Consider the following 72,089-nt stretch of genomic DNA (forward strand, 5'->3'; position numbering starts at 1 on the left):
GTCCAAAAATTATGATTCCAGTGCCATTAGAACCGTATTTCATAATACATAAATCCAGACTTCAGAAAATACATTTTTCGTTAAGTTACGGTCTGGTTACAGCCAACTGAAGTTGGATGTAATCACTAAACAGCTTTCTGTTTTCAGTCTTTTAACATTATAAAGTGTGTTCGATTGATTCGTTAACATGTTTAGCGATCACCACAATATTTACAGCAGATGATCACTTATATATCACGGATTTATCATGCATTATCATATTTTATCATCATTTTATCACTACTTTATCATATGTTAGTTAACGTTCAAGACTTGTTTAAGGTTCTTTAGAGTTCCTATCTTTTTGATCTTTAAACATCATTAACCACACAACAATCATGTAAAATGCAAGGATCTAAGTGCTTACCACTAGCACAAGGCTAGGGGAGTTCGAGTGTAGAAAAGTGGTGGATAAAAGAAAACGAGAGCGGTCCTTCAACTTCCGAGCACACCAAGCTTGCTTGTTCGGTCTCTAGCACCTTTGTGTATGCATGGTTTGCTAGAAAAAGGCTCGAAGGTGGTTGTATGGTGCATGGTGGTGGCTGCCGTAAGTGAGGGAAAAAGGGAAGAAGAGAAGTTGGGTGTTGTTTGATGAGGATGAAGATGATAGAATGAAGTTGTGTCTAGTGGATTTTATAACCGAATTCCCAACATTGCTTTAACCATTAGTCCATGTGTCTTCAAGATACTAAACACAATCTTATTTTTAATTCAAGGAAAATCAAGGGTGTCCTACTAGATCCATAATCGGTTGGGGGGGGGGATGCTTGGTTGAGTTTCAATTGTCTAGTTACAAGTTCTAGTTAGAATCAAGTGTTAAATTGGTGTCTTGAGTGTGTTATTAATTATAAAGTGTGTTATGTAATATAAGATGTGTTAGGGTGTTCGGGGACCCTAACCAGTTCAGAAAAATAAAAACAATGTGTGTGGCAAAATTTTAGTGTCCCGGGTAATGTCCGGTTGTTCGGTTAAACACCGTTCCGTTAAAGTGTTTAATTATGTACCGGGTATTTTATTTAGCATTCAAATCCCGATTTATGGCGTTCTAGTTTATTTTTTATTATTCTATAAAAATAAACTCGCCAAAATATTACTGAATAAGTTTCAGTTGCCAAGACTGGCTGCGTTGTCCGCGTTTCACAGTAAAAGCACTGTGTCGCGTAGAAACACGCGGTACGCGCTTAAACTTGAAAAATAACGTTTTTAAGCGTTTTAATTTATTTTTCAACACGAACCTGATTAAAATAAGATTTTAATCATAACAGAATATTTGTGGGATTTAAATATTATCCGGGCGGTCACCAACGTTCGTTTCGCAGTTTTGTCGTAATTAGTTCTTTAGTTCAAATAAACATGTTTTCGCCATACCGAATCCTTCGAAACTTATTTCTAAGTTATGTAAGGGACATTTAGGGTATGTTTGGCTTACGTCACAGTTCCGGAGTGTATGTCGCGTTAAACTGATTGCGTTTAAGCACCAGTTTGCGTATAATCTTCCAGAAGGTGATTTAAAGCTTGAAATCGGTAACGAATCAAATTGTTAAATTAATAAACACAATTGTACATATAATAACACCAAAACACATATAATAACACCAAAGCACAATGGTTTATTGCTAACTGACATTGTTTTACATTATACGCTGATTACAGAACATAGTTGTCACACTATGGGCCGCCCCGGCCTCACGGGTGTGGGCTCGCTACACCCAAATAGATCTATCACTCATGTCCCTCGGTCCTACGACGAGGATTAATGGCCTTAAGTGTTGTACCCACCACTCACATGATCTAAGTAGTAAACCCTCCTTAAGCTAACCATACCATGTATAAAAAATGTCTGTATACTTGTAACATGTATTTCACCCCCGAAGTTGTAAAACTGAAAACAGTTAAAAGAAAAGGGGGACATGAACTCACTGAAGTGTGTCTCCTGTATCGTAACGTCAACTCAAACTTGACCAGCTGCCTGACGACCTACAACATACTAACGTCTATTATACGAACGGACCGTGCCTTGCTTTTGTATTTCGGGTTTGAGTTACGTTACTTTGTTATTGTTCCAAGTCTTAACTTCTTGTTAAAATAATGATAATTATTTTAACTTAAGTTTTATTTTTAGGATTTCGGAATAATAGTTAGGCAACTATTTCGTGTTCATATTTCTCAAGTATTTTATATGTGTATTTCCTTCCCAAGGATAGGGGTATTTATACATGTATTTTTGGTGGTTTCGAAAATAATATATCTTTAGTACCATTTAAGAAAAATATAGTTAACTCATTTGTCCAAAATAATGCATTCCCAAAATATATATATTTTCCCAAAAATAATATATTTTCATTCTTTGTATTAAAATAATGTCTTCCCAAAATATATTCTTAGAAATATTTCCGGAATCGCAATTATGATGGTATTGTGCTAGGCTATATTATTTTGCCCTAAATAATATAACTAGTTCCAAAATGAACAAATAATCACACAAGCGTTTTAGTGTAAAATATATATTCTAAATATATATTTATTCATTTGTATTTACGAAAATCAACCTCCGATACTTTTATTTTGTTACAAAAATTATGGTGAAGTTTATATTCGGAACACAAGTTATAAAATATACTTGCAACATTTGTTTGGAAAAATATTTTCTAAGTCTTGGGATTTTTAGAAAATTTCGCCAGAGTTTCCCCTAAAAACGGAGGTGTCCATGCTATTAAGCATATCCTTTTCTTTTCAAATTCAATCAACAACATTCCTTGAACAATTTTACATCACCAAGAGCAAGAATATATGCATTTCACACTAATCATGAACTTGATATTCTTCGAAAACGCGTAGTAACTTGGTAAAGCTTTTAGTAGACTTAGTTACCTTCTGAAGCGTATTTATTTCTTTAAAAATCATGTTCTTGAAAGTATTTAGTGTTTACAACTTGTAAATAATTTTTACAAAAATAAAACTCTTGAACTCTTCTTGTAAATAAAAGATTTCCACACTTATTTCACTTCCAAAAGTATGTAAGTGTATGTAAAAATCATACTCTTTTAGAGATCGTTTCTTGAACTTGGTTTGTTTACAAAAATTCTTTTACAAAGTTTAGATCAACATGATCATCCATCAACTTGTTCACTTATATTTTAAGAAAATCATTTTTATTCAAGTTCATGGTTAAACTAGAAGGTGGTTACTTCATGTATCACATAACCACTTTCTAATCTTGTTGAACCATTTTACTAAATATTAATTAACAAGATCCACATGGTGATTAACATCACACAACCAAGCATTATTATAAAATAAACAACATACTCATGACAACATCAAACTAGTAGCATTTCATCTTCAAGTAAACTTTTATGTTCATGATTCTTGTTTAACACCTTTTAGTGTTCTTGTTCTTTAGTGATTTAAACATAACCATCTTACTACAACTTTTAACCATGATACAAGATGAACAAGGGTGTAACGAAGAACTTACTACTAGCACAAGGGCTAGGGATGAATCTCTAATGAAAAGATGAAGAAGATGATGGTGAAAAGCTATGTATGAAGCTTCTTGAGGTTCCACAAGTTGCAAGCTCCTTTGAATAGCCTTCTACACTTGAATGAAGCTCAAAGATGGATGAATATGGTGGTTAGTGGTGGTGATGGGGGCGGTCAAGGGGGAGCCGAGAGGAGGAGAGGGAGTAAGGGTAAGGGGTGTGATCTTGTGAAGTATGGTAAGGATCTATGCACCATGCTTTATAAGGACATGTTCATATGTTTTAGTAACTTCAACAAGCAAAGATCTAATAAACAAATGCAATATAATCTAATCAAAATATATGAGGCATGCTGGATGATATTGTGTGGGTCCACTTGGGGACCGATTTGGTTACGGGGGGGGGGGGGGTTAAGGGTAAAATTTGCAACTAAATTGTAATGGGTAGTTAGAATTCAAGTATACACTCATATATGTTATTTATTTGATATTTAGTGGGTGTTAGGGTGTTCAGGGATCACGACAAGCCAAGAAATAATGAAACAATGTGTTTGGCAAAAATTTGGTGTTCCGGGTAATGTCCTGTTATCCGGTTGGATACCGTTCTGTTAAAGTGTTTAATTATTCCTCAAAGTGTCTTTTATATATATTTTTGCAACACAATTAATCCCCGGCACTTAGGAAAGCATACAGGACCATTCTGCCATATTTTTGCACTTTATTAGTATGTTACAATGCTGATTTTTATAAATAAATGCAGAATTCTGCACTTAAAGTGTGTTTTAGGCACTTCCCGGCACTATAACTATCACCTAGTGACGCAGTTTTATGGTCCTCACTTCCTTACACTCCATACTAGTGTAGTACCTTATTCCTGGCTCATACTGGGCCTTAAAACATAGTCTGTCATGTGCTGGCATTGTCAGCATGTTTCTGAATTATCCGTTCAGTATGCTAACTGTGCTTTGTGCATCAAGTATGTCACTAATGTTTGTGTGTATTATATGGAGTGACAGTATGAGATATGATGCATATGTATGTATGATACAAAAATCATAAAGCAGTTTAAATTGTAAGTTGTAATCAAGCACAGTCATTAAGCACACAATTAAGATTAATTAAATGTACGGATACCTGTAATTGTGAGGGTTGTCACACGGTGTGACTAGCTACTCGCACACACTTAATCAGTCAAGTCCTATGGTGTTCATGTATACGTAATCAGTTTATATTCACATGGTTCGCGTATAAATTATAATTGTGGTGTGCATTCAAAGCAACGATCATTGAATAACACATAACAGCTATTCCAACTCATACAAATCCACAATTCACACGCATGTTTCGTAATAGTACTTAACAGTTAAGTGAGCTATTCATCATAAGCAAATCATGTTTTCCTCAATCATAATTAAAATCATTAACAGGCAGATAATAATCATTCAAGTTTCATACACATGATAAACCACAGTCTGTTGATGAGTTTCCTTTAGAGCGACAAAACATCAAAGTTATTCGTCGACGGGTGGAAGACGAAACATCAAAGTTTTTCGTCGATAAGTTGGGTGACGAAACACCAAGTGTTTCGTCGATATAAGGGTGACGAAATATCAAGTGTTTCGTCGACAGGGTAGTTTCGTCACTTTACCAGTTAATCGTGCAACACAGAAACCCTAATCATGCCACTAAGAACCATAATCAATCAAACCACCATCATCAACAATTCATCCATTTACTTGATTTCGTATTACTACTATCATGCGATGTTTACATATGTTCCCAGCCAAACATACAACTAATCCCTGATCATACTTCTACACCAGTTTCAACAATAGGCTAACATAAGATGCTTTCTACAATTCCTTTTTATCATACAATCCAAACATGATTCATCATACTATGCTACTGTCCAATTATCACACTATGAAATCACATAACCGAGTATGACAAATAGATAGATAGAACCATGGGAATCGTACACTAACCGTAATCAAGAAGGAATCGAAGGAAACTCGGATCGAGGAGAGTTTGTCGTCGGGTTCGAAGGAGGGGGGGAGAGGTGAGTGAGTGAGAGCTTAGGGTTTCGCCGATTGTGATCTTGCGTAATGTTATGCGAATAGGGCAAATATAACTGATTCGTACATGGGCCTCACCTGGGCCACAAGCCCACACAACGAATAAGGGCTTCGACGAAGAAGCATTCTTCGTCGCGATGTTGATGACGAAACTCCAGTCTTTCATCGAGTATAGATGATGACGAAAGTCCAGTCTTTCGTCAAATGTGAGGATGCATGGGCATGGGTTAAGTCTATCTAATCTTAAACAGTTAATAAGTTTTCATTAATTGACCAAATAATACAACAATTCATTAATCAAATAACAAAGGTGCACATATTACAACGCAACGAATTATGAAAACACGGTTGTGAAACAAGTAACGTGTCGAGGGAGGACCTTGAAAGCTTGGGTTGTCATATCATCCCCAACTTGAAAGAAATTTCGTCCCGAAATTTGATAAGTACTCTAAAAGCGGCGATCAGGATGACCGTGGACTTTCCTCGGGTACCACAAAAATTATTCTTATCAACAACCTCCGATTCATCGAAGAATGTATAGAAACATTCTGGCGAATCATCGACGGTGAAATCACTATCACACCAACTACGACTACACCTACTACTCCTCGGCAAATCGGTGGACGTTGTACAATGAGGAGACTCCAGTGAGAAATCCGGCACCGGAGGAGCGTGAAATTCAACCGGATCTGACAGATCTCGGAAGGATGTAACATCCCATAATTTATAAGGTTAGATACTTTAATATTTAAAAGTTTATGATTAGTTATGATTATTTTGTAAATAACCTAAAGGAAGTTTACTAAAATGTGAAGGGGTATTAATGAAACAATAAACCAACATGGAGGGTAAAGAATGTAAAACTTATAATAAATCATTTAGTAAAAATTAAAACCCAGAATGTTCTGGGGTGTGTTGGTCGCGACCAGAGAAGGGAAAAAGGGGGAACCCTAATTGCATCAATCAACCTCAAAAATTCAGCAAGATTGTGAAGGATTAGAGTCATAATTCGCATGCTAGTGTCTAAATACTCTCTAATCCAAGTGTTTTGAACATAAGGTAAGATAAAATCTCACAATTTGATGTTTGTTGATGAACTAGGGTTTATACCAATTCGTGAATTAGTATGAAATTAGATTGCATGTGAGTTAGAATCATCATGTAGAAGGTATATTGTGCATGAATTCGATTTACTAAAGATTTTGGGGAAAAACCCACTTGTTCTAGCATGATAGTGAATAGATTGTTGATTAGTTGAGTAAATCTTCAAATAAAATTGTATGAATGATAGAGTATTGGTAGATTGTATTGTGTAGAATGAATATTTGAACATGAGTGGTTGATTATGTGAAAGGTGATGTATTCTAGTGAATTTATGCATAAGATACATGTACATAAGGCTTGATAAGTAGTACGCGTGTTAGGTGTTTGATGAAATGCCTCAATGATAATCTAAGTAGTCTAAATAAATCATTGTGAATGGGTTTGTATGATGAAATTAAAGTATTGTCAATTGTTATATGAGTAGCATTGATACTTGAAAGTGTGATTAAGAATGTAAGGGCTATGATCTAAATAAGAACGAATTCATGTAGGATCGAAAGAAGAAGGAGCTAGTTCCGGATCACAAACAAAGGCACAAGATCGAGGTAAGTTCGTTACTTACATGTTTAGTTGTGAGTTTATTGATATTGTTTCCTTTGATAATTGATATTCAATTAAGGTAGATGTTTCAAATGAGAACATGAAAGTAGGAATCCGTATCGGTCCATAGTGAATGGGTCGGTTCGGGTTCGGATGAAAAGGAATTTAATGGAAGTCTTCTCCTTGATCCGTACTAAACGAGTTATTGGAAATGAATGAGAAATAATTGTATTTATTTGACTAGAATGAATTGGAATGAAAAAGAACGATTGGTAAGATATCTTGTAAATCCGTGAATATGTATTGTGATAGGATGAATACGTTATGTGTAACTACACTAATATGTTTTGTTGAATGATTGTAGGTAAAGCACCCGTATGATGGTCATTGCGTCGCTCGGATACGAACACACCTTGATCACCCGTGATGCGCTTCCGCACTTTTGTAGTAGCCTTATTAGTCAAAGACTTTTGTTTAAATTAGTAGTGTTGAAGTTTTAGGTTTTAACTAGTTGTTTGTGAATGTTTAAGTATCTTAAACTTGAAGTTTTTGAATCGGTAGTTTAAATGTTAAGAACTTCCTTATGTTTTTTTGAAGATGTCGTTATTTGAGTTTTTGATATATTATAAACAGGGAAGTTGTTCAAAAAGCGAACGGGTCATGCCCAAATTTTAAATTTTGGTGATTTAACTATGTGTCGTTTTTGTAACTTTCAAGCATGAAATTAGAAGGGGTGTTTCAAGTTGGTATCAGAGCCTAGGTTTGAGGGATTCGAACACGATGTAGTGCCCGAACTCAAACCGAAAGCTCGCAAGAATGGGTGTGTTCGCTCCGAGACGCAAATAGAGGTAAAACTTTTAAGAAAGCTTTATAGTAATTAATACTACTAGTTATAAAGTGTTAGAATGAGTTTTGACTATAGTAATAGTAATAAATGGTGCATTGGAATATCTAGGGGTTAGTAAACTTGAAACCGTGCACAAAAACGGTTCGGAATGGTCAAAATATGAAATTTGGGGTGATTTTCGCTGGGCACTACCGTAGCTTACGGTGGCCACCGTAAGCTACGGTAGGTACTGGGCAAAATAAGAGCTGCCGTAAGACAGGAGCATAGGGCCGTAAAGAACAATTCAGCACCGTAAGCTACGGTGGTCACCGTAGCTTACGGTGACTATCAAAGTTGTTGAATTTCTTTTATGTTGTTTGTTTGAGTATGGGGTTTGTTTTAATTAGTTCCTAGGGCCCCGTAATCCTTTGCTAAGGTCATTAAGCATCAAGAAGGTTGAAAGAAATTGTCTAATAAGAAAGACGGTATGATTTATTATGGAATGGTCTAGCAATACAACATTACCATCAAGAATGATAACGTGTAATGTATGAATAGTAAACAGAATGAAATATGTGATAGAATGAATATGTATGTGTCAAGAGGGATGTATAAAAAGAGAATTTTAATATAAAGAATGAATGTTTTATGTAGATGACGGACACAAGTAATGTAGATGATGCTGAAATAGCCCGTCAAGAGGCATTCAATAATAAGATGATAGAAGCGGCAGAAAAAGTGATGAATGCCAACCTTCCCAAGTTAGCTCAAGAAGTCGAGAGCCGAGTCTTGGGGGTTGTTGATGAGATGATGACTAGCAAGATTGAAGAGTTAAAGGAAATGCTTGAAGGGTCCAGGACTAAAAGCAAGGAACGAAGGTGTACATATAAGGATTTTATGGCATGTAACCCCTTTTCATACAATGGGGAGGTGGATCCGGTAAAGTGTCAAAGATGGATAGCGAACATTGAAGCCGTATTTGTACGTAGTCGATGTGAGAAAGAAGATCAAGTAATGTTTGCTACGGGTCAACTTCAGCAACAAGCCAAGGATTGGTGGGATACCCAAAGTAAAGAGATAGGGGAAGTGAGACTCCAAACTTTAACATGGCAGGAATTCAAAGAGTTGTTCCTAAAATATCATTGCCCGCAATCGGCAATTGATAGAATACAAGATGAGTTCTTGCATCTTCGCCAACAGAATGAGTCCATTGATGAAATTACCAATATATTCTTCGATAAGTTAAAGTTCTGTGATGATTTCGTCAAGTCAGAAAGGATGAAGATAAATCGGTATTATGGAATGCTGAAGGCCGAGTATAGGGAGTTCATTACCCCTTCGAAGTGTGAAACTTTAAGCGAACTTATCAATTTAGCCCGGGATAGGGAGATAGAACTGAAGCGACAAGTGGAAAGAGGAGAGAAAAGAGTTGCTGAAAAGCCACCAACTACGAATCCATCCAAGAAGCCTAAGCAGCACGACACTAGAACTAAAGGAGGATCTAAAGGTAGTATTCCCCCATGCAAAACTTGTGGTAAGCTTCACACTGGAGAATGTTTGATGGGAAAGAAGGGGTGATACAACTGTGGTCAGGAGGGACATCCTTACTTTAAGTGCCCTAGTCCCGTGAGGACGTGTTTCAATTGTTTCACTCCCGGTCATGTAAAAGCTGACTGTCCAAAGCTTAAACAACAAGGGCAGAAGGATGAAAAGAAGAATGAAAATCAGAAGGCTCGGGGAAGAATGTTTCAGATTACTACCGAGGAAGCCAAGGCCTCACCGAATGTCGTTCAGGTATTTTCTTAATCAACCAAATACCCGTGAATGTGTTATTCGATTCTGGTGCTAGCAAATCTTTCGTGTCAGACGAACTTATGTGTTACCCCTCTTTTAGAAAGGAACGAATGTCTGTACCCTTAGAAGTAGAAGTAGCGGATAGTAAAAGTTATTTGTTATGTGAAATTTGTAAGAATTGTAAGATAACCATAGAAAACGAAGAATTTGAAATAGATCTCATACCTATGACTTTGGGGGAATTCAAGGTGGTAGTAGGGATGGATTGGTTATCCCGCTATCACGCGGAAATTCGATGCGAGGCAAAAGTCATTCATGTATTCTCACCTAGTGGGGCTCGAATAAGCATTTGTGGGGAAAGAAAGTTAGAGACAAAACTGTGCACGATTGTCGAGGCGGTGAAACACGCAAGGAATGAGGGTAAGGTTTACTTGGTTTATGTAGTGGATACAAGACAGAAGGTGCCTGAAATTGGAGAAGTAGAAGTGGTGAATGAATATGCGGATGTGTTTCCGGATGAATTACTGGGATTGCCACCTGAGCGAGAGGTGGAATTCCGAATCGAATTAAACCCGGGTGCCAAGCCAGTGGCTAAAGCTCCCTATAGGTTAGCTCCCGCTGAGATGCGAGAGCTGATGACACAAATACAGGAATTACTCGATAAGGGTTTCGTACGCCCGAGTGTGTCGCCTTGGGGAGCCCCGGTACTCTTTGTGAAAAAGAAAGACGGCACGATGCGCATGTGTATAGATTATCGAGATTTGAACAAGTTGACCGTGAAGAATAAATACCCTTTACCTCGAATAGATGATCTTTTTGACCAACTGCAAGGAGCAAGTTGGTTTTCAAAAATCGATTTGCGTTCGGGATATCACCAACTTCGGGTACGGGAAGAAGATGTTGCGAAAACTGCGTTCAGGACCCGATATGGGCATTACGAGTTCTTAGTAATGCCATTCGGTCTGACTAACGCCCCGGCCGCTTTCATGGATTTGATGAATAGAGTATGTCGACCCACGCTGGATAAGTCTGTTATAGTATTTATAGATGATATCCTTGTGTACTCTCGCAGTAGAGCCGAACATGCAAATCATTTGCGTGAAGTGTTAGAGATTCTTCGGAAAGAGAAGTTATATGCTAAGTTTTCCAAATGTGCCTTCTGGCTTAGAGAGGTGCAATTTCTTGGCCACGTCATTAATAAAGATGGTGTCTTGGTAGACCCAACTAAAGTAGAGGCTGTTGTGAACTGGGTTCCTCCTAAGAACCCGAGTGAAGTGAGAAGTTTTCTGGGATTGGCTGGGTATTACCGAAGGTTTATACAGGATTTTTCCAAAATAGCGTTACCTTTAACCAGACTAACCAAGAAGAATGAGAAGTTTGTGTGGGGAGTTGAGCAAGAGAAGGCATTCCAAACTTTGAAGAGTAAGCTGTCTGACGCCCCAATTCTAACCTTACCCGAAGGTTCAGAAGACTTGGTAGTATACACGGATGCTTCACATCAGGGCTTGGGGGCTGTTTTAATGCAACGGGGTAAAGTGATAGCATATGCTTCAAGGCAGCTTAAACCACATGAAAGTAACTACCCAACACACGATTTAGAATTGGCTGCAGTAGTATTCGCGTTGAAACTGTGGCGACATTATTTGTACGGAACTAAATGTACCATATATTCGGATCACAAAAGTCTCAAGTATTTCTTCGAGCAAAAAGACTTGAATATGAGACAACGAAGGTGGTTAGAATTAATTAAAGATTATGATTGTGAAATCCTTTATCATCCGGGGAAGGCCAATGTCGTAGCAGATGCGTTAAGCCGGAAGGAATACCCATCACCCATACAAGTTAAGTCAATGAAACTGACTGTCACCCCTAAACTTTTGGAGTTGATCAAGGAAGCCCAAATAAAATCCTTAAATGGTGATCCAAAGAAGGAAAGAATGAAAGGCCTAATTGGAGAATTAAAGATGAATGCCGATGGCGTCATGACCAGGTATGACCGAATCTGGGTACCATGGTTATCCGAGGTGAAATCATTATTGCTAGAGGAGGCTCACAAATCCCGTTATACGGTACACCCTGGGGCTACAAAAATGTATCAAGATTTAAAGAAAGGGTATTGGTGGCCTGGAATGAAACGCGACATTGTTAAGTACGTGGCTAAGTGCTTGACATGTTCCCAAGTGAAGGCGGAGCACCAAAAACCGTATGGTAAATTACAGTCATTAGAAATACCAATTTGGAAGTGGGAAGACATAACCATGGATCTTATTACAAAGCTACCCAGAACGAAACGAGGTCACGATGCTATTTGGGTTATTGTCGACCGACTTACAAAGAGTGCTCACTTTTTACCCATACGAGAATCTATTTCATCCGAAAAATTGGCAGAAATTTATATGAATGAGATAATTGCTCGTCACGGAGTACCCGTGTCTATTGTGTCGGATCGTGACACAAGATTCACGTCTCGTTTTTGGCGAAAATTTCATGAAGATGTGGGCACAAACTTGCGACTAAGTACCGCATACCATCCGCAGACGGATGGACAGTCGGAAAGAACTATACAAACGTTGCTTGATATATTGAGGGCTTGTGTCATAGACCTTGGGGGTAATTGGGATAACCATTTACCGTTGGTGGAGTTCGCGTACAACAACAGTTATCAAAGTAGTATCAAAATGGCGCCATATGAAATGTTGTACGGTAGAAAGTGTAGAACACCTATATGTTGGGGAGAAATCGGGCAACGGGAACTTGCGCCTAAAGATGTTGTGGCAATAACGAATGAAAAGATTGATCAAGTCCGGGCTCGTTTGAAGGCGGCGCAAGACAGGCAAAAATCTTATGCAGATAAAAGAAGGCGCCCTATTGAATTTCAAGAAGGTGATCGTGTGTTTTTAAAGGTCTCGCCGTGGAAGGGCATAATACGGTTCCGCAAACGGGGAAAATTGGGTCCTCGATACATCGGACCATTCAGAATAGTGACTCGTGTTGGTAAAGTGGCATACCGGCTAGAATTACCTCCAGCTCTGGATGGAATCCATAACACGTTTCACGTGTCTCAACTAAGAAGGTGTCTCGCGGATGATACAGTGCATGTGTCACTTGATGACATTGAATTGGATGATAAAATGAATTATATTGAAAAGCCGGTAGCTATCAAAGATTCCAAAATAAAGCATCTACGAAACAAGGCCATTCGACAAGTTTTAGTGCAATGGCAGCATCGGAAGGGATCGGATCTAACTTGGGAATCTGAAGATGAAATGCGAAAGCACTACCCGTCTCTTTTTGGTACGTATTAAGGTTTCGGGGACGAAACCTCCTTTAAGGGGGGTAGATTTGTAACATCCCATAATTTATAAGGTTAGATACTTTAATATTTAAAAGTTTATGATTAGTTATGATTATTTTGTAAATAACCTAAAGGAAGTTTACTAAAATGTGAAGGGGTATTAATGAAACAATAAACCAACATGGAGGGTAAAGAATGTAAAACTTATAATAAATCATTTAGTAAAAAATAAAACCCAGAATGTTCTGGGGTGTGTTGGTCGCGACCAGAGAAGGGAAAAAGGGGGAACCCTAATTGCATCAATCAACCTCAAAAATTCAGCAAGATTGTGAAGGATTAGAGTCATAATTCGCATGCTAGTGTCTAAATACTCTCTAATCCAAGTGTTTTGAACATAAGGTAAGATAAAATCTCACAATTTGATGTTTGTTGATGAACTAGGGTTTATACCAATTCGTGAATTAGTATGAAATTAGATTGCATGTGAGTTAGAATCATCATGTAGAAGGTATATTGTGCATGAATTCGATTTACTAAAGATTTTGGGGAAAAACCCACTTGTTCTAGCATGATAGTGAATAGATTGTTGATTAGTTGAGTAAATCTTCAAATAAAATTGTATGAATGATAGAGTATTGGTAGATTGTATTGTGTAGAATGAATATTTGAACATGAGTGGTTGATTATGTGAAAGGTGATGTATTCTAGTGAATTTATGCATAAGATACATGTACATAAGGCTTGATAAGTAGTACGCGTGTTAGGTGTTTGATGAAATGCCTCAATGATAATCTAAGTAGTCTAAATAAATCATTGTGAATGGGTTTGTATGATGAAATTAAAGTATTGTCAATTGTTATATGAGTAGCATTGATACTTGAAAGTGTGATTAAGAATGTAAGGGCTATGATCTAAATAAGAACGAATTCATGTAGGATCGAAAGAAGAAGGAGCTAGTTCCGGATCACAAACAAAGGCACAAGATCGAGGTAAGTTCGTTACTTACATGTTTAGTTGTGAGTTTATTGATATTGTTTCCTTTGATAATTGATATTCAATTAAGGTAGATGTTTCAAATGAGAACATGAAAGTAGGAATCCGTATCGGTCCATAGTGAATGGGTTGGTTCGGGTTCGGATGAAAAGGAATTTAATGGAAGTCTTCTCCTTGATCCGTACTAAACGAGTTATTGGAAATGAATGAGAAATAATTGTATTTATTTGACTAGAATGAATTGGAATGAAAAAGAACGATTGGTAAGATATCTTGTAAATCCGTGAATATGTATTGTGATAGGATGAATACGTTATGTGTAACTACACTAATATGTTTTGTTGAATGATTGTAGGTAAAGCACCCGTATGATGGTCATTGCGTCGCTCGGATACGAACACACCTTGATCACCCGTGATGCGCTTCCGCACTTTTGTAGTAGCCTTATTAGTCAAAGACTTTTGTTTAAATTAGTAGTGTTGAAGTTTTAGGTTTTAACTAGTTGTTTGTGAATGTTTAAGTATCTTAAACTTGAAGTTTTTGAATCGGTAGTTTAAATGTTAAGAACTTCCTTATGTTTTTTTGAAGATGTCGTTATTTGAGTTTTTGATATATTATAAACAGGGAAGTTGTTCAAAAAGCGAACGGGTCATGCCCAAATTTTAAATTTTGGTGATTTAACTATGTGTCGTTTTTGTAACTTTCAAGCATGAAATTAGAAGGGGTGTTTCAAAGGATTTTCAGCGGAGAATGTCCTTGACGGTTACGGAGGTTGTTCTGGTGATTGTAGGTGTGACAACCCTCAAATTTACATGTAACCGTACAGTTTATTAATGATAATAAAAGTACTTGATGACTGTGTTGAATCATTTAACTGCTCTCCGATTACTGTGTTATAGTTACATGTGCGTGTTAGCATACTAGTAGTATACAGAAAAGTTACTAAATGGTCCGGTATATTTTCCTATGTGTTAGGAATTAATTGTGTTACAAAAATATATGTATAAGACGCCTTACGGAACAATTAAACAATTTAACGGAACAATATCCGACCGAACAACCGGACATTACCCGGGACACCAAATATTTGTCAAACACATTATTTGATTATTTTTGGCTAGTCGTGGTCCCCGTGTACCATAACACTCACTAGAAATATACTAACTAATATATGTAACTATTACTTGAACTTGAACTAATGTTTATCAACTATCCATCAAATGTTACACATAACCCCCCCCCATGTGCAAACCGTCCCCCAAGAGGGGCCCCACCAAGATCATCTTAGATCCTACTAAATCTTCTCAAATATTTTGTGTAAGACCTTGAGTGTTGCTTTGAACAAAATATGATGATTGAGATTTGAGAAGATCTTACACACCACTACATATCTTGCACTAGATCACTCTCTCACCTCACTCCTCTCCCTCTCATTTTCGGCCCTCCATAGCAGCCACCATCACCACCACTTCACAACCATAAACATCCATCATCAAGTTCCATTCAAAGCTTGAAGTTCATTCATGGAGGTTGCAAGTTGAAGGACTTTCTAAGGAGCTTTGTTCTAGTCTTTTTCATCATCTTCTCTCTACATCTTCATCACTAGAATCATCCCTAGCCTTGTGCTAGTAGTAAGTCCCTTCACACCATTGTTTCATCTTGTTCTTTGTTATGATATTTAGTAGAATGATGATAATCAAGTAACACAAGAAAATGAACCCTAAAAAGATGAACATGAAATTCTGCATAAAAACCCTATATAAAAAGTTTGTATGAAGATGAAATCTGGTTGGTTTAGGGTAGGTTAAAGCATGATTGAGGTTTGAACATCAAATCATCGATAAACCATGGTTAGGGTCTTTGTTGATGCATTTTTAGTAACTTCTACAATGAAAACAGCTTGCTGAGTTGTATTTCCAGCCGACTTCAACAGGCTGTAACTGGACCGTTTTAAATCGAAAAACTGATTTTCTGAAGCCTAAAATATGCATTTTGGAATAACCAAACAAATGGCACTAGAATCGTAATTTTTCGAGGTTGCTTACTATTTTTAAAAGACTGTTTTTGGACAGCAGCTCAAGCTGCATTTTTACTGCAGAAAAAGTGTGTTGTTTTCGGAGTCATAACTTGAAACTTGAGTAGAATCAACTCATGGAATTTTTACAGGAGATGGTCACCGTTGTCAGGATGATCCTCCAACTGGAATTTCGTCAATCGGACTTACGGTTAATTTTTAGTGAATTATTCCATAAACTGCAATCAGAAAGTAACAAATCTGATTGCAGTCGAGTAAATAAATTTTTATAAAATATTGGTAATGAATTGGATCCCGAGATTTTTACACAATAATATTTGGGTCGTTTAGCATCTTCTGTAAAAAGTTGGGAATTTTTGAAATAAGATAACTATTTTATTAAAATCCCCGAAAACAGCCCAGTTCTGAGTATAAAAGCTGAAACGACATAAGTAGTGATTTGCGTGTCTAAATGTCGGGTAGGTTATCCGAGAGTAATATAACATGTTATATGTCTATAAAAGTGTTATGTGCAATGTCGTATGTTTGTTTATGAGTGGGGAATAGATGGGAAGTTTATATAGGCATAAACCGTTGAAGTGATGCATGTTATGTGTTAGATGCGTATAGGGATTTTGTGCTTATTTGAAGTCACTAATAAATTAAGTGGTAATCATACTAGGACGTGATTGACCGACCTTGACTGTTAGCTATCTTTGAGAATCTAACCGAGCAAACCGAGGTGAGTTCACACACTTTCTAAGGCATGGGATTCCCGGTGGTTTGGGAATGGGTTAAAGAATTTAAAACTGAATCTACATATCCTCCTTGGGTAGGATATGTACGGCCATCCTCCTTGGGTAGGATGCCAATATTACTCCTGCGTATTCTCCTTGGGTAGAACTACGTACGTTCGTCCTCCTTGGGTAGGACAACAACCTTACAACTTACTAGACAAAACTCTATCATAAGTCCCTCATTTTTATATCGAACTAATCGCCGAGGCCAATGGCGAGCGGGTCATTAGTTAATAGCGCTATTAGGTTTAACAAACCTCACACCGTGCCAGTCGGACGGGCGTGTACTAATGGACTATGGCAAACCGTCAGTGATGATAGACACTGATGTAGGGCACAACTTATTTGCGTTAGTGGTCGATATGGTACAGTCTAGTGGTTCACATGGGGAAGCCCCCACTAAACATGGAAATGGTTTGGGTAATAAAGAATGAACTGGTTAATCTTACTTTCAACTACGGGGTAACCCCCACGGCAATTACGCCAACGAAAGACAAACCACGTTTTCGGAACAACTTAAAACTAAACAACCAAACGTGAACTCACTCAACTTTGTTGTTGACTCGTTGTTACATGCCTTACAGGTCGCTAGATGCTTATGGAGCTTGCACGAGGAGGAGGTTATTGTGGGATACGGACTGTCATGTTCCGTAATAAACACTTAATCCTTATGAACTATTAAATTTGCGTTTTAGACTTTAAACTTATGGACTATAAACTTATATTTTGATATCATGTATTATGCTTCCGCTGTTTAATTTTAAAACTTGGTTAACTGGCTTTTGGTCACCAATTGTATTGTGATTGGTTTTATTTACTTAAATACATTGTTCAATATGATTTGTGGCTCGATCCTGGTCACGTCACGCCTCCAAGCGGTGGTACTCCGCATGGTGGATTTTGGGGGTGTGACAGTAGGCTCCTGAAGAGGTGATGTGGAGCGGTTTTTTGGTGAAAAAACAGCGGGAGATGGTACGGATGGAAGAGTATTTGACGGCGGCGTGGAGGAAGACGGAGATGGAGGATTTGCGAGAGCGCGGGAACGGGAGGTTTTGGTCTTGAAGGAAGTCTTTGAGCCTGCGAGCAGGTTGAATATTGCATTGTGGTTCTATGAACGGAGCTGCCATTGTTGCAGAACTATGTGTTTTGATGTGTGAAGATGATGAGTTGATTATTTATTAAATACTACAAATAATTTAGTAAAAAGACTAAATTGCCCTTATATGAATAAACTCAACGACAAATTTTAACTTAGTTAGTGTTAAACGACGTAACATGTAATGGATTTCACAAATAAAGGATTGCGATTATAATTATTGAAGTTAAAAGCTATCAGTTGAAATCTAATACAAACATAAAGGACGAAAATTATAATTTAGCCTATTGTTTATTTCCCATACTCGGGGTAATAAAATAAGTTGTTTTTATTTATTTATTTATTTATTTTTGGAACAACGGGTAATAAAATAAGTAAAACCCACCCAAAATACCTTTATTATATGTCTAAAAATAATAATAAAAAAAGCCCTGGTCAATTTTGAACGGCAATGGCAATTCCTTTATCACTCTTGAACTGGTTTGAGGGGGAGAGAGAGAGAGAGAGATGGCGATTCTTCAAGTTATGTCGCACCTCATCCCATCTTCCGCTTACTCGCAGATTAAACGACCTACAATTCCCTCCACTTCTCTCTGCCTCAATCATCCTGGATTGTCCTCATCATCATCGTCTTTTGAGTTGTCGTTAAGTAAAAGAAACTTCAGAATTCGTACAATCGCTTGCTCTGCTTCTGCTAATCAGGTAGGTGCCTAATTGTGATTCGATGATGAAGCCAGTAAGTAATTGGGTGTTTTGCAGAGCTCTGAAGAAGAAGAATCGGTTAAAGAGAAAAGTGTGTCAGTGGTTCTTCTCGCTGGAGGGAAGGGAAAAAGAATGGGTGTATGTGTTCTCTTCAATCTTTATTTGCCCATCTTGTTCGTTCGTTCGTTTGGTGACTCGTATGTTTGTTTGTTTAACCTAACCTAGGCTAGCATGCCAAAGCAGTATCTTCCGCTTTTAGGCCAACCAATTGCTCTATATAGGTAATCTTATTTCTCATTTCCTTCACAACTAATAATGGCCATGCTACTTGGTATTTGCAAATGTCACAAGAAACATTGTTAGTGGTACCTCTTTGACTTCTGAGGCGTCATTTTTTACTTATTTGCTTTTGAATTGGCCCACTCAGCTTTTGTATAACGGGTCAAATAAAGAAAAAATCGCTAAAAAGGAAACAAGTCAAATTGTATGGGTGTGCAAAAAACAAGTAAACCCGGTCAAAATGCTGGGTCTGGGGCGATGTCGGTCGGGACAATTATGTTCACAAAATAGATCAAATTTATATGTTTTGGGTCAACCCAACTTGTTTTTATCTGTTACCCAACCATCCTGTCCTGCTGCTAGTATTGCCACCTCTACTATTTTGACTCTTTGTTGTACATATTATGTTTGGGGTCATAATTAACTGCTTTTCAATACAATGCAGTTTCTACACTTTTTCACGGATGCCTGAGGTTAAGGAAATTATTGTAGTTTGCGATCCATCTTACCGGGACATATTTGAAGGTCTAAATGATGTTATGTGCCGCTCTTTTTTGCTCCCATTTTTTAACTCTTTTTAGACATTAGTTATAAATAGTTGATGTGGTCAGATGCCAGAGAGAAGATCAATGTGGACCTGAAATTTGCATTGCCTGGTAAGGAAAGACAAGATTCCGTATACAGTGGACTTCAGGTTCATCTTTATCTCTCATGTAATTCTTATTCAGTTCTTCTTTACAAGCAAAATAGATGTCACATAAATCAATCATCATGGCATGCTTAGTAACTATCCTGTGAGTAAAAAGAGATCTCTGCTCAAAGATGAGTATTTCTTTTGATAATTTTAACGCAAGTAGGCATTATTATTGCTATACTAGTATTCGTATTCTCTTCTTATTCATAATTTGCTATACTAGTATTCGTATTCTCTTCTTATTCATAATAATTGATTATGGACAGACAATTGATCCGACCTCTGAACTTGTATGCATCCATGATTCTGCAAGACCTTTGGTGACATCCAGTGATGTAGAAAAGGTTTGTTACTCTCAGTTAATCGTTTTCATCTCAAGTTGTATCTTTAATTCTCTTTGATTTTTAACAGGTTCTGAATGATGGGTTGCGAGTTGGAGCATCAGTACTTGGTGTTCCTGCTAAAGCTACTATTAAAGAGGTATAAATACATACTTATTTGAGTTCCTGATTGTTTCCTAGATACTAGTAAAATTATAGGTGACAAGTTGATGATAGATCAAAACAGTGTTCATCCTTTTTTTTAGATTTGACAGATATAACAATGTAACAATTTTTATAAGCAATTTAGGTGGTTCTTACTACTTATGCTTTTGAATACTCTTTGCATGACTTTCAACCCTTTTGACCCAAGTGGCCCATCTTCTTCTTTAGTCATTATAACCTTTAGCTAACTAATTAAAGATAAGTAGCCCAAATCAAACCTTTTACAAGTGAATACGTTGAAATTGTCACATCTAAGGCCACTCGGTATGGGGGACGGGGGCGCCGCCCCAGCACATCGCCCCCAGGCCCGTCCCCGTCTTCATCGTCCTCCTGCAGCCGTTCACGCCATGCCTCTTCTTCTCACACACACATATACATACAACATATATATATAGGAGTAGGATCCGTTATGAATCACCCTTTATTGCGAGAACCAATGTGAACACAACCAAAAATACCTAAAAAATCTAAAAAACACAAAAAAAAATTAATATATTTTTTAATTAAAAATCGCTACTTTTCGTCAATAAAATTTTTTCTTGAGACGAAAATTAGCGATTTTTATAAAAAATAAAAAAAAATGTGTGTTTTAGATTTTTTTAGGTTTTTGGGGGGTTTAGCTTTATGGTTTAGTTTTTAGCATTTAGCTTGTGTGTGTGTGTGGGGGGGGGGGGGGTTAGGTTTTCTTAGGTTTTGGGTGGTGTAGTGGGTTTATTTTGTTGTGTTCACATTGGTTCTCGCGGTTCTCGCAATAAAGGTGGTTCTCGCATGAACCCTATCCTATGTATGTATGTATATATATATATATATATATATATATATATATATATATATATATATATATATATATAGGATTAGGTTCATTTGTGAACAACTTCTTGAGAGTGAACTGAGTGAACTAGTCTTGGCCATCGATCATTTTAGATTAAAAGGGTAAGATTGACATTAGCCTTAAGTATTTTTAATTAAAATCCCTTAATTTTCTCATCTCTTAACTCTCTCTCTCATTTTTAATTATTTCTCCATTATTATAATTATAAGAGATTGAAGGGCTAATGTTTTTTTTAAATAAACTCCTCTTTTTAAAATTAAATATTAAACCTAATTAAATTATGTTTTTTAACATATGTGTATACAGGTCAATATACAAGACTTATACACTTGTGTATTATTACATCTTGTTCTCACAAGTCGGTACAAACCAGATTTATACATCTGTGTATTATTCAAGTACATATGTGTATACAGGTCGGTATATACCAGACGTATACACCTATGTATTATTCAAGTACATAGTGTATACTGGTCGGTATATACCAGACTTATACACTTGTGTATTATTATATATTGTTTCCACTATGCATCTATTTATCAAACATTGATCTAATACATGTAACAAAAATATTTTTAATCGTGTTTTAGATGGAACAATATTTGACAATGTTTGTATTTTTTTTTTAAATTATCAAATATTAAGTTAGGTAATTTGTAAGAGAAAAAAGTATAGAGAATGTAATTAAATATTCTTTTAATTTGAAAGAGAAATCAGGAGAGAGAAAAAAAATCAATTAACTAAATGAAGAGAGAAAAATACATTTATACCCTTGTGTCTATTATAATATATGTAAGTTATAAAAGATAATTACAATCTTGCCACTAAAGAATATATATATATATATATATATATATATATATATAGGCCTATCCTCCACACCCTAGGTCCATCCTCCTCCGGCCCATCCTCACACCCATCCTACGTGGCGGAGCATCCTTTGAGGACTACCCTCCTACACACCGAATAGTCTAAGGAATAGTCTAAGGTAAAATGTTTGTGATACGGTTGATACCGTAACTATTTCTAAAGCAAAGCCAGAATTATTTCATGTGTATTCTAGAAGGGGTAAAGGGGTAATTTCTAAATGTGGTTGAGAGTTTGTTAGAGGTGAGAGAGTATAAGTAGTAGGGAATAATGCTCTTAGAGGTGTGTGAGTTTGTTATGACTTAGTGGCTCCTGCATGATGCATGGAGAGAGGGTGTAACCCTGGTTGTTTGTAATTTCCTTTTCAGTACTATCATTCCACTGCAATTAAATCTATTCACCTGTTCTTCCTTATTCTCTTTCGTAATCCCATCTAGCTAAACCTTTTGATAATTTGTTTATTCCCTATCAGTTTGTTTTAAGTTGAGGACTACCCTCCTCCACACCGAACAGTCTAAGGTAAAATGTTTGTTTAAAGGTGGGTTACTTTCAGACATCTTTTAAGTGCGGTCATTTTCTATTGTCAACAGAGTTGCTGCTTATCAGACATCTCTTTTTATCTTATTTCTTGAATCGTTTGTTGTAGGCACGTATAGTTGTCTTATTTATCTCGAATTATGTTCAGGGAAATAGTGAATCATTTGTGGTGAAGACTTTGGACAGGAAGACACTTTGGGAAATGCAAACTCCACAGGTGTATACACATACACATACACATATACACATACACATACACATACTGACATACACATACAAATATACGTTTTTGTTTACAGGTCATCAAGCCTGAGTTGCTGAAGAGAGGTTTTGAGCTTGTAAATAGGTACAATTCATTTTATTTCAAATAAATAAAGGTGGAAATTTTAGCTCATTTACTTGATGGGTCGATTGTTTTTGTCTCTTAACGGGTTAAACAAATTTGCTAAAATGAAAACTGGTCAGAAGTGTTCTTTTAACCAACTAAAATGTATCTGTTCAGATAATTAGATTATTGTTGCAATTTTCATATAACATTTGAAACAGTAACTTATAACTTTTTATTTGGGTGCACAACAGAGAAGACCTGGAAGTGACGGATGACGTGTCCATTGTTGAGCACCTCAAACATCCTGTATACATCACTCAAGGATCTTATACTAACATTAAGGTACACTAGAAATTCAATTAATTTATATGAATACGAGATAAACCAGTGTTACGTCTTGTAGGTTACAACTCCAGATGATTTATTACTTGCCGAGAGGATACTAAATACCGACTCATTTGTACCAGCTTAATTATTCATTTTGTTTGACACTGTAAATGCCATAATCAGTTGAATGGCAGATTAGGGGATACTAGAAAAGGATTAACAATCATAAAGTGCTTGTAATGAGCTGTACTTTTTGCAGTTTTGTATCTTGAAAGTCTCTGTTTTTTTTTTTTTAAAAAGGATGAAGTAATCTACAAAAATATCCCTGGTGTTGAAAATGTTTCTAATGGGTTCTACTTTGTTCTTGATGTTTTTGTGGAAATTTGGTGATGAATAAGAATGGTGAATTATGGTTGTAAGGTCTGAACTTAGCGGTGCAAACGAGCCGAGCCCGAGCTCGACCAGGCTCGAGCTCGAGCTCGACCAGGCTCGAGCTCGAGCTCGATTAACTTATGAAAGCTCGGGCTCGAGCTCGGCTCGATTCGAGCTTTGTTTTCAAAGCTCGGGCTCGGCTCGTTCGTATTTTCTCAAGCTCGAGCTCGGCTCGGGCTTGGCTCGTTTATTATCTATTAGTTAATATATTATGTAAAAATAATATAAATGATAGACTTTTTAGGCTCGCGAGCTCGATAAGTGAAGCTCAGGCTCGGGCTCGTTTACTAAAAAAGCTTATTTTTAGGTTCAAGGTCGGCTTGTAAACAAGTTATATAAGCTCATTAAGAGCTAAACAAACAGGCTGTGTTTTATATTGGTGGTGATCCCACTAATTGGTTTCCTTAATCAAGTGCTCTATTCTTCGACGTACATCATATTTTTTTGTAATTAAAATAAAGAAAGCGCTGTATTCTTCAACCATACTTTGTAAATCAAATTAGTTTTCATCATCTGCAGAAGATCATGAGGTCTGTGAAAAAAAAAAGTGAAGAAGGTGGATGGGTTTGGAATTAGGTTTTTGAAGAAGATGAATTATGCATTTGGGGTTATACACAAAGAAATGACCAAAAGGCCCTTTAAATTATAAGGTAAAAGACAACCTTGCCCCGGTCAACTATCCATTGACTAACAGCAAATGTTTACAGGGATGTTATTCATTCCAATTGACAACCACAGAGACTAGAATGGTCGTTTTTTTTTTTTCAAATAAGGTTTGTATGTGAGAACGGGTGTATAAACCATGGGGATGGAAATTATACTTTACTCTTAATTCTTAGAATCATAGTCCTAGCACTTAGCATGGTGTTCAAAACTGGAGATTCATATGAAAAATTTTCAACTAAACTTGCTGTAAATCTACTTCAGAAAACCTAATATACAAGAGCTTAATAAGCAGCATGCAATACTTGTACATTGTTTGTTACAGCTAGAGAAAACTTGGAAAGTTTGTTATGCTTTCTCATTTGGGTACCAGTAAGGAGGATTAGCTTGCATGCAACTTGGGTACCAGCAAAGCATGAGTGGTTAAAATCAAGACTTTATGTACGAATTTCTGGAAGTTGATCTTCATTATGCATGCCACAATCATGAAAACGCAATTCAATTTCTGCTTATGTCCAGATTGTAGTTTAAACTAATGTTGTCACTAAATAATTAAATAAAAAAACAGCACTGTGCAGAATAGAATGTTTGAGCATATAATATCAAAAAGAAAGAAAACATGTCAGATAAATCTTAAAACAAGAATTTGCTCAACTTCAAGGTATAAGCTAACACAACACTTTGGTCAAATTAAATCAATCCTTCACCTGACACCAATAAAGGGAAATGGTCAAAATCAAAGATATATAAGTTAAAACTAAAACGTCACAAAATAACAACAACAATTACCACCTTTTTCAACATCTGTTTCAAAATCATCAGTTTCTAAAAAGGTTTCAAGGTCATCATCATCATCATACTCAGTAAAAATAGCAAAGCTAAGGTAGGGTTTGAGGAGGGTAAGATGTAAACCCCGTAGGAATAGAGAGGCTGCTTCCAGTGAGACCCCCGGCTCAATGGTAGTTTTGCATCAAACCTTGGACATAAGGCACATAACACTCGACAATTAAGACAAAGGCCAATTAGTGCATGTACTCCCTTGTCTTTCGGCTATCAACGCCACCACATGATGCATGATTAACCATCCCCCTCTTCTAACATTATTTTCACGAAATTAGTAAAATAACGTTAAAATTAGTGCACTTTCACTTTTGCCCCCCGAGCGCCCACACATATATACATTATATGTGCATACCGCAAGCGGGGCGTAAAGGTCAATTAAATCGAAATTAGTAAAATAACGTTAAAATTAGGGCACTTTCACTTTTGCCCCCCGAGCGCCCACACATATATATACGTTATATGCGCATACCGCAAGCGGGGCATAAAGGTCAATTAAATAATTATATAAGGGCAGTTCAAAAAGCTAAACAAAAGTATTTTTGCTATTCTATGAAGTGGTAAAAGAAGTGCTACTTACGTAGTTCATCGAAGGAAATACTGCTGATGCTTTCTCCTGTTTTGAAGAGGCGGATCTTTCCTGCATATTCCATCATTGTTAGTAATCACATGCACCATGCTTCATTCATCAAAAAGAGTATGATATGTGCGCGTTGGTTGGTTGTGTAACGAGTTTTTATTGCTCTAATGTAAGGAGTTGTGATTTGAGAGTTTGAAGTGTAAGGAGAAAGAGTAGGGTATACGGGTCATTATATTATATTATTATTCATTGTATTGGAAGAATTGGACTAAGATCAAAATAGTTGTTTCAGATAACTCATTATCACATGGTCACTTTCAAAACACACATCCAAACACCGTTTTAATTCCATGTAATGGTATGGTAAAAAAGAGTTTAACATGCTCGCAATTTTTTTTAAGAAATGAAACACAAACTACACTTAAGTGACAGATAAGTTATATTTAAGAAATGATTTAGTAAAAAGGGTAAGTACCATCCCGTCGAATGCAGATCTCAGGTATGTTTTTAACTTCACCATTGATACTATCGTTATAAACTCTTGTTTCAATATCACCTTCTACATAAACTGAAGAGCTGCACATCATGACAAAATAAAGATACAAACACACATAATAAAAATAACTATGTTGACTAGTATAAAAAAAAAAAAATACTTTTTGGTGAGTTGTTGAACGGCATAAGCACCAAGTATTTCATTGTGCACAGCAATTCGGTGCCATTGAGCAGGTTTTGGCAAGTCTTTGGCTCCAATTGTTCGTTGATCAAACATGCCACCCGTCCCAACTGTAAAAATGGTCACAGTTTTACCATTTCTTAGGATCTTTTGCAGAGGTGCTTGCCCCACCTTTCCGCATATAATTGCCTGCAAAAATAATCCCATAACTTGACTTGGAATGTGAAACGTAAATATTTTGATGATAATGGGATTGAAAGAGTAAGTACCTACCTTATGCACACCACGGAAGCCCCAACCTTTTCTGGGATCAACCCCTTGCAACTGTAACTCGGGTTTTTCAGGGAGGAAATCATCATCCTCTATGGGAGCAGATGAAGAGTACAGATTCTTCGACCTTCCTACTATGCACATGTATGTGTATTGGTCAAAATCCCATTTCATAAAAACAAAATAAAGAGAGAGAGAGAGAGAGAGATACCTAATGAAGGAGTGCGGGAGACCACGCGTAGCGATCTTGTGAGCTTCGTAGCGACTGAACTCATCATATTTAGTAGCACTTCAACTCCAAGCTTAGGTAACAAATTTGAAGTCTAAAATCGTGCAGTTGCTCCAAGCTCTGTGAGAGACGCTATGAGATAATTATTCAAAATTTCAAATGCATCGATGTAGTGATTATAGGGTTCACAACCACGTTTACTAACAGGTAGGCCATGATCCGATCCATTAATGATCCAACTTAAATGGATCATGATCTGATCCATGACCCAACATAATGGATCGTGATCCGATCCATATCCAAATAATTTTAAATGGATGGATCACTATCCGGATCGATCTATATAAGAAAATATAATTAAAAAACCTCTAAAATAAAAAAATCACAAAAAATAATTTTTTTTTTTTGTAAAAATTCAAAAAAAAATCTTAAAAAATCAAAGAATAAAAAAAAATCAAAATTTTAAAAAATAAAAAAAATCTAAAGAATTCAAAAAAAAAAAAAATCTAAAAAACTTCATGCTAATAACAAAATTGCCAATCGCTAACTCTTGGACATTGGACATTTACAATTAAGTACAATCAGATAATGAAAACACTCGAATACACAAATCTGGAATTGTACCCATAATAATAATATTTTTTTTAGTAACTATATTAGTTAACTAAACCAACCAAGGACCATTTCAAAATAATTAAGGAGCTTTACAACTGAACTGTAACTTGATACTTCCACAAATGAGGACTTTATATTCATATCTTGGTGACTTGGAATATTGGGCAGTAGACTAAACAAAATGGACCCACCAGAGATTATAAATTGGTAAACAAAATGAACACAACTTGGCCTGGTAGAGAAAAATGCAACAAGGCGTGACCCGTTTATTCATTTACTGAAATCTTTTGACCCGATTGTTAAACTCTAATTATGTAGCTTCCAACAAATTGTTTATAATAATAATAATCTAATCAGGTCATCTTTGCAAAATGCATATTCTTGATTTAATACAGTCCTAAATTTTGAATGGTAACCGAGATTTGGTGGCTTGTTATTTATAGCTGGAAAAAAAAAGTATTGTATGCTAAAATATAAATTTGAGTGATGACATGGTCTGGTGGTTCAGTAGAGAAATTCCAAAAGGGAAGTAGAAGCTTGACCCAGCCCATCAGATAACATTAACAAGAACATGGACTTCAATTCCTTTATTTGTGCAAAACTTTTGTTTGAGTTTACTATTGGGTTGTAACCAGAAACATAACTGAAACAAGGCTCAAAGATTTACCTTAAAGAAATCGAAGAGAGTTCTGGATCAGAAAATGCCTCGATAAGTTCTTCACAGCAGTGGCCTGAAGATTATATATTCAAAGGGATTGATGAGAGGACAGCAGAAAGAACATGAAAACTGATCGAGTAGAAGTGTTTATGATTTTGTTTTAGGGTTCGGATGTTTTGACAAAAAACTGCAGGGACGTGGGAAGGTGAGAGACCTATAGCAGAACTTATTAAGTTATATCATATAAATGATTCAGTGATTTGAAAAGAGGTGAAATGACCAACAAGATGACAAGTCAGATGAGATTATGCCTTGCTGATGCAATTCACGGTGTTTGTTTCCGGAAATGAACCAAAAGCGTAGTTTAGATGACATTGAAATCAAGCATCAAACAATAGCACTAAGCCACTAACCTAATCGTAGTATCAAACTACAGCATTGACCTAATCATAGTTCAAAGTTCAAACAACATTTAAATCAACTATTAAACAACAGCACTAACCTAATAACAGTTCAGATAACATTCAAATCAACTATCAAACAATAGCACGATAATTAGCAGCATTTAAGCAATCAGCGAGTGAAGAAATCAAAAAACAGAAAACTAACAAGCCACACGATGTTGATGATTACCAATATACCACTATGAATCCATGAACTAAGTTTCTTTTAGGGTGCTAACTAGGTACTACTACTACTACTAAAACTTCATTGGGGATTTTTATCGAACACTTGGTGATCATAAAACAAACAAAAACAATAGCTCTTCATCTGCACCTAAATCTTGCAAACCCATTCACAATAAAGAAGTACAATAACGCCTGTACAAATTGTACATGGAAATTAGCATAGGAATCGTGAACAACTTGAAATAAACCGAAGATTGAACGTACCAGCAGAAAATATCGCCTCTGCCACTGGCCTGAATGAAGCGAGCAGAGATCACTGGTGGCTAATTGATTTCAAAAACGAGCAGTTCTTTTCCTGTTGCGGGTCTTTGAAACTGACTTTTGGACAGAAGAGGGCTGGATTGATTTCAAAATTAGGGTTTGGACTTTTGAGTGCAGTTAGATATTTCATTAATGATCGATCCGGATGGATCATGGATCGAACCATATAATTAATTAGATAAATGGATTGATCCATTGGATTAATTAGTGGATATTTTTTATGATCCAATAAGTGATTTAAATGGATCGAATTGGATTGGATATGGATCAATCTCCAATCCATCGCCAGGCCTACTAACAGGCTATGGATTGGATGGCTCATAATGGACCTGGGCTACTAAATGAAGAGGTGATCAAATAAACCTAGAGAGCTTAGAAATGCGCACACCGGGTATTGGGTCGCAACCGGAACCCGGTAAGGCTCAATCGGGTACAATTGGAACCGGGTTTTTGATCAAACTGGACCCGTGTACTGCACGTATAGTGGGGTACATTGTAGAGCCGAATATGGTTATAATATAATGCATTTGATCGTTGGTGCTAGAGGTATAGGTCGGGTCCGGTTTCTACCCGAAAATTGGGTACAACCAATCATGTTTAAAATAAAATGGATTTGACCGTTGGAACCAGTTCCCAATGGTAATATAGCCGTTTGGAACCGGTTATTTACCATTTTAGCCCTCCTAATTTACAATTTAGTATAAATAGGTGTTGAATGTTTATGTTTGATTACACCACTTCTCTAATTCTCAAACGCTCTGTAAATGAAAAACGGCTTAAACCTCTTAACCTTTTTTTCTATCACCAACGATGGCAAACAATGAAGAAGTTATTTTGGCACTTGAAATATTAACAATCTTACAATTTGAAGTGTCAGCGGTCATAGGAAGTTTAGATAAAGATAAATACTGACACTTTGATCGCTTAAACATATCCTGATATATTTGACAACAAAAGTTAAAAATCAAAATAAATTCATAAAGGGCCTTGAACAATTATCTGATGAAAATCGTACACATTCATCATTAGTAATCAATAAACAAAGAAACGATTGCAATTTGATTATAAGTATCATGAAATAGTAAAATGTCATGAATAAATCGGATAAAAAAATGTTTATGTTGACATACTCAAAGTAATTGTTTTACTTGTCTAATAGTAGATTTAGTTCAAATGACACATTGACCGGCACTTATAATGTTTTATACATGGTTATAATTATTTATACATGATTATAATGTTTTATACAATCTACGCTTAGGGTAATGATTACATTAGCATTTTAAATGTTTATTGTTCTTTCTATTGGAGGGGTAGAGGCGCTCCACTAGTGATGAAATTCCGTCACTCACAACATCCAATCAAGTTCCATTACATCATCGAGCTTCATTACAATATTACATCACTAGTGATGGATTTTAGTGGAAATGCCCATCACTAGTGATGGTTTCTTTTTATTCTAAAATATAAATTAACAATAAAACAAGGGTAAATTACACTTTTCGTCCTTTATGTTTGTATCGGATTGCAACGGATAGCCTTTAACTTCAATAATTACAGTCACAATCCTTTATTTGGAAAACGCATTACAACTTTCGTCCTTTAACACTAACCTAATTAAAATTTTCAGTTAACTCTAGTCATGTGCATTGCACATGAGGGCAATATGGTCAACTAGTTAATATATGTATATTTATAAGATATCCTCTTTGTAACTTCAACCAACATCACCGGCTAATCAATTCTAGGCATCCATCTCCTTCACCACCCCAATCCTTCGACAAACGAGAACAACCACAACTGAAACTTTCTTCTTCCGCTTTTGTTGATCCGTGCACATCTGAAACCAGATCTGTACAACAAATGAAACCTTGCAAACAGATCTGAGATGACCGGTTTCAGACCAAATCTGAGGATTAATGGAGCACGATATGGGGATCTGAGGATTTCGAACCAGATCTTGTGTAAGATAGCATCTAGACTTACTTGTTGCAGCAAAATTAGCCTCTTCAAGTTTAGGAATATTAAGTTTCTCCCTTTTGTTACCATCAGTTTTCTTCAATCATTTTGTTGTTTAAACGGCACCCACGACATAAACCGAAAATACAACAAATAGTTACTCAATTTTTTACACATCATAAACCGAAAAGAACACATCTGCAAATAACAAATTTTGCATACCTTTCTTCTAGAACTCTGGTGAAAGTTCACACGTGGATTAGAAACTACTTTGTTTAATTGTCAATGTATCTTTCGTTTGCGAATCGAAAGCAGGATTATCGATAAGAGTGTTGATAAACACCCATAAGTAGTTCTTTACGTTGTGCGCTTTGATATCAGCATGCTTGTTCTGTTTCTTTATGACAAGCACAAGGTGATTAGCGATCTGATTCGTTATGTAATCGACATGTGTCCCTCCCTTGATCGTCATGGTGGTGGCTGGATTTAGTGGTGGTGGTGGAGGAGGTTGGTTGGAGAGAGAGCGAAAGAGGGATAGAGAGATGGCTAAGAGATTCTAGGGTTAGGGTTGGGGAATTGGGGATTTTGGGGAAGATGATGTTTCTGTATATTATATGTAATTATTTGTAATATTTTTGGTTTTATTTCTTAATAAAAATTTAAATAAAAGCATAAAATGACCAGAATACCCTTAAGTGGATGGACATAACTTAAATTTGTAACCTGGTTAGTGTTAAAGGACGAACGGCGTAATGTGTTTTCCAAATAAAGGATTATGACTATAATTATTGAAGTTAAAGGCTATCCGTTGCAATCCGATACAAACATAAAGGACGAAAAGTGTAATTTACCCTATTTTCTATCAAATGAGTAACTTACACCCTTACACCAATAAGCTTCTTCAAATAAGCTAAAAAACTATCTTCAAATTAGCTTATATAAGCTAATAAGCATAAACTTAAAAAGCGAAACCAAACACCAAGTTAAGCTTATTTTGTAAAAAAAAAAAAAAAAAAAGCTAAAAAAGCTATAAGCTTTGTTAAAAAGCTAGGCCAAACACCGACAAAGGTCTTTACTTTAAAAATGGAATATTGGATTTTAATAGACCCAACAGTCCCAACTTTAAAAATAACCACCGGCGGTCCAAACTATTAACATATTGGTCTTTAATAAACCCTAACTAACAGAACCCTAACGCCATTAGTCTCCGGAAAACATTGTTGGCGGGAAAACTCCTTTTTTGCCGAAATAGGGCTGTTCAAATTGCTCGACGCTCGAAACTCCTTCGATGCTCGCTCGAAAAATGCTCGGAATTTGCTCATTCGATTCAGCTCGATTGAAAAAAGTGCCGTTCGGATCATTTCTGTTAGTAAACGAACCAAGCACGAGCAAAGGCCCGTTCAGTTCGGCTCGGTTGGCTCGATTTACTTTTTGATATATATATATATATATATATATATATATATATATATATATATATATATATATATATATATATATATATATATATATATATATATATATATATATATATATATATATATATATATATAGGGTTGGGATTTAGAGAAAACGGTAGAAAGTGTGAGAACGGTGAGAACGCTTATGGATCTTCCGATCAAAACAATCTATGGACTAGATTGGCGCGGTGGCGTTTTCGTAAATAACATCAATTTTATTACGTGGACGCGCTTCATTAAGGGTAAAAGGGTATTTTGACTTCTCCACACAAAACGCCATCTCATGAAATAAAACGCCAAAAACAAAATCACACACCATTCTAAGTTAAAAACGCCATTAGATATAAAACGCCAAACTTAATTATAGTAAAATCCCACCTAAAAAAAGGGCCAAAAAAATCCTATATATACAACATCTCAGACCTTCAATTAAAAACACATACAAAAACCCAAACGCCATATTTAATTTATCCCATTAGCCTTAGAAACGCCAAAAAACCCAAACATCAAATATCTTCTAACCCAAAACCTTTTTTTTTAAATTCAGTTTGGTTGTCTGCAAGATTTCGCTCAATGAAATGGACAAAATCCTTAAGGGAGGATATTGTCCATTTCATTGAGTAAAATCTTAATAACTTATCCTCAACTTCCATCTAATTTATAACGCCAAAACATACAAAAACATTATTGAGGTTTGTTGTCAATAAAGTTTAGCTCTATGGGGTGGACAACATTGCCAGTTATCTTTCTTAACCGAGGATTAACAATGTTGTCCATCTCATGCAACAAAACATTATTGATTTTAGCATGATCAAATTTTGAGGTTTAAGGTGCTTTTATTTGGTGGCGTTCTTTTTATCGGTAAAACGCCAAAAAAGTTAAAAAATCAAACATCTTTCATTGGAAAATTCAAGATTGTTGGCTGAAAAGGGTCTAAACTCAATAACATTTTGCTGCATGAGATGGACAAATCTTTAAGAAAAAAATGTTGATGTCATACTATGTGCTTCCAAACAGCCACACAAAAAACTACTTGAAAAACAAAAAAAAAACAAAATGAATCATACGAAAGTCGAACCAGCCAGTTAAGATGATTCAAAAAAGAAGAAAGAGACTGGTGACAGTGAAGATTTGGAAGATCAATTGTTTATATATTCTATTTTTTTATTTTCTTTTTCAGTTGATTGTTATATAATAAAAACGTCATATATAATAAAAACACCAAAACAGCCAAAATGCTTGTTTAAACGCTATCATCCCATAAAACGCCCCCAAAAACTCCCAAACTATAATAAAATTACTTTGAAAAGGTATTATAAAAAACCCAAAAAATAAAAAAAATAAAAAGCAAACTTGAAAATGTAACTAGAAACAGTAATTACAAAATAGTAAAAATGAAGAGACGGAACATTTATTATATTAGAATCTAAAACGCCAAACTTGAAAGACGGGACGTGTTACAGACTTCAGAGATAAAGCTTGTCAAAAACAATAATTACAAACAGTAACTGAAAAGACGAATACTTTATTATAATAATGCACCGCCTAACTTAGGCGCCAAAAAGACATCCTATAAAATGATACGTCTTAGCAACTTCCATTTGATCAAACCAAAAAAACAAACGCCAATACGACTAAATACCACTCACTGTAAAACGCCAAAAAATAAAAAAATCAAAGATGGCTAATATGCTATCTTGGATATTCAGTATTGTTCTTCGTGAAGTTTCACTGAATGGATTGTTAGCTGAGAGGAGTAAATCAGAAAGATTTTGCTGCATGAGATGGACAAATCTTCAAGAAAAAGATACTGATGACAGTCATATGTCATTTTGTATTCTTTGTTCTTGAAGAAGGCTTGGATGAGGAGAAGAGATCAATGACACTGAAGAGTGAGATGACTATAAAGATGAAGAAAAAGTGAAAAACCCACTCACACGTCATAGATCTATGTACCCAAACATCCACAAAAAGCCACTTCAACAGACGAGCAGGCAAAAAAATCAAACCGATCGGTTTGTTAAGTTTTACATAAAACGCCATATATTTGGTGACAGTTCTTGTACTATTAAAGAAGAGAGAGGCTGATGACAGTGAAAATTGTGAAGAGAGATCCGATTATGATTTTTAATTTATTTTCTTCGCTTCTGTTTTTTCCCTGTGGTTGTAATATAATCTTACAATTGTAAAACGCCAAGATACCACAAACGCCAAAACGTATATAAAAATTAATATAACAATGGGCCATCTTGTTTAAAACGCCTTGAAAAACGTCATTCAGATAGATTTCCTGACCCCCTTGGAGTTCCAATGGCATACGATTTGAAAAACGCCATAAACGCCAAAATGTTAATACAATGAAACCATTAAACGCCGTTTATTATTGAATTTGATTAACGCCAAAAATCTTAAACCACAAAAAATAAAACAATATTGGGAAAAGCGGAACTGGAAAAGTAGAAGATAAAAGGACAAAAAAGCCCCTCCGCCCTTCTCTATGCCGCGTGACACGTGTTGGGCCAGGATGCGTTCTCACCGTTTTCACACTTTTGAGCGTTTTCTCCTGAACCCGTTTCTATATATATATATATATATATATATATATATATGATAAGGATCATTACAGAACACTAATTATTGCGAGAACAAAAAGAACAACTCTAAATCACTAAATTTTAGGATATAAGGTTCATATTTCTTAAATTTTATGTTTCTTACATTCATATGTGTATTATATATACATAAAAAAACATATTTTTCCCTACACATAGTCTACATACATGTAGGTAATGTAGACTACACATAACCTACATGTATGTAGGTTACTTAAAAACTGAACATTTTTCATATTTTGTTTTAAATTCTAGTGTGAGAAACAAAGATGTTACATTTATAACATTTTCATTTACTTTTTAGGTTTTTAGGATTGAAAAAAATGAGTGACTCATTTTGTTCTACGTGTTCTCGTAATATTTAGTGTTCTACATAGAACTTTCCCCTATATATATATATATATATATATATATATACAGAAAGTGTATCACCCTCTTATCATACTTCACGTACGCGACAAGGAGATTTAGACGAGTGGCATGGATTAAGTTTTCTCATTAAGGGCAAATTAGACATTTATCATTCAGGAGGCAGGGTAATTTAGACATTTACTAACATCAAGAGAATAACGCGAGTTCGTTATCCCCTGCATCCCGGTAATTACGATTCGAATCAGTTTCCAATATTTTCCATTTTTCAAACTATCAAATTAGAGGTTATAGTAGGTGTGCGATTGGGGTTACGATCACTTATTATTTGAAATGGATCCACAGAGTAGTAATGAACGAAGCACAGATGATATTGAAATTGATTATGCTGAAGTCCATGTTGTTCATGATGCTGCTGAGCATTTGAGGAATCCGACATCAGGCAACAACGTTCTATTAGACGATCAGACAAGTAAGTTGTCAATTAAACATTTTAATTTGCTAGAAATCAACGTAATTATCGTTGTTTGATGTTTGTATTTTGGTCGTTCATCATTATTTGATAATTAGTATTTTGAAATGATTCTGTTATAAATCACGCATGTTTATAAGCCGTGTAGTGTAAGAGGCCTGTATAGTTCCACTAAACATGCGTTCTTATTCTAAAGTAAACAGTACTGGCTGTTTTTTACCTGTGTTATTATTGACGACAACATGCGTGATTATTTTCTTTGCCAAGTTTTATTTTTTTGGTTCCTAAATGATTGACTGTGTGTTTTGTTTTAGAGCTCATGTTTTTTTTTGTCATTTCAAAATGTGCAGAGGAAAGATTGTATATTCCTAAGGTAGCTTCATCATGTGTTCCCGTTATAGGAATGGAATTTAGTTCCATTGAGCAAGCATATTTTTTTATCAGACATATGCCAAGAAGGCAGGGTTCTCTGCTCGAAAAGGAGGTGAACATCATAGTGGTGGTATTATCAAGACTAAATACTTTGTGTGTTAAAAAAAGGGGCATGAACCACAGGCTTTTGATGATCCTTTTTCGAAGTTGGCTAAACCGTATAAAAGTAGGAATAGACCAACTATTTGAACCGGGTGTAAAGCACAAATTAAGCTTTGTTCAACGGATGGGGTGTTATATAAGGTTGATAAGTTTGTTCAAGCTCATAATCATTCATTTGTGTGCCCCGAAGATATTCATTTATTATCGGCCTATAGGCATCTTTCTGAAACACAAGAAGAGATGATATGGGAGCTTGGTACTTTAAATCTTGGGCCAGTGAAAGCCTTCAATATAATGAGACAAAGATACAGAGGTTTTGAAAATGTTGGCGCAACTGTTGATGACTGCAAGAATTTTAGAGCTAGGATACATAGCTGTATAGGAGAGTATGATGCAGATATGGTTATCACTAGGTTAACCGATAAAAAGCAGTTTATGGTTGATTACTCATTTGTACATTTAGTCGATGAAAACAAGTGCTTAACTGGCCTATTCTGGGCAGATGGTTTGTGCAAATTTAACTATACTGAGTTGGGAGATGTCATATCCTTTGATGCTATGTTCAAAACTAACAAGTTAGTCTTCACTATAATGGTTTAACTTTTTTTTTTGTATAATTTTGTTGTTTTTATTCAATTTATTTCATCATTTTGAAGGTATAAAATGGTTTTTGTACCATTTACTGGTATTGATAACCACTGTCGGAATGTGACGCTTGTAGCCGGGTTGCTAGCATCCGAAAGCATTGAATCATAAAAATGGCTCTTACAATCATTTTTGGACTCCTTTGGTCAGCAGCCGAAGGTGGTCGTCACTGATCAGGACCCGGCGATGAAGCAAGCTATCGAGGTTGTGTTCGATAAGAGTAGGCACAGATTATGTATGTAGCACATAATGAAGAAAGTTGCCGATAAGCTTAGACACAACTACAACATGCGTGATTACAATTACAACGGGCGTAATAATTATAAAGATTTCTGATTTTTATACGCATTTTTACAAAAAGCGTGATTAATTCTTCTTGATGCGTTATTATTTCATGCATTCTGTTATTGTTAATGTTTATGCCATTCTTTTTTTTATTAGGTGGGACATGAGTTGTGTAACAATGAAGATTTCAAGAGACGTATGTGTGACATTGTGTGGACTGATTCGATTGCGCCAGAAACGTTTGAGAGAGATTGGAAACTGATAATGATTGAATTCGGTCTAACCGAGAATAAATGGATTGACGATATGTTTGGCATGAGATCTTCGTGGATACCGGCGTACTATCCTCATGAGCCTATGTCTGGGCTCATACGGACCGCCTCCAGATCAGAGAGCGAAAACCATTTTTTCTGTCAGGTGGTGAATTCTCAACTTACCCTTGTTGAGTTTTTTAACCATTTTGATGGGGCAATGGACGTGCAAAGATTCAACCATCAAAAAAATGACCATATTTCTAGAAATACAACCCTAGATAACTGGTCTGCAACTATCTTTGAGGAAGATGCTATGAAAATTTACACCAGGTCCATCTTTTGTGATCAACAAACACAGTTATATGAAACACTGTCTGAGTGCCTTCCTATGGAGACTAAAATCGAGGAACCGTTCTTGAAGATAAGTATGAAAGATTTCAAAGCCCACTATGAAGGTTTATTAGAGGTAACAGTATCTAGGAGCAGCCAACGTGCGTTATTACATAAAAACTTGCGTTTTTTTCTATGAATATTAATTTTCAATTTTTTTATTTAGGTTTGTTTCAAGAAGGGGGAGGATGTAATTGCATCATGCAGTTGTCGTAGATTTGAACAATGTGGATTGTTATGCAAACATATATACTTAGTGTTCAAGATGTTCAAAGTGAAAGAAATTCCCAATAAGTATGTTATCAGAAGATGGACGAAAGACGTGGTACCAAATGATCTAAATAACACATTTGATTTACAAGTTGATGATAATGATGGGCATAAAAAGGCCAAGGAGGTTGCGTATGAGATAATGCATACCGGAGAGTATCTTGTTAGTAAGTTGATGAGAGATTTTGATCATCTAGTTATAGTCAGGGATTGGATGAGACAGATGAAAGAAATGGTTGATGGTCTTCGCATAACCAAGCCAATTGACCCTAAGTTTGATAGATATTCAAGGTTAATCGGTTATGAGAAACCGAACACTGATGTTCCACCTACAGTCCGTGTGCCAACCGGTATTAGGAACAAAGGACGTGGTTCACATAAGCGGATCATATCAAAAAAAACAACAGATGATTAGTCGAAAAGGTAAGAGAAGTCGGACATGCAGTGTTTGCAATACTAATGGTCATGATATCCGAACATGTAAAGTTTTAAAGGGTGAAGCTAGTGCTGCCGATAAGAAGGGAAAGAAAAGAAAAGAAGAGTAGTTCAGTTAGAGACTGATCCTGGTTTAGTAGACGAAGAGGATGAGGAGGCAGAAACTGGTGAGGGAGAGGAAGAGTATGAGGAGGTAGACGAAGCCGATGATAGCGATTCTGAATGGGAAGAGCTTAACGATGATGACGAGTGATTATTGAACAACAATTACATACATTTAAACATTTTTCATGCCTTTTTTCTACTAAATAACATTCTGTGTTTGAAATTGATTTTGTCATAACAAGCGTGATTTTGACACTTAACATGTGTGATTTTCATACTTGTGTGATCTAATATGTTTAACTTACCATGCGTGATTAAGTATACCATGTGTCAATATACAAAAAACAACTCAACTGACCCTTTTACCCCGTGATAACAAGCCTGAATGTTTCAAACTTCAGATGCGTTATTTTACTATATTGGACCTTAACCTAACATGCATAAATATACAAGACTAACTTAAATGACCATTTAACCCCTTTTTAACATTTGTATAACCTGTGTTAACCCCTGTTCACAGTTATTTCGTATCAAGAAGTGTGACATCTGTGCCTCCACGGCCATCAAACAAATACCAAATCAATGAAATATTGTATTTCATACTTGGGATTTGTATAAATATGTGTATCATTTGCACATATCAATCCTCGTTCAATTTCAAACTTTACATCGCATTCTGGAAAGTTATACGCAAACTGGTGCATAAACGCAGTCAGTTTAACGCGACAAACACTTCGGAATAGTGAAATAGGCTTAACATACCTTAAATAACCTTCACATAACTTAGAAATAAGTTTTGGATGGTTTGGTATGTTGAAAGCAAGTTTCTTCGATCGCAGGGACTATTTGTGTCAAACTGCGAAACTATACCGATTCGTATGGTGTCGAACAGTCCAGAACGTGATCATAAGTTAAACATACCATATATAACCTAAACATGGCTTAGAAATAAGCTTTGATAGGTTCGGTGTGCGAAAACATACTATTATGATCTTACAGGGACTAAAAGTGTCAAAAACAGCATAAGTTTGCATTTTCGCGCATATCTTACATTCTGAATATATCCGGATACCCAAAAATTTATGTAATCATTAAAATATTTTATTTTAGTGATTGGCAAGATAAAATTCTATTCGTCGCTCAATTTGGATCGTTTTTGCATTCGTTACGACTTCCGTCGTAATTAACCGAACAACGCGATCGTACGACCAAACGAACCGACATCCGAGATGTTTTTGAACATGTTTTGAGTGCCCTATACTTTAACTTCATTTTAGAGCCTTGAAATGGGGTTAACGGGGCTTAAACGTGTCAAATATGCATCGAAAACCAAGTTTTAGGCTTGCAGGGGCTAAAACTGTAATTCTGTCAAACTTCTTAGGCGGCCCGCGTAAGCCTAAGCCCATTTCTTACGCAGCCCGCGAGAGCCCATCAGACAGGAACTTTGAATCTGGTCATTTAGCTCGATTTTGATGGTTTTGAACAATGGTTTTCAATGCTATGGACTGGTTTGTGTGGAGAACAAGTCCCCCAATCATTCTCTAACACTTGTATGGCCTAGATCATTCCCTCTTCTCCAAGAAATGATCCTAACGGTTTTACGAAAACTATATAAAGGCCATGCTTTCATTCCATTTTCCTTGCATTTGGTCTGAGATTTCTCTAAGTGGTTGTGATATTTCACTACCTACCTGAGAATACTTGGAACCAAATCTATTTGGACCCTTTGTAAGTCCTCTTTCATTCTTTTATTGCTTTCCTAGCTTGAAAGTCAAACATTGTTTGACTTTCAGCTTTGACCACGAGATGGTCAACGAGAAGTTCGTTTGAACTTCGCAACGTGAGCGTAATCACGATGGTTATAGTCCTTAGTGACTATACCTACTGATTACCACGTTGACTAGGCGTAGTGACGAGTCGTAGTTTCGGTCAAAATGCGCATTAAGCGTATTTTGCAACCAAACTACTCTTGGTATCAAAACACTTTGTTTTGATATCAAAACCTGTTTTCTAACTTAGTTAAGCATGTTTTAACATGCTTAGCTCGTCACTTTTAGTTTAGTGCTTGTTTAGAGTCGTAAGTCAAGCGGTCTAAACCACCGCTTAGACTTTCGAACTCGACCCGTTTGGTCGATCACTAGGATCCGACCAAGCATGTTTAGTGACCATAGTTGCATAGGGAATAACCTTCCGAGGTTATACCTTATGGTCACCTATTTTAAGTAGTTGTATGATAGGTAGTTTATATGCCTTAGGTAATTTACCAAAATGCCCTTTTCATGCATAACTGGACTTTAAGCATATGTAACCTAAACTTTTGTCACTTATCTAATTATACAACATATTTAAACATGTTTAGGCATATAATACTTGTCATAGGACTAGTTAGACGTCTTGAACGCGCGTTTGCACGAACGACGCGTTAAAGTAGCGTAAGCTACCTTAATGGGTCGTAACGGGTTGAAAGCACTTAGGTTAGGTTTCGATTTAGAATGTAGGCTTTGTTAAACCATGTCATATGAGTTCCAATAACTCATTTGGTTTACAAGACCTCATCCTATCCGATCTTCCGACTTAGGTCCGGTTTATTTATATAGTTAGGTTGCCGATTGATTCCGTGCTCCCTCTAGCTTTGCTTGGTTGTTGTTCAAAGACCACTAAGCATTCTCAGGTGAGTACATAGTTCCCCTATTTTACTGTTTTCAATTGTTTTGGGGTGATTCATATGTGCTAAATGTTTTCGAGGTTTTTAACGATGGTTTCAAAAATAAATAATATGGTTTATACAAAATTTATAACGATTTGATAAAGTGAACAAACTTGTTGGTTGTATTTACATAATGAATAATATCCATTAATTTTGGCCGAACCGACTAGTATTAGGTTACGGTACCATAGGATCTGACAAATCCCGTTATCAGACTGCACCCATGGTTATGTGTGGGTTAGGTGGGTAATGACCGAATCTGATGATTGTTAACTTACCCTTTGGTGGTTAGTTAATGCGAGATTGGCGATAGGCGAGTCACGAAGGTTTGGATGTTATTAGCGAGACAACCAAAAGTAGTTTTCACAATTAAAACGAGAATGATTTAAACGACTGAAATGATTTTGACGAATTAAACGAATTGGATAAACGATTGGTTTTTGGTTAGTGTTTAGATAACGGGACGGGTGTAATGTGATGAAAGCATGGTGGATACACCGCTGGTACTTCCTATATATAAGTGTTTTCATCGTATTACATACCGTGGCATTATTTAGTTCACTTGGGTAAACTATTTTTAGACGATGTCACACAAACGAGGTTTTCAAAATGATATAAACCATACGAATTTTATTAACGAGAATTATTAACGAGTTTTTACGCGAGGTTTTACGAAATGGTTTACTAAAACAAATGTTTTGGGTTAAGAATCATGGCTCGAGATTTTATAAATTATAACCAACTTGATTTGAGTTGATTAATTATGTCGCAATACTATATTTTTCAAAACAAGGTTTTAGTTAAGTATTGCAGCATGTAAACTAGCCATGAATCCGACACTCTCATAAAACCTATGTACTCGCCAGCATTTCTTTGCTGACTTTGTTTTCACATATGTATGTTTCAGGTATTGTTGAATGATGTTGATTGCTAGGATGCATACTCACATAGGACTGGACGAGGCCTTAGTGACTTAATAACAATAATAGACTATGTTTAACTTGTTTGTTAGATTTCAAGACGATGTAAATGTTTAATGTTTAATAAAACAAACCTTCAAATTTCCGTGTGTTTTGAAACAATGATTCTGTTACAACACTCCCCGATGTTTCCACCACGGTTTGTTGTTTTATCGTGGTCGGGGTATGACAAGAAGGCTGGGTTTTTCGTATGCGTTATAATTCATACAATGGGCGTAATTTCAACCAAAAACATACCAAACATAATAAATTCACATTATATGATATTTTTAATTTTATCTACATATGATATTTAATTGTTATTGTGATGTGTGTCAGCGTGAATATATTTTTAGTTATATTTTAAGCCCTTTTTAACACTTTAGTCAAGTTTTAAATTTATAAAAACACGATATTCTACTAACAGTAAACACACATATGGGCAAGTGCACCCATCGTGAGCGTAGTATAGCGTTGGTAAGATACCAAGGTCGTCCAAGGACACAAGAGCTTTTAATACCGGTTTATCCTCAACATCTAACCAAATCAAAATTTTAGAAAAAAGGTTTTAAACATGAAAATAAAAACAAAAAATGCTGAAAATAAAAATAAAAAAAACGATAGACAAGATGAATCACTTGGATCCGATTCGCCTTTAGTGTAACCTTTGATGATTTCCGCACTTTTGCACTTTTTAAGAGATTATCTTAGTTATAGTAGTAGGCCCCTCTTTTGAAGGTGAAGTGACCCTCAACCCAGTAGTCTGAGTCAGCAAGGATACAATCCTAAAGGGTCGGAATATTGAAAGATAATTAATTAAGTTATTAATGCGTAATGTGGTAGGCCCCTCTTTTGAAGGTGACGTTACCCTCGGCTAAGTGGCTTGAGTCAGCAGGGATACAATCCCAAGTAGCCGGGTTAATGTATTAATAGTAGTTTACATATGAGAGGATCAAGCCATTCGCACCCCCGCCATCCAATACCAGTGGGTATTGAAGGAGGTCCTAGTAAGCTTGACCTAGGTCCTTGCAGGATCTATACACTGAACAAGGCAAGAACCTTACCAAACCATTCCCTTAACCCCCGACCAGGTAGCCAACGTATCTCTATATAGACCATAGAGATATGAATGGTGTAAATCTTTTATTTTATATAGACAGTAAAATAACGCCAAGACACCATGGACAAATGATAAGGAAGTTTCACCTTCAACATAAGAAACTAGTTATTAAAGTCATTAATACAAAACCAAATAAAAAGTGCGAAAAGATTAAAAATCAAAAGTATTACACTAAATGTGTGTCTTCACCAAGTGATTTAAGAGACTTAGGCAAACATGGCCTTTGATTGTCAAGAACTCTTACTATCAATCTCGGATCCTGAGACTACTACACACACTCTATGATGGATGATGGATGATGGTGGTGGATGTGGGTTGTAGTGGTGGTGGAGTGTGGGTGAAGTGGGAGAGAGGTTATTTGCCAAGGGATGCCTTTGAAGTGAACCAAACACCTCTATTTATAGCCTGCACAGAAGCCCGGACATGGCCCCGTGTCCATCCACTTTCTCTTTCTTCATTAATTGTTCTTTGTCTACATTAGCTCCACACGCCCCTGTGTCCGCTGGGCACGGCCCCGTGTGCAGAAGCGTATCTTTACTATCAAGATTTGCTTAGATTCTACGAATCTTAGCATTGACCACGCCCCGTGTCGAGCTGGGCACGCCCCCGTGTCGGGAATAGAAGCTTCTATAGTTTTGTCCTTTCTGCGGACATCTGGCCACGCCCCCGTGTTCATTGGGCACGGGGTCGTGGTCAGCCTTCTGTTTCCTTGTTTTTGCTTGGGAAGATGTTGTCGAGGGGTCGGGCATGCCACGCTTATTCCTTTTCTTGTAATTATGTTAGATTTTGCTGCATATTTTCTCCTTTTGTTCGTTTACGCTCATTTAATCCTGAAAATACAAAAGGAAGACAAAAACACACTTTTTCCAACATTAGTACTAAAAAATGGTTAGTTTTATGCCTCATTTGATGTAATTTATATGTTGCATTTTACACACATCAAATACCCCCACACTTGAATCTTTGCTTGTCCTCAAGCAAAACTCCTTATAATGTGGCTTACACTCCCAAATGGAATGGGTAGAAGAGAAGTTTTGGGCTTGTCTTGAGTGTCGGGAATTCAAGATCTTTATTAGGCTTTATTTTTATGTCATTTACAATCCTATTCGTTATGATTTATTTAGAACGTTTCATAAGAGAAATTACTTATTTGGGCATAACATGCCTTTTTAAAATTCCATTTATGTAGAAGTTCACATACCTCACGGGAGATCACTCAACACTCGGCCGAAGATGTATTTTTGTGAAACACTCGAGACCGGCATGGAACTTATTTCTACCATATGCTTGCCAAGCAATCAATCCTCCTCCTTTTTAACTATATACCTTTGTAAATATCAAGAGGACTTGGGGAAGGGTTAGGTTTGGGTTAAAGGTAGGTGGTTTTGGGGTTAGTGGTTAGTAAAAGGGCTAAAAGCGTAAAAAGCGTCGGTCGTCGTAAAACTTTTTGCTTTTGTGACTTTTATTCAAATAAAGTCTTTTCAAATTTCTTTGAGGAACTTGTTTGTTTATTGCTAGACTTCATTTTTTTTGATAAGGAATGTCACATGAAAACCGAGCTTTTTACTAAAATAAAGGGTTAAAAAAAAGTTTTGGTGGGTAAAGGGTGTTTGTTTTGTGGGTTTAGAAACGAAAAGGTTTAGGCTCAAAGGGGTTAACTAGGGGGATTTTGGGTAGGTGGTAAAAAATTGAAAAATAATTGTGTTGAAAAGAAAAAAAGGGTTAGTCCTAATGCCTCCATCATTTACTTACTTGGGTTTAAGTTGGTAAGGACCGGGAATGTATCGTCATGGCAAGTTCTAGAGTCGTAAGAAACCAAGCGACTATTCACACAAGAAACGAAAAATGAGCATTTAATTTAAACATGTATGCTTTATGCTCAATAAAGGCTCAAAACTCACTTTTTGTGGGAATGGGTTTTTAATGTGATCAAGTATATATAATCAAATTTTAACTAGATTTGTCATGCCGTTTCATAATTTTCTTATGTTGGTTCTTTTTATCACGACGCTATCGGTTGTAATTGTAAAATATTACCTTTTTAAACTTGTTATTCCCAAATCAAACCAAGACAAGTAAAAAAATGAAAAGTTTTTGAAAAAATTTGGGGTGATTAGCGGTTCCAATAGAGTTTTTTGTAAGGCTTGTTATTAGGACTTGCAAAATTCAAGGTTTTAGCATCCCCCCACACTTAAATTACACATTGTCCTCAATGTGTCCCAAAAATAAGTTTTTAGGTTGATTGAATGTGTAAAAAGGTGTTTAAAAACAAAAATTTATGTTACTGGGCGTCTAGACACGGGCCCGTGTTCATCCGGGCACGTCCCCGTGTTTAGATTGCCAGTATCATAGTTTAAAGAAGGCTGGGCATGGGGGCGTGTTTAGTGAACATGGCCCCGTGTCCAGTTACCTGAACTGGGCATTTTCTGCAGATTCTTGAGCACGGGGCGTGTTGGCTGAGCATGGCCCCGTGCTGAACTTGCTGTAATAAAGAAAAATTGTCGGGAGGCTCTGTTTTTGTGCATGGGGTGTGGGTTCAAGTTTCCCTTAGTAACCTTCACCATTCTGAGTGTGTTTTATTCCATTACATCATCATCCAAACACCATTTAATAATTAAAAACCATCATTCATTAAAGAGTGAGTTACACTAGTTCCTAGGAAATAAAAGCATAAACTAAATCTAGATAAATAGGTCATAAAACACAAGAAATCTAAAACCACAAAGAAGTCCTAGCCTATAGTTTATTTTAAGAGCAAAATTTCCGAAAAAGATAATATTCTCGGTTGAATGCGGCTTGAAGAACTTCTTTTCTGGGAATGGTCCCTCATACATCGTTGAGCCATTTCTCTATCTCCCGAGGGAGAAGAAAGGCGGGCTCATTGGCGTCCTCGTTTTGAGGGGGTGTGACTTCCACCGGAACTTCTTGTAGATTTTCAAGAGGAGGTTCCGCGGGGATGTCATCCCACCCGGTGGGGTTAACGATTCCAAGTGCTAGGTTCCAATCCTCTTGGGGAAGGATTGGTTCCATGGGGGGAGTTACAAGAATGTTCAACCTCTGGTGCAAGATGTTGATTTCTTGAAAACTGTTTTCTAGCCCCACCATGAGATAATTAATACGGTCGATTAGGACTTCTTCTACGGATGTCATTTCGTCGAGAGCTTCTCGTAGCGCCATCACATAGCGCATAAGAGTTGCTTCGATAGAAGGCCTTCATTCCCTATGACTGTTCCTTGAATGTGCTGAAGAGGTTCCACTATTCTGGCTTGACATTCTACGAAAAAACAAGTCGAAAAGTTCAATTTAATGAAATAGTACCTCGGACACGGCCCCGTGCTTGCTGAGCACGGCCCCGTGTTCACCTCTCTGCAGGTTTTCTAAACAAGGAATCTTGAAGCTTTAAATTATTTTTCTGACTTTTGAAGCATTTTTAAGTAGAAATAACTTAAAACAGTGTTGTAAAACTTATTTTTATCAAGATTCCTTGATCAAAAACTTAACAAATGTTACAATAAAGCTTGAAAACATGGAAATTTCAAGCTTTAATGGAGGTTTTGAGGAGAAAATGATGAAGAAGGCAATGGACAAAAGTAGAAAAGACAAGATGGTTGTTGAGAACCTTCTTTAGAATATACCTAGTATGGTATATGTGAAGATCCCACCAGATCTTTGTCTTTGGAATGGGTCCAAGAGTGCATGAATCTTGCTGCATTTATAGAAAACGACAGCACGCTGGACACGGCCCCGTGTCGGCTGGATACGGCCCTGTGTGCAGACAAAATTCTGACACTTTTTGTCCATATTCTGACCAAAAGTCAGACGGGAATCTTTTGGTGGACACGGGGGCGTGCGGACCTGGACACGGCCCCGTGGCTAGAAGTTGTTTATGAAGTTTCATCTATCTTCAAGGAGTTTATCCGGATCGGGTGGTTCTTTACTAGACAAAACAACACCGAAGTGCCTGAGACACCTAAGTTGCCCTAGTTTTAGACAAGAACGCAAGAGGTTATCAGAAAGGGTGATTCCTAAGCTAAATACCGGTGGGCAAAACCAAACTTTATTTCCCTTATCCGGGCTCTCGTTAAAGAAGGTGTATGTCAAATCGCTCAGGTCTATGTATGCATCGGCGGACACCGATGGGGAGTCCTTCATGACACAATCGACACAGGGACGACTATCGCTCAAGTCCTCGCAAGAGTTAGAGGTGATTTCGGGAGCAACAATGTTGTTATAGTCCGAATGCGATCTCAATAATTCTCCTTGATTATTGTCTTGAGATGAATTAGTTATATCCATCTCAAGTTCTTTTATCCATCGGAGAATTAGTTCTTCCATTTGAAATAATTCTTCAAGAATCATTTCATCTCGAAGGGATGATTGAGAGCATTCGAGGGAGAGATAGGGATTGTTTTTACTTTCGCCCATCTTAAGGCTAGAGGAAAAAAATGGGTCTATATATTGGGGATTGTAATTTAAAAAATAACATTTTAAATCTTCATGAGTTCTGCCACATATTTGACACCACGTACCATAAGAGGAGCGAAAGTAAAAATTATCAGTATCACTCATGTTTGCGTCAGAAATTACCAACTGTCAGGATCTCACGATTCTGTTTTCAGTATCTGAAGCTTGGGCACGGGGTGTTTAGTGGGCACGACCCCGTGTTCAGCTACTGTCTGACTTAAAAAAGGATTGCCAGTACCAAAGATTGGGCACGGGGGCATGTTCAGCGGGCACGGCCCCGTGCTGAGCTTCTGCAAAAACTGAAAAATCTAGAAAAATCCTAAAAAAACAGAAAAATAAGAAAACGATTAGGCCGTTGATTCCTAACTTTCTTAAAATCCTTGTGTCCCCGGCAACGGTGCCAAAAACTTGATGTGTGTCAACGTGAATATATTTTTAGTTATATTTTAAGCCCTTTTTAATACTTTAGTCAAGTTTTAAATTTATAAAAACACGATATTCTACTAACACTAAAGACACATATGGGCAAGTGCACCCATCGTGAGCGTAGTATAGTGTTGGTAAGATACCGATGTCGTCCAAGGACACATGAGCTTTTAATACCGATTTATCCTCAACGGCTAACCAAATCAAATTTTAGAAAAAGGTTTTAAGCATGAAAATAAAAACTAAGACTGCTGAAAATAAAAGTAAAAATAAAAACAGATAGAAAACATGAATCACTTGGATCCGATTCGCCTTTAGTGTTACCTTTGATGATTTCCGCACTTTTGCACTTTTTAAGAGATCATCTTAGTTATAGTAGTAGGCCCCTCTTTTGAAGGTGACGTTACCCTCAGCCCAGTAGTTTGAGTCATCAAGGATACAATCCTAAAGAGTCTGAATATTGAAAGATAATTAATTAAGTTATTAATGCGTAATGTGGTAGGCCCCTCTTTTGAAGGTGACGTTACCCTCGGCTAAGTGGTTTGAGTCAGCATGGATACAATCCCAAGTAGCCGGGTTAATGTATTAATAGTAGTTTACATATGAGGGGATCAAGCCATTCGCACCCCCGCCATCCAATACCAGTGGGTATTGAAGGAGGTCCTAGTAAGCTTGACCCAGTTCCTTGCAGGATCTATACACTGAACAAGGCAAGAACCTTAGCAAACCATTCCCTTAACCCCCGACCAGGTAGCCAACATATCTCTATATAGACCGTAGAGATATGAATGGTGTAAATCTTTTATTTTATATAGACAGTAAATTAACGCCAATACACCACAGACAAATGATAAGGAATTTTCACCTTCAACATAAGAAACTAGTTATTAAAGTCATTAATACAAAACCAAATAAAAAGTGCGAAAAGATTAAAAATCAAAAGTGTTAGAGTAAATGCGTGTCTTCACCAAGTGATGTAAGAGACTTAGGCAAACATGGCCTTTGATTCTCAAGAACTCTTACTATCAATCTTGGATGCTGAGACTACTACACACACTCTATGATGGATGATGGTGGTGGATGTGGGTTGTAGTGGTGGTGGAGTGTGGGTGAAGTGGGAGAGAGGTGGTTTGCCAAGGGATGCCTTTGAAGTGAACCAAGCACCTCTATTTATAGCCTGCACAGAAGCCCGGACACGGCCCCGTGTCCATTGGGCACGGCCCCGTGTCCGTCCACTTTCTCTTTCTTCATTAATTGTTCTTTGTCTGCATTAGCTCCACACGCCCATGTGTCCGCTGGGCATGGCCCCGTGTGCAGAAGCGTATCTGTACTATCAAGATTTGCTTAGATTCTGCGAATCTTAGCGTTGACCACGCCCCGTCGAGCTGGGCACGCCCCCGTGTTGGGAATAGAAGCTTCTATAGCTTTGTCCTTTCTGCAGACATCTGGCCACGCCCCCATGTCCGCTGGGCACGGGGCCGTGGTCAGCTTTCTGTTTCCTTGTTTTTTCTTGGGAAGATGCTGTCGAGGGGTCGGGCATGCCACATTTATTCCTTTTCTTGTAATTATGTTAGATTTTGCTGCATATTTGCTCCTTTTGTTCGTTTACGCTCATTTAATCCTGAAAATACAAAAGTAAGACAAAAACACACTTTTTCCAACATTAGTACTAAAAAGGGTTAGTTTTATGCCTCATTTGATGTAATTTATATGTTGCATTTACACACATCACATTGCCACCAAAAACATACCAGAAGTTTTCACAAAATCAAGGTTATAACATACCCCCAAACATCAAAAAACTTTATAAAGCGGAAATACCACCTATTTCAATGTGAATATCTTATCAAGCTCCTTGTCGCTGGACTCCATCTTTTGTTGCACCGTCTTAACTGCATCCTTTAGATAGGAGTAAACCAAGTGATCAGCAGAAGACTGATCCTTTATGAGCTTGATGCCTTCGTCCCTTAATGAAGATTTTGGTTCTTCAAGTAGTTTTCCCCACACTTCTTGGTTCATCTTCTGTTGGTCAAGGACCTTCCTCTGCACATCAAAAACACAGTTAGTGGAGTTTACATCCGTTGCAAGTTCCATCAACCTGCGGGTGGAGAGGAGTTCCTTGATCGTTGTACTTGCGGGGTCTGTAGACATTTTTGTAACTTATTTTAGGTTGTTATTTTTTTTTGCCAAAAATGAAATGAGATTTTGATTAAGTAGGAAGATTGTAATTTAATAGGGGTGGTTGGGTGAAGGATTTTGGTCAGTGATATTAAACTTCAAACATAATTACCAGTCATGTCGTTGTAAGGCTATATGTAGATATGATGATTATTAGTATTCTTATTTTATAAAACAACTTGTTTGTTGTTTAATATATTTTATAAAAAACATACTATAATTCAGTCCAGAAATGCGTTATTATTCCAACTTGCGTTATTATTCGAAGTCAATTATAAAGATCGCTTGCGTTATTATTTAACATAGTCAATTAGATAACTTGCGTTATTTTTTGTCATAGCCAATTATTAACTGGCGTAATTTTTTCTATCAACCTACTGCTCCAAGAAAATTCCAAAAGACATGTGACTTTTGAACCAATAATTGTCATTCTCAATAATTATACATTTGACAGATCATGAGCTCGTGGGTACTTGCTTTTATATTTCACTTGAAAGTTCATTGTAATATTGTCCCCAAAGATGGCAGATTCTTGTAATTCATCTTGTGGTTCTTCTTTATCATCAGGTATGAGTGTGTATCTTAAAAAGAGGACAGAGGAACAAATTGCTAAAGACAATTCTTGTAAAGACTTGTTGGAGACTAACATTTCTAGGGTCAGAGAGAACATGAAGAGGCGAGAAGAAATATTCAAATTGATGTCCGGTATGAAAGAGTCCAGTGTCCGAGAGGTGGCTATGATGTTTATGGTTGATCTAGGAGAGCGAGTTAAGAAACATTTAAAGGAGCTTGCGGATGCAATAACCGTCTTAAGATGCTCTATGGACACGAAGATCAAGTTTTTGGAGTCCTTTTTCTGATGGGTGCAAGCATGTGTGTTTGTATTATGAAGCATTTTCTGTATGTTTCATGAATTTGGGTAGTGAAACCATGTGGCTTTTATGTTTATCTAAGTGGTTTTCTTGTATCGAATTTGTATTTGAATAAGGAAACATACCCATTGTGTTTACATTTTTCATGTTATCTGATAATATAGTATATGAGTAATCAGTAAAATAAAAAAAATAAAAATAAAATAAAAAAAGGAACATGTCAAATATGTTTGTAACAAAGTAGTTCTACAACATGAGTAATCAGCAAAATAAAAAAATAAAAATAAAATAAAAAAAGGAACAGGTCAAATATGTTTGTAACAAAGTAGTTCTACGACGTAACATTTTTTTTCAATTTGTCAAGTTTAAAGAACTGATCCAATCGGTCCCTAATTTTGTTATCTAGATCGTTCAACACATCTACGATGCTTGCGGTCTTCGCAAATTCCTTAGCTTTGTCATACACTTGTTTCCTTATAAGATTGTAGTCGGACAATACAATCTTACTAAGATACCGGTACCTCAAGAATTGAAGCTGTGAATCTTGAATGGTCTTTTTATCTTCGTTCACAAACCCCAGATTCCATGGTGATTTGCCTTTGTACGTTTCCATATGTCTCATAGTGAAGACACCACAGTCAACTCCGTTTTGAAGAGTTCTCCAATCCATTTCTTTTCTTATTATGCTTGCCGTTTCCAAGTTTCTTATCCATTCTTTTCGTCGTATCTTGTCTTTCAGGTATAGAACTAGAACTCTTTGCTATAATCAGATAACAAATCATATTAGTACATACTCATTATAATATATAGTCGTTTTTTATATAAAGCTGAGTATTCGAGAATTACCAGCTTTTCAAGGCGACCATGGTAGCGTTTGCTAAACAATTCCTTAAACCTAGAGTTATCCATTAACTCAATTTCGCCATTTTTTAAGTGAAAGCATAGGCACCAGAAATGATCAGATAGTAGTACTTGAATGAAGATAAGATCCACTGTGTCAAGTTTCTTGACCTCATACTTACCCAGTATATCGTCTAGGTTTGATGCAAATAATTTCAATCGATCATTGTCATTGTATTTGGGCCCATACATTACGTCAGGCTGCAAAAATTATGTATATGTGTTATTATTAAACTCTATATGTGCATTAACTTAAAACATGCGTGATTATCATATAACTTGCGTGATTAACCTTAAACATGTGTGCATCAACATAAAACATGTGTCAATAACGTATAACTTACGTGATTAGCATTCAATATGTGTGATTTAACATCTGACATGCGTGATTAACATATATACATACATTACATGCGTGATTAATAGGGAAAAACTTACTGGCAAGAACAGCCTGTATGGTGATGATTTTTTGTCCCTTTTTTTCTCTTCAAAGTTCAACACATCTACAAACACGTCCACTCCATTTGAAGCTACGAATTGCGAAATGGGAGAAAGCTTTCAAAAATGATTTTTGTTGTTTCTACTCCACTTTCAGACTTGTACAACAATGAGCTGTTGTTTAAAACCAAAAAAGGACCATTTTCAACAAATGGTGAACATAAATAGATCAATATTTTAAGCGGTTTAAAAGAAACAAAACCTTGATCTTACCTAATATTTCCGACTGGAGCTAAGAGGTTACAGATGATCATTTGGTCACGTTCCAGGAGTGGCTCATATAAGTTGGTTATCCTGTTGTAGTAAGGTGATCGGTATGCGTCACCTAATTCTGCCATTCGTTTTTTATTTTTAACCCTCCACATTTGATACGCGTTCTCACTAGTTCTCTCTCTCTCTCTCTCTCTCTCTCTTCATCCATTTTCTTTTTGTTAGCAGACACAGGAGTTTTTTTGCTTACTGTCAGTTGATGTTTGTAGGATGGGAGCCAATCTTAAAAGTGTCTCCATCGACTGCATTTCTGCATTCGTCACTTCATCTGTTTCTTCAGCGGATGTGGTGGGAGGCATTTCTTTCCCATAGACGTCAAGGTTTATTTTTTCTAGTTCATTCAACATCGACTCGGTTACTGTTTTCTGACTTTGTGATTTTTGCTGACTGGACTCTGCTAAATTTACATCTTGGTCCAATTGGTGTACCACATCTGTTGCTGCTTGTATCACTGTTTGTATGTTCGAGTAGGTTATTTTTTTGTATACACAAGTAAGAAGACGGTTAATCTTATAGTAATGATCAGAGTTGTTACCTTCTCTCGTCTGCTTGTATACACCTGGTTCTATGGTTTGTAATGCAGCCAGGCATGAGTCTGAAATACCCCCATTGTCATATATCATATTATCAACATCATCACAACCTATAAAATCACAAACGTTTTCTCATCATTTAACTTAAATTACCTTTAATCTTAAGAAATAACACAAATTCTTCTCTACCTTTTATTTTTCCTGTGTTTTCTTCTTGTACGGTTGCATCTTCATCCCCTCCTAACTCTTGAATATTATCGCCACCCTCTCCAACTTTGTTTAGAAAAGCTTCATCACCTCCAGAGCTTACTTGATCAGTCATCGTTTAGACGGTATTCTTAACTGCATCATCCCATCTTTTACACATTCTCATTGTATATGGATCCCAGTAACACTTTTCCTTTGCATCGGTAACGATATTGTTCATTTCCGTAACCAGAGAAATGTATTTATTTATGTTCTTGTCCATGGTTTTCAACAACATCTGCAGGTTTGGAATTTCATTACTATCATGCGTTATTATCTACTAAACTAGCGTGATTTTTATACACAAGGAAAGTGCATTTCTAACATGTGTTATTAATTCTTAAACTAGCGTGATTTTTATCATAATACATGCGTTATTTTTTTATAACATAGACAAGTATTCTACTAAAATATGGGGTCTTTAAATGTGCGTTATTATTTTTTGAATTAAAAGAGTGTACCTTCTTATTTTTGTTTGAGGCTTCCCGTGTACCATCATCATAGATTACCCCGGTTAGTTGAAGCGAAGTGTTGCAGTAGTCAATTATTTTTTGCATTTGTGACCCGATGCCCATAACTAGGTTCAACTCTGAAATATCATCACTAGGATTCCAGCCCTCAAACCAATCTGTAGTTGATGGTATGTAACATTCGTCGATTGAATCTTTATCAGCCTCATTTCTTCTTCTGTAGACCTTTATGGTATCCACAGGTGGTATTGTGAATTCATCTGTCATAGGCTGATCTATCATTTCTAATGCGATGAGGTTTTCTTGTACTGCAGCAGCCTCGTGTAATGGGATGTTGTCATTGAACAGGTCTGTCAATAACGTCAAAGTCTGTTGATCATGTTGATTTATGTTTTCTAATGGCGTTGTCGGAGCCTGTTCATTTTGATGATCATCGGTAATGATGTTGTCCAAGGCTGTCGCATGCTGTTGATCCTAGCGATTGCCATGCGTTTCTTCATCTTTGTCAAATTCATCATAATCTTCAACATCTGACAGCAACCCGTTGTTGTATATATACTCTTCCATGTCGTCGATCATACCAGATGTTATATACTTTATGATAGGCAGTTCGACAACTTCATTGAAAATTTGGTGCCTTTTGTTGTAATCATGGGTGTATAGAAGCTGCATATAAATGTGTAAAAAAATCAAATTACTACTAACAATGATGTTTTAGCTAACATTTAAAGATGTTCACAAAACATACCGTCAGAAATGCAACTGGCCCATTGTATTGTGAGTCCAGTTTTTTTCCAACCTTGCCTAGTTCATTTAAGTGATTCTAAAACAAACGAGCACCAAACCAGGTTCGAAATGTCTTCCTCTTTGTCAATGGCAAGTAGAAAACTTTGTTTAACTATTGCTGACTTTGTAATCTCTACAAACAACGTGTTCCAGTAGGCTAAAAAATTTAACTTGAATAATCTGCCGCCATTTGTTTGTTTTCTCATAGCTTTTGCAACCAATGAATGAGTAATTCTGTTATTGTCGGGCCACTGGTTTTTGAATTCATCAATAGTTGTCTCGACCCCATCAGTAGCAGTATTTTTTTCAACTATCGCACCTTTTCCGAGGCTTATTTTTTTCACGTACTAGATTTGGTCCTTTTGGAATACCAAACACATCATATACTGAATCTGTTGTGATTCGTATCTTATGATTTCCGATGTTTAGTGTGCTGTATTGCTCGTCATAGTTTCGTAGGAGCCAAAAACCTAGATGTGTGCTTATATGATTAACCTTTATATCAAGAACATGACCAAATCCCATGCTTTTGACATCCGCTATCTGTGCTTCTGTAAACTGTCTTATTATATCCAAGAAAGCTGAAGGACTACACCTAAGGCTTAATGCCTCATGATGATATGCATAGTACGGTCTTGGTTCCGTCCTAATTGGTTCTGCTCTGCTTCATTAATCGTCTGTTTACTCTTTGTAGGATCCATCTGCCTATCTTGTTTCGACGGTTTGATCTTCTTTATGGGCTCCTCAAAGTCATCATCATCTTCATCAGTTAAAGTATTTGCCCTCTTTTTTGTGTTTTCGGCCGTTTTGGTTTTCAAATATTTAATTGGTGCTTCAAAATCATCATCATCTTCAACATTTACTTTCTTTGGCTTTTTATTTAACTTTAACTTTCAAGGTTTGTTTGTTATCATCGGTTGAATGGGGGGTTCAAAATCATCATCATCATCAGCACCCCCTACATTCATATTTCAAATAAAAAAAAAATCCCGCAAGTTACTTTTTTTCAAATCACAACAAGCATGATTATTTTCATTGGTTGTGCTACCAAAAATCTTATAAAAAAACATTTGACCATGGTAGGTACAAGCAAAAATCATTCAACTCCACCAATTTACATACAAGGCAAGTCATCAAAATTATGTTTAAAAAACGGATGAAGATGATGAACATAATGGTGATGAAAAGCCCCATAATCAAATAACGCATTGATGATTATGAGAATCATTTTATAAAACCGCAAGTTTTACAAACAGGGGATGAACATGATGATGATCAAAAGCCCCAATATCAAATAACGCAAGTTAATAACAATCAATCTAAAACCGCAAGTTAACAAACAGGGGGGTGAACATGATGATCATCAAAATCTCTAAAATCAAAATAACGCAAGTTATAAAGCTGCCAACTGAAAGATCAGAAATCAAACCCTAAAATTTGGGATTTTTTAGTGGAAACCTGGATTGATGTTGGTAGAGTGCACCGGGTCATTGCTTTTCTTGCTCCCCCTCTCTCTTTTAGCTACCATTTTGTTCACCATAAAACGACTGTTCAGTATATTCATGATTTCTAATCGTAAAAACGGTGATTAAAAAAGAAAAAAAAGGATGAACAGATGATTCAAAACGAATGCTTTGCCTCCTTGTTTTGGTCAAAAATCACACAAGGATAATGCAACCAAATCTGATTTTGTGAGGTATGATATCGAACAAATATATAGCAAATGAAATCAACGATGAACACCGAGATTTATACGAGGAAAAAGCCCTTGATCTTTAGAAGATCTCCGGCATAAAAAACCTCGGGTGATGGAAACTACCGATCACCAAGTGCATTAAACAAGTAAAAGTTTACAACTTCGGAAGTTGATCAAGTGTTGTACAATATTTTCTATAGTGTGAGTGTGTTTGAGAGCTGATATTCACGAGAGAAAGTGTGTGTTTTCTGCTTATTGCCTTATGTGTTCTCTAAACTTGATCAACCCCTTAAATTAGAAATAACAAACAAGTCCTAAAATTAAGGAAGACCACGTTTTCTCCCCATGACCATCATAAAAATAGCACATGTGGGGCATCTTGAAGGAATATTCCCGAGATTCTAGCTGAGAATTAGTCCACAATGCCCATTACCTGCATATAAACATTAAAAACGTGACAATTGTTAGAAATCATAAGTTCTGTTAAGGATCCTGGATCCTCAGACTCTGGATCCTCAGACTCCCTGCATCATCCGTTAAGGATCCGTGATCCATGCCCAGTCTCAGGATAGATGATCCTTAGCATAAAATCCATGCCCTAACAATTGCCCCCAATATGGCGGTTGTGATAAAGATTCACAGTTGTCATATTCCCGTTAGAAGCGGACTAGCCGTTGCTGCTGGTAACTAGTCGTTACACTGCCTGTCGTCACTGATAAGACCTACTATAATCATCATTGCAAAATATAGAGTTAGAAATAACTCCTCAAGTGCCTTTACAGACAAGAAGATCCTTCTGTTCGTGGAGAATGAATCCTTCTACACCGTTCGCTATTAACCTTCCTGCACTTTAATTTCTGCATAGACACTTTAACTGTTAGATAGCCTTATCCGGCCTGGGTGGACGGTCCATAGTTTTGTTGGTGAAATCCAAGCCAGATGATTTTGATACATAATGAATGGGTAATAACATTAAACTTTTTTAGCTACATCTGTAGTCGTTTCTTCCCTTTTTATTTTCTATGTATGCTTTCTATTTCCAAAGATATCATCGCCAAACAACTGGAAAGTTATTGGAAATCTGATGATAATGTTAAACTTTTAACAAAAAAAAACTTGAAGTGTTGGGACAAATGTGGATCAATGATCCTTAACCAAAAAGGATAAGAGACAACTTGCAGCTTAGAAAAAGTTAGAATATAACATACCAGAGAATCCAAGTTAGGATTCTATATCCTTGTAAACTAATACTAAATAAAATGTGTGAAAAGTAAAGTTTCCAGGATCCAAGATCCTTATTGTTAGAACTTGTATAACTTTAGAGCTCCAAGATCCTGCAAGAAAAACAAACTTGGGACCAAGCCAAATAATTGGGAATGAACCCATAATAACTGGGGACAAGCCCAAATAAACTGGGGACAAGCCCACATAAACTGGGGACAAGCCCAACAAACTAGGGACAAGCCCAAATAAACTGGGGACAAACCCACATAAACTGGGGACAAGCCCAAATAAACTGGGGACAAGCCCACATAAACTAGGGACAAACCCACATAAACTGGGGACAAGCCCAAATAAACTGGGGACAAGCCCACATAAACTGGGGACAAGCCCAACAAACTGGGGACAAGCCCAAATAAACTGGGGACAAGCCCAACAAACTGGGGACAAGCCCAAATAAACGGACGTAAACTGGGGTCAAGCCCAAATAAACTTGTGTAAACTGGAGTATGGCCCTCACTGGCGACTATCCAAACTCGAGCGACATGAAAATGCCGAAACCTTAGCTAACGTGAAAACGTTAAAAACCTTAGGAACAGATGTATGGTACGTCTACTATTATATGTAGGATCCCGGATACAGCCAGTACAATGAAATTGTCAGCCCCTAAAGCGAGTACTGGTCCCATTGCCATGAACTGTACCAGGATCATCGTGCGCTACTGGCGAAACTGGGGACAGGCCCAAACTGGGGACAAGCCCAAAACTGGGGACAAGCCCAAATAACTGGGGACAAGCCCAAATAAACTTTGGAGAGTTGGCCAACCACTTTGATCTTCTGTAAAATGATAACAACTCTGCAAAAGCTTAAACTTTATGAAAATAGATGTTAAATGTTTAACATCTTTGCCTTATGATAAGTAATAAGTATAAGATGAATGAAGATGAAAGTAATGTGTTACCAAATGTAGAATCATATATCCTTTTAGGATCCCGGATCCTTAATCAGAATACTGGCATCGCTGAGGATCCCTGATCCTTCTTACATAAAGTACTTTTTGAGATGAACAACATTCCAAGCTCTTGGTAAGAGGTCACCATCCATTGTCAACAAACGATATGCCCCCTTTCCTGCTTCAGCTTCAATTAAGTAGGGACCTGGCATTCTTGTTGTATGCTCCAGCCATTCTTTGTCGATGAAGGATATTGCTGTATCTTTGACAAGGATCCCATTTCTTGGCATAATCCACAGCATCGTTCTTCATAGCAGGCCAATAGTATCCTGTTCTACGGATCCTTGAGAACAGTACTCTGCCCCCAAGGTGGTTTCCACAATCTCCTTCGTGAAAATCCTTTAAGACTTCTTGAATTTCTGGATCCTCAATGCACCTTAGATATGGACCTGCAAGAGATCGTTATATAACATGTTATTTAGTATTGTAAATTAAGATACCTTGACTTTGAAAGCTCTAGGATTTTCTCCAGTAGGAATCTCTCCATGTTGTATATATCTCATGACTGGAAGGGTCCAGGATCCTGAATTTGATTGTGCACCATCACTAGGTATAATTGCAGAATCTTCTGCTATCTCCATAGCTATGTGATCCTCAATAGCAGGGGCTAAGACATGAATGATGAGTATTTTCACATCCTCTGGAATCTTTAGTGATGATCCAAGATTGGCTAGAGCATCAGCTTCTGCATTTTTCTTCCCTGGGTACCTATGATAGACTGAAAAAAGCAAAAGAGTCTGCCAGTTTCCTGACTATTTCTAAGTACTTAACTAGCTTTTCACCTTTGACAGTGTAAGAACCGTTATAATGATTAGTAATTAATAGAGAATCTACATATACTTGAAGATACCTGATCCTCCTATTGTTAGCTAATTGCAAACCTGCTATCAAGGCCTCATACTCTGCCTCATGATTAGTGGTTTTGAATTCACATGCAATGGATTGGGGTATAATGTCCCCCTGTGGCGATTTTAGTAGTGTGCTTTGTCTAGTTCCTTCAACATCTGAAGCTCCATCCGTGATGAGTGTCTAAGGATCCTTGGTCTTCTTAAGTTGTTGAACTTCTAATTCAGCTTCCCTTTGTAGATCACTACTGGAATCAGCCACAAAGTCAGCTAAAGCTTGGGACTTGATGGCAGTCCTGGGTTCATACTTAATGTCATATGCAATAAGCTTGATTGCCCACTTTGCCATTCTACCTGACATTTGAAGTTTCCTGAGAACATTCTTGATAGGAAGGTTAGTTTTCACAATAATGATGTGAGTTTCTAAATAATGTCTATGTTTAGCAGAAGCCATAATTAAATCAAGAATTAATTTCTCTAAATGAGAATACCTGGCCTCAGCATCAAGTAGAATTTTACTCACATAGTATACCGGATGCTGAGAGCCTTCATGATCCTTAACTAGGATCACACTTACTGCTTTAGCTGAAATAGCTAAGTATAAGGATAACGATTCTCCATTTTCTGGTTTCATCAGGGCTGGTGCTGAGGATAGATAATCCTTAAGAACCTTGAGTGCAGGTTCATGCTTATCAGTCCACTCAAACTTTCCTTGAGCAATTTGTCTACCTCTTCTTGGATAATGGCATTCCTTTCAAGTGCAAACTTTCTCCTTTTTTGGTGTATTGGCTTGCAAGACCTGTCAATACCAAGTTTTAACATTCTTAGATATACCTGTCATATCTTCATGTTTCCAAGCAAAGGTAGATTTTCTTCTTTCCAAGAAGGATACTAAATCCTGCTCAATACTGTCTAGGATCCCGGATCCTATAAAAATTTTGGATTCAGGATCCTCTGGGTTCAACAGAATATCCTTGACGTCTTGCTCTCTTGCCTCCATGATGTCTTGCTCCTTGGAGGCTGGCTTCATTGAAGAAGTGTAACAGTTCTTTGCCTCATGCTGATTACATCCCATTGGGGGGGGGGGGGACTGCCTTCATATCGTGTATCCATGGCATTGAATCCCACAAGGATAGATGATCTTGGGACGATATCAGATTCAAGGATGTTCATTTTTTTGAGGACATCCAACTGGATTATGTTCACTGAGCTTCTCCCATCAATGAGAATCCTGCAAACAAAATGGTTAGATATAAATAATGTAATAACCAAACAGTCATAATGAGGATCCTATATGTCCACACAGTCATCCCCATCAAAGGATATGACTTTTTCCTGGGTAAGAATGGAAGTTTGAACAGATCTGTCCTCCATCTTTGTTTCCTTTGCATGTCTCTTAGCTGCTGAGAACCTCTGGAGATGAAATGGATGATTTGAGCATCAGCTGGTGGAGGAGGAGCTTTTTCAGGAACTTTCTCAGAATCCTGGATCCTTGACTTTTTCCTTCCAAGATTTCCTTCAAGTATCCTTTACTCAAAAGATAACCTATCTGCTTCCTTAAGGTTGTGCACTCATCTGTGAGATGACAGAAATCCTCATGATAAGCACACCATTTTGACTTATCCTTGCTAGCGGCGAACTTCTCATTCTTTTTTGGCCACCTGGACTTGTCACCAAAATTCTGCAAAGCAAGGATTAGTTCATTATTATCAGCAGAAAAACAATATTCAGAAATAGGAGGATAATCCTCATCATCTTCCTCTTGTTCCACAACATGCATATTCTGTGTTTTGGTCAAAAATCTAATGAGGATAATGCAACCAAACTCTTAGTTACGGGGAATGATGCTTGAAATGAAGAACAACAATAAGGATCACTTCGATGTAAATTGCACAAACAACACAAGGATTTATACGAGGAAAAAGCCCTTGATCAATGAATGATCTCCGGCATAAAAAACCTCGGGTGATGGAAACTACCGATCACCAAGCTCAAATAAATCAATAAATGTTTACAACTTCGGATAGTGACGAGCTAGGTACAAGGATCACTATGGTTAATTGTGTAAAAGTGTGTGAAAACTGTTAAGTGTTTGCTGAAAGCTTCGAGAGTGCAGTTGTACGAGAGTGTGTGTAGCTGAAAATGGCTAAATGTTCTAAAAATAGCTCGTCACCCCTTTAAAAATAAAAGCTAACTAAGCTAACAAACTGTCTGACTTTTGTGCCATGCTCCCACGTTCTCCACAACGTCCATTTCCATTCAAACGTGTGCGAAATACCCGTGGAATATTCCATAGTAACGTTGCCAAGACCAAGTCAAGCTTATTACTCCTGCAAAACAATACGAAACATAAACAAACAATCGTTAGTATGAGGATCCTTAGGGTGATCCATGATCCTGATCCTGAAGGTCTTCTGAGGATCACTATCTGTCACAGAAGTAAGGATCACTATTAGGATAACAAGTAAGGATCACTAATTGTTAGAAAATCCTCCCCTAACAATTGCCCCCAAAATATAAGGAGTAATATGTAAAATGAACGAGTTATGTTTTCTTGATCTTATCCGTAACTAACTAACAGATATATAGCCGTTGATGTAGAACTATTCGTTGCAACTATGACGTCACATAAGTGACATCCCTGTAGAATCATGATTATAAATAGGAGATATAGATAGGATCGTATACATTTAAATTCCAGAGTTACTCCCTTTATAACTGCATTCCGAAGATAAACAGGTATTCATCTTCTTCCTTCTTTTGCTCTGTTTTCCTTCTCTTTTCATTATTCTGTCAAAATGTTGCTCCGGAACTCCCCATCTAAGGATCACACGAAGAACAGCCCGCTAAAGAGCCAGGGAATCATCGAAGATTCCATAAAAGAACGATGTTGCTTCTCCGATCCGCAAATTGATAGGATCCGCTACTGCTTCCCGGCGAACACTGTGTTTAAATCGTTTGATCCCAACGCCCTCAGTGATCATATTTCTGATAACTGGGTTGCGTTTCCTATTACCCCGTTTACCATAGGCTACACATATCCCTTTCCAGCTTTCACCCAATCTTTCTTTTCCCTAACCGGCATATCTTATATCCAAGCCATGCCGATGATTTGGAGGGTTTTGTATACCCTTGAAAGGATCATCGAGCAGGAAGGGATAGACTTAGGCATGGCAGAACTGGGAGAATTGTATGATCTCACTACCTTTGGTTCCCATCGTTATCTGTTCAAACGTAAACCTAGTGAGGAACACCCGATCTTCAAAGCTACCAAAAATGATACCAACTGGAAGCGGCGTTTCTTTTTTGTCAAGAGAGATTCTATCCCTGATGGGAAGGATCTACCCAAGGAGTGGGCTACCCATGGTAGGATGGAGGATCCTGAGAAGGATCACCAGAGAACTTATCCTTTAATATAAGAATCACTGGCATTCTTTTGCTTTCTTGTTGTGCAGCTATCTCCGTTTCACATCTTAGACTGACTCCTGCTGCTAAAGAGAGACTCGCCGCGTTCAAGAGGCTTGATCTTGAAACAAGATCTTTCAAGACAACCACCCAAGATTCTCAGGAAGTATCCTCAGGTTCTGTCACGATGTCAAGTAAGTATCTTTGCTTAAAAATTCAAATAAATAACGAAATACAAGTGAAATTAAGATACTTATCTTGTTTTGGTTGTGTAGGTGCTGGAAAATCCACCAAGTCTGCTTCAAAGTTCAGTGTCACCGATCTCACCACCGTCAGATCCTCCAAGAGAAAAGCTCCTACCAGCCCGACAGCTTCGGTCCCCAAGGCACCCCTCAAAGGAAAGGGAGGCAAGAAGAGAAAAGCCTCTGAAGCTGAGGATCTGCAAGGTCTCCCCTTGATCCGCCAACAATTCCTTGACTACTTCAGTGAGGTAAGGATCACTGTCCCTGCTCGTATATCCTGCTGATATATCCTCCTGATATGAGGATCACTTGGTTCTGACCTTATCCTTTGTCTTCTTTGCAGAAATTCGCTGAGATTGAGAACTACGTTGGCCATGTTGAGGATCAGGATAGTAAGATTGCTGACCTCCAACAGGTTGCACTACTAAAGGACCTCAAGATTGCTGATCTTCAGAAGGATCTCCAGAATGCCAAAAACGAGACGGCCAAGGTGTTGATCAACTTTGACTATGAGAGGCATGAGATCACCGAGGATGCCAAGGTCTCCGCCGCCATAGCAATGTACAAAACCAAGCTGCAAATGGCCCTGGAAGCTCAGGATCCTGCTTTTGACAAGAGCACCTGGGATGTGGAGGGCTGGAAGGCAAGGCTGGCTGAACTGGATGATGAAGATGAGGCTGAAGAGATCCTGACAATTGAGGCTGGAGGCAAGGGTGATGGTGGTGAAGCAAGTGGAGCCGGAGGTGGTGATGCAGTGAAGGTCTAGGCTGCATGATTGGGCGATGATGGAAACTTCTAGACATAGCCGGAGCCCAATTTTTTTTGTTTGATGGTAGTTTGTTGAACAATTTAATGGTTTGAACTGAACAATAGTTTTTAGGATTAAGGATCTAGGATCCTTCAGACAATAGGCAGGATTGCAAATGGTGGAGGGATCCTCTGTTTGGGGGATGAAGCCATTGTGATCCTGCCGCCTTTATATTCCTGCACTACTTTGAACCTATTATCATGGACACCCTTTACCTACCCCAGCGGACGGGCCACGTATTGCTGGTAGATGCTCGGGGTAGGTAATTTTGACAACCTTCGAAGGGTTAATCTTTTGTTAATAAATAAAATCTTAATCTTTTGTCGCTTATCTTGTGTTATTATCCTTTTGGTTCCTTTAATTCTCAATTTTTTTGATGTACACTTATTAAATAAGCAATTTTGAATAAGTCAGATTGAAAACATTTAGGATATGATCCATGATCAAATATCCTATAGTTGAAAAATCCCAAAAAGTAGTATATGTTTTAAGGATCATAAGTTTAGTTGTCAAATTTCAAGGGTTATTCAAATAAACAACGAATAGAATTAAAAATAGTTAAGGATCATACCTGAGGATCCAAGTTAGGATCCTAACCCTTAGTATCATAATCAGGACAATTACAAGATAAACCTTAGAGATAATTAAGGATCAAGGATCCCTAGTTGTTTAACTTCAAGGACCTGAAATAGAGCATAACTTGGGACTAAGCCAACATAAGACAAGAGTTAGCAACTGGGGACAAGCCCAAGGATAACTGGGGACATGCCCAAGGATAACTGGGGACAAGCCCAAGGATCATATGTAAACTGGAGTATGGCCCTAACTGGCGACTATCCAAACTTAGTGACATGACAATGCCAAAACCTTAGCTAACGTGAAAACGTTAGAAACCTTAGGAACGGATGTATGGTACGTCTACCATTATACGTAGGATCCTAGGTATAGCCAGTAGAATGGAATTATCAGCCCCTAAAGCGAGTACTGGTCCCACTGCCTTGAACTATACCAGGATCATCATGCGCTACAGGCGGAACTGGGGTCAAGCCCAAATAACTGGGGTTAAACCCAAGGAACTGGATTGCTTCTGTAGATAATAAACGCTTTGCTAAGGATACCTGAACTTTCAAAACTCAAAATCATGTGAGATAAGGATGAAGGACACATGATCCTTATCCTTATATGAGAAAATAAGGAAATGACATAGTTCAAGATTAGGACGTTACCATAGTAAGGATCATTGATGCTTTAAGGATCCTTCCAGGATACCCCTAATGTAAGGATCATCTGTGCCATGAGGATCCTGCTCACATGAAATATTTCTTCAAATGGACAGCATTCCAAGCTCTTGGTAACAAATCACCTTCCATGGTCAGCAATCTATATGCCCCCTTTCATGCTTCAGTTTCAATCAAATAAGGGCCTTCCCATTTTGGTGCCAATTTTCCATCAGCAGGATTGGTGGTATTCTGAAATGCTTTCCTTAATACCATATCACCAATCTGAAATTTCCTGATCCTAACATTTTTGTTGTAAGCACCAGCCATTCTTTGTTGATAACTAGCCATCCTTATCCTAGCCAGATCCCTGATTTCCTCAATAGTATCCAGGTCTTGAGCCAAGTTCTCATCATTTTCCTCAGGATCACGGGTACTTGTTCTAGCAGTTGGAACCACCATTTCTGTTGGGATCACTGATTCTGCTCCAAATACCAAAGAGAATGGTGTTTGACCAGTAGCATTCTTAGGGGTTGTCCTATCAGCCCAAAGCACATAAGGTAATTCTTCTGCCCATTTCCCTTTCTTGGATCCAAGCTTCTTCTTCAATTGTTGATGATGATCTTGTTGGATGATTCTGCTTGACCATTAGCTTGTGGGTGGACTGGTGTTGATGTTATCATCTTAATCCCCCAGTTGTCACAAAAGTTAGTAGTTATGCCCCCAATAAATTAGGAACCATTATCACATATAATTTCAGAAGGACTACCAAATCTAGTTATAATATTTCTTTTAATGAATGATATAACTTCCTTTTCTCTGACTTGGGCAAAAGCTTCAGCTTCTATCCACTTGGAGAAGTAATCAGTCATGGCTAGCATGAACACTTTTCCACCAGGTGCCTTAGGGAGCTTACCAACTATATCCATGCCCCATCTCATAAATGGCCAAGAGGAGGATATAGGATGTAGGAATTCAGCCGGCTGATGAAGGATATTGCTGTGTCTCTGACAAGGATCACACTTCTTAGCATATTCCACAGCGTCCCTTTTCATAGTTGGCCAGTAGTATCCTGTCCTTAGGATCCTTGAGAACAATGCCCTGCCCCCAGTGTGGTTTCCACAATCTCCTTCATGGAAGTCTTTTAAAACTTCTTGGACTTCAGGATCCTCAATGCATCTTAAATATGGTCCTGCAAGAGATCGCTTATACAACATATTATTTAAAATTGTGAATTGAGATACCTTAATTTTGAAAGCCCTAGGGTTTTCTCCTGTAGGAATTTCTCCATGTTGTAAGTATCTCATGATTGGGAGGATCCATGATCCTGATCCTGAATGAGATCGAGTATCCTCACTAGGGATAATTGCAGAATCTTCTCCTATTTCCATGGCCACATGATCCTCAATGGCAGGAGCCAAGATATGGATAATGGGGATACTTATTGTTAGGGCTGGATTTTTATTATACGTGATCCTTACACGTGATCCTAACCAGTGATCCTTGTTTCTTTGGCAGACAGTGATCCTCAGGAGGACTTCAGGATCAGGATCATGGACCATTACAGGATCCTCATGCTAACAACTACCTTCGTTTAATACAATGATATTTTGCAGGAACATCTAGCAGGATACGCTCCTAGCATCATAATCAAGGGACGCGTCTTCACAATTATAGCACGAGCTAAATCAGAGATAGACGTTACAAAGGATATGGAAACTTAGCTTGATTTATGGGCGGCAATTTAGGCTAGATTGTTTTTGTTTCTAAAGGGGTAATGAGCTGATTATTAGTCTTTTTACCTAAAATAGGTCACCTACACTTGTATAAATACCACTCTTCCTCATTTGGAAGAACACACGACAACACACAACACAATTCTCACACGCTTAGACACTCGAAACTATAGTGATCCTTGTACTCAGCTCATTATCATCCGAAGTTGTAACTATATTTTTCTTATATTGAAGTTGGTGATCGGTAGTTGCCATCACCCGAGGTTTTTTATGCCGGAGATCATACATTGATCAAGGGCTTTTTCCTCGTATAAATCATTGTGTCTTTGCATATTTCTCGTAAAAGTGATCCTTTACTTTTATAATTAACCAAGCATCATACCCCGTTTACATAAAGTTTGGTTACATTATCCTTGTGTGATTTTTGACCAAAACAGTTTGGCGCCCACCGTGGGGCAATTGGTGCTTCATTCATAAGAAAACTCTTTGTTCAAAATCATTTCGAAGAATTACATGGCTTCATCATTGAAAAACATGTCCACGGCAATGTCTGCAGTCACCTCGTCTCAGAACACTCTGCCTCCTCCACCGGCAGGATCCCAGAAGAATGCTGAGAAGAGACAAACTCCTACTAACTCTAAATCTCCATCTCCTTCTGCTATGAATTCTTATATTCCCAGTACTAGTGATGTATTTACTTTGATTTTGCAGATGAAGGATCGTATGCAGCGGCAGGATGAAACTAATGATAGGATCCTCAGGGAAATTGGAGATCTCAAAAGACAAAAGAGCACGGCAGAGGATCATTCCCCACTGATGCCCAAATCCTTGAGCTTTGATACTCCAATGATCACTTCTCAGCCATCGGGAATTCCAGACGTGCAAATTATGGGAGAATCAAGAGGATTGCACCTCGGATCGACAGCAATGACTCAGGCATCAGGCTCACACTTTCAGCCGGCAGGATCCTATCCCCAGTATATGGGGTCCTTCACGAATTCGGGAGCCTATCCGGGAGCACAGCAGTTTCAAGGATCCTACTTTGTTCCAGGATCATCCCAGGGTCAAGGATCCTCCTTTGTTCCAGGATCATCCCAGGTTCAAGGATCCTCCTTCGTTCCAGGATCATCCCAGATGCCAGGATCCTCCCAGATACCAGGATCCTTCCAGATACCAGGATCCTTCCAGATACCAGGATCCCTAAAAAGTTTGCAAACAGGAAGTCTAGATGTCCATCAAGGGGACTTCATTCCAATGCAGACCATTGCATCCACTGGTCCCTCCGTTATCCCCGAATCCCAGCAATATGGATTCACTAACTTGAACTCAATGGGAGGTAACACTTTAAACAATTATCTTACCACTAACCATGGATTCATGCAGGATACAGGTGTCAATCATGCTATGGCCAGGGTATTGCAGAAGCTAAAAGATATGATCTCAAGCGTTCCAGGGGTAGTCAAGCCTATCCCTGAGATTGCAGATGGAAGCCACAAGATATCTCGCTTTGCACCACCAATTTGTGATGCAGAGGTACCCAAAAGGTTCCATATCCTTACTATGAAGCTGTATGATGGTACAACGGATCCAGAGGAGCACATAGCACAATACAGGGAGAGGATGGAGATCAATCCTATCCCAGAAAAGCTGAAGGAAGCATGCCTATGTAAAGGATTTGGATCCACTCTTACTGGATCAGCTCTTAAGTGGCTGCTAAGTCTTCCCCCTTACTCTATTACTTCATTTGCTAATTTAGTTAATTTATTCAATAACCAATTCTCTTGTAGTAGAAATTTTGAAAGATTAACCAGTGATTTATATAGGGTAACCCAAGGTCATAATGAATCATTAAGGGATTACATAACTAAATTTAGTAAAGAATCGTTGGACATTCCCAACCTGGATATGGCTACGGCTGTTGAAGCCTTCAAAATGGGACTGCTTAAGGATTCATTATTCTATGATGATCTTGTTATGACACCATGCAGGAATCTAGATGAAGTAAGAACTCGGGCACTCAGGTTCATCCGGCTAGAGGATGACAAGAGGATCCAGGAGAGACAAGTAGGATCCTCAAAACAGGAGAAGCAAGGATCCTCCTTCAAGAACAACAAATTCAAATCCTACCATAGAAATGAGAACCAGAATGTGCATGCTGTTGACCAAGAAGAGGATGATGAAGATTATCCTCCAATCTCAGAATATTGTTTTTCCGTTGATAATCATGAACTAATCATTGCAATGCAGAATCTAGGTGAAAAAGCTAGGTGGCCCAAGAAGAATGATAAACCATCCGGGACTAAAGACAAGTCAAAATGGTGTGCATACCATGAGGATTTCGGGCATCTAACTGAAGAATGCATAGCTTTAAGAAAAGAGATTGGATATCTGTTAAGCAAGGGGCACCTAAAAGAATTATTGGGAAGAAAAAAGCAAAGGACTCAGGATCCTGAAAGGATCCCTGAGAAGGCTCCAGCACCCCCGGCAAATGCACAAGTGATCAACTTTATTTCCGGAGGATCAGACATCTGTGGTACATCCTTCTCGGCGGCCAAAAGGCATGCAAAGGAGTCAAAAATGGATAATGGAGAAAGGCCTATTAGAACATCAAGTGTCTCAGAGGGGAAGATAATAACGTTTGATGAGGATGATCGCGTCAATATTCAGGATCCTCATCATGATAGTTTAGTTATTACTCTCTTTATCTCTAACCATTTTGTCCGCAGGATCCTTATCGATGGAGGAAGCTCAGTGAACATTATCCAGCTTGATGTTCTGAAGAAAATGGGTATCCCAGAATCAGACATCACACCAAGATCCTCCGTGCTTGTAGGATTCAGTGGAGAAACGAAGAAAACTCTGGGGGACATCAAACTCCCAATCTACGTGGAAGGATAACATAATTATCAGAAATTTTGTGTTATTGACTGTTTGTCTTGTTGCAATGTTATCCTTGGCAGACCTTGGATACATGATATGAAAGCAGTCCCATCCACCTACCATCAATGTGTGAAGCTCCCTAGCCCATGGGGAATAATCAAGATCGACAGTGATCAGCAGGAGGCTAAAGATTGTTATACCTCATCCATGAAGCCAACCTCGAAGCCAAGGAAGCAATAGCAATTACAGTATCCTCCGAGGAATGTCTTGGAGGCAAGGGAACAAGATGTGGACGAAATCCTCTTGGATCCTAGTGATCCTGAATCAAAAATCTACATCGGATCAGGGATCCTTGGCAAGATGAAAGAAGACATGATATCCTTCCTCAAAAGAAGAAAATCTACCTTTGCTTGGAAACATGAAGATATGACAGGTATATCTAAGGATATTATTACTCACAAACTTGGCATTGACAGGTCTATCAAACCAATCCATCAAAAAAGGAGGAAGTTTGCACTGGAAAGGAATGCCATTATCCAAGAAGAAGTAGAGAGACTACTTCGAGCAGGTATGATCAGAGAGGTAAAATATCCAAAATGGTTAGCCAATGTGGTCGTTGTCCAAAAGAAAAACGGAAAGTGGAGGGTATGTGTCGATTTCACTGATTTAAATAAGGCATGTCCCAAGGATCCTTTCCCATTACCCCACATTGACTCCATGGTGGATGCAACAGCGGGGCATGAACTGTTAACCTTTATGGATGCATCATCTGGATTCCAACAAATTCAGATGGAACCATCTGACCAAGAGGATACAGCCTTTATGACCCCAACAGGTTTGTATTGTTATATTGCCATGCCTTTTGGATTAAGAAATGCAGGTGCAACATATCAAAGGCTGGTGAATATGATGTTCAAAGATCAAATTGGACAAACTATGGAAGTATACATAGATGATATGGTAGTCAAATCAAAGAAAGCTGAGGATCACCTAAGGGATTTGGAAGAAGCATTTGATATCCTTGATAATTATAACATGAAGCTTAATCCTTCAAAATGCCACTTTGGCGTTAAGGCAGGTAAATTCCTAGGATATATGGTAACTCAGAGGGGCATTGAGGCAAGTCCGGAGCAAATTAAAGCACTAGTAAACATCAAGTCCCCTGCCAATGCTAAGGATGTGCAAAGGCTAACAGGCAGGATAGCAGCTCTGAACAGGTTCATATCAAAATCCTCAGAAAAATGTAAAGAATTTTACGATATCCTAAGGAAGAACAAGAAGTTTGAATGGACTGAGAAACATGAGAATGCTTTACAAGCCCTTAAAGAATATATGTCCTCAGCACCAGCATTAACAAAGCCTGAAAAAGGAGATGTGTTATCCTTATATTTGGCGGTATCCTCAACCGCTGTAAGTGCTGTCCTTGTTAAGGATCATGAAGGTACACAATATCCTATCTACTATGTAAGTAAGAGTTTACTTGATGCCGAATCCAGGTACTCACACCTCGAAAAACTTATTCTTGCATTAATCATGGCATCTACAAAGTTAAGGCATTATTTTGAAACCCATACTATTGTTGTTAGAACTAACTTTCCAATTAAGAATGTCCTCAGGAAACCAGAGATGCCAGGAAGAATGGCTAAGTTGGCAGTAAAGCTTAGTGCCCATGATATAAGATATGAGCCAAGAACAGCCATTAAATCCCAAGCATTAGCTGACTTTGTGGC

General features: G+C 37.4%; 3 protein-coding genes and 1 long non-coding RNA gene across 7 annotated transcripts; 3 read left to right on the forward strand and 1 right to left on the reverse strand.

Moving 5' to 3' along the window:
* Nucleotides 1-6,536: 6,536 nt before the first annotated feature.
* On the forward strand, nt 6,537-14,611 carry LOC110874417. Its single transcript, XR_002555930.2, has 4 exons — nt 6,537-6,654; nt 7,191-7,244; nt 14,090-14,143; nt 14,503-14,611. It is a non-coding gene; the product is annotated as an uncharacterized LOC110874417 (long non-coding RNA).
* A 3,851-nt stretch (nt 14,612-18,462) lies between these two features.
* Nucleotides 18,463-23,529, forward strand: LOC110877935 (2-C-methyl-D-erythritol 4-phosphate cytidylyltransferase, chloroplastic). Its single transcript, XM_022126162.2, has 11 exons — nt 18,463-18,756; nt 18,814-18,894; nt 18,982-19,037; nt 19,481-19,560; nt 19,647-19,729; nt 19,996-20,073; nt 20,141-20,209; nt 22,659-22,727; nt 22,810-22,856; nt 23,090-23,180; nt 23,242-23,529. The coding sequence occupies exons 1-11, from the start codon at nt 18,562-18,564 to the stop codon at nt 23,308-23,310; spliced, it is 918 nt and encodes a 305-aa protein (XP_021981854.1). The 5' UTR covers nt 18,463-18,561; the 3' UTR covers nt 23,311-23,529.
* Nucleotides 23,530-24,780: 1,251 nt separating this feature from the next.
* Nucleotides 24,781-29,216, reverse strand: LOC110877937 (single-stranded DNA-binding protein, mitochondrial). 4 transcript variants are annotated; one of them, XM_022126163.2, is made up of 8 exons: nt 29,022-29,216; nt 28,138-28,201; nt 26,838-26,975; nt 26,630-26,760; nt 26,337-26,545; nt 26,156-26,256; nt 25,681-25,740; nt 24,781-24,967 (listed from the first exon to the last, which is right to left on the reverse strand). In XM_022126163.2, the coding sequence occupies exons 3-8, from the start codon at nt 26,902-26,904 to the stop codon at nt 24,951-24,953; spliced, it is 585 nt and encodes a 194-aa protein (XP_021981855.1). In that variant the 5' UTR covers nt 26,905-26,975; nt 28,138-28,201; nt 29,022-29,216; the 3' UTR covers nt 24,781-24,950. The 4 variants fall into 4 exon arrangements, with proteins under 4 accessions (XP_021981855.1, XP_021981856.1, XP_021981857.1 ...); XM_022126164.2 differs by having other exon boundaries at nt 26,838-26,987; XM_022126166.2 differs by having other exon boundaries at nt 24,784-24,967; nt 26,630-26,757.
* A 6,595-nt stretch (nt 29,217-35,811) lies between these two features.
* On the forward strand, nt 35,812-39,016 carry LOC110875895 (protein FAR1-RELATED SEQUENCE 1-like). Its single transcript, XM_022124091.1, has 7 exons — nt 35,812-35,950; nt 36,301-36,434; nt 36,626-37,059; nt 37,141-37,201; nt 37,571-38,134; nt 38,225-38,678; nt 38,850-39,016. Exons 1-7 carry the CDS (start codon nt 35,812-35,814, stop codon nt 39,014-39,016), a joined length of 1,953 nt encoding a protein of 650 aa, XP_021979783.1.
* Nucleotides 39,017-72,089: the final 33,073 nt, after the last annotated feature.

This window comes from Helianthus annuus, chromosome 3 (assembly GCF_002127325.2).
Source record: "Helianthus annuus cultivar XRQ/B chromosome 3, HanXRQr2.0-SUNRISE, whole genome shotgun sequence".
Classification (NCBI taxonomy): domain Eukaryota; kingdom Viridiplantae; phylum Streptophyta; class Magnoliopsida; order Asterales; family Asteraceae; genus Helianthus; species Helianthus annuus.

Coding starts and splice junctions, on each gene's coding strand:
- LOC110877935 (XM_022126162.2), top strand. CDS start 18,562: ATGGCGATTCTTCAAGTTATGTCGCACCTCATCCCATCTTCCGCTTAC. Junction 19,561..19,646: donor TTACCGGGACATATTTGAAG/GTCTAAATGATG, acceptor TGATGTGGTCAG/ATGCCAGAGAGAAGATCAAT. Junction 20,074..20,140: donor CATCCAGTGATGTAGAAAAG/GTTTGTTACTCT, acceptor GATTTTTAACAG/GTTCTGAATGATGGGTTGCG.
- LOC110877937 (XM_022126165.2), bottom strand. CDS start 26,904: ATGATGAGTTCAGTCGCTACGAAGCTCACAAGATCGCTACGCGTGGTC. Junction 26,546..26,629: donor GCTTCCGTGGTGTGCATAAG/GTAGGTACTTAC, acceptor TTATTTTTGCAG/GCAATTATATGCGGAAAGGT. Junction 26,257..26,336: donor GTTCAACAACTCACCAAAAA/GTATTTTTTTTT, acceptor CATGATGTGCAG/CTCTTCAGTTTATGTAGAAG.
- LOC110875895 (XM_022124091.1), top strand. CDS start 35,812: ATGGATCCACAGAGTAGTAATGAACGAAGCACAGATGATATTGAAATT. Junction 35,951..36,300: donor TCTATTAGACGATCAGACAA/GTAAGTTGTCAA, acceptor CAAAATGTGCAG/AGGAAAGATTGTATATTCCT. Junction 36,435..36,625: donor GTTCTCTGCTCGAAAAGGAG/GTGAACATCATA, acceptor GTGTTATATAAG/GTTGATAAGTTTGTTCAAGC.